Source organism: Cardiocondyla obscurior, linkage group LG07, assembly GCF_019399895.1.
Source record: "Cardiocondyla obscurior isolate alpha-2009 linkage group LG07, Cobs3.1, whole genome shotgun sequence".
Classification (NCBI taxonomy): Eukaryota; Metazoa; Arthropoda; class Insecta; order Hymenoptera; family Formicidae; genus Cardiocondyla; species Cardiocondyla obscurior.
The window spans coordinates 5256113-5317060 of NC_091870.1; the positions used below are offsets into that span (position 1 = coordinate 5256113).

General features: G+C 42.1%; 4 protein-coding genes across 4 annotated transcripts; 2 read left to right on the forward strand and 2 right to left on the reverse strand.

The window, feature by feature from the left end:
• Positions 1-27966: 27966 nt before the first annotated feature.
• LOC139104324 (uncharacterized) lies at positions 27967-30605 on the reverse strand. The gene is made up of 2 exons (XM_070659750.1): positions 30159-30605; positions 27967-28038 (listed from the first exon to the last, which is right to left on the reverse strand). Exons 1-2 carry the CDS (start codon positions 30603-30605, stop codon positions 27967-27969), a joined length of 519 nt encoding a protein of 172 aa, XP_070515851.1.
• Positions 30606-44844: 14239 nt separating this feature from the next.
• Positions 44845-45752, forward strand: LOC139104325 (uncharacterized). Its single transcript, XM_070659751.1, has 2 exons — positions 44845-45430; positions 45631-45752. Exons 1-2 carry the CDS (start codon positions 44845-44847, stop codon positions 45750-45752), a joined length of 708 nt encoding a protein of 235 aa, XP_070515852.1.
• Positions 45382-48309, forward strand: LOC139104019 (uncharacterized). The gene is made up of 2 exons (XM_070659237.1): positions 45382-47369; positions 47451-48309. The coding sequence occupies exon 1, from the start codon at positions 46435-46437 to the stop codon at positions 46984-46986; it is 552 nt and encodes a 183-aa protein (XP_070515338.1). The 5' UTR covers positions 45382-46434; the 3' UTR covers positions 46987-47369; positions 47451-48309.
• Positions 48310-55052: 6743 nt separating this feature from the next.
• Positions 55053-60350, reverse strand: LOC139104326 (uncharacterized). Its single transcript, XM_070659752.1, has one exon. It carries the CDS (start codon positions 60348-60350, stop codon positions 55053-55055), a length of 5298 nt encoding a protein of 1765 aa, XP_070515853.1.
• Between the last annotated feature and the right edge of the window lie 598 nt (positions 60351-60948).

A 60948-nucleotide genomic window follows, 5' to 3' on the forward strand; every position in this document is an offset into this window, starting at 1 on the left:
AACTCTTACATTCCATATGACGTATGGGTACCCGGCTTTATTGCCTTTGCCTGCGTCACATACTCCGGTAATTTCGGGTCGCTCGCGCCCTTGGTTCTTCTAAAGCTCGGGATCGGTACGCAATTACAATTTTTAAAAGAAAGTTATTTTTCCTTTCCTATGACGGACAGGTTATCAAAGTTGAAATATTTATGAGCTCTTAAATTCTGATTTTTTGTATTATGTCTAGACAAAATCTTTGTCTGACATCCTGTTGGCGCCCGTTCGCAATTTGTTACATGTTTTTTTATGCTTCCACGCAACAAATTGTCCCGGAATATGTGAACGTCTATTGAATTTATTTTCTGAAGGACTCTGAAATTCCTTTTTTTTATATTACAATGGACTACGGTCTACCTTCCCCTTAACTAAAATTTTAATATACGTCGAAAAAAAGAGACGCGGAGTCGGAGACGTAACACTACAGATAAAATTAAATAAATACATAAGAAAGAAAATAAAAATTAGAAAATAAAAACAATTTCTTACATTTCCTAAAATTAAATAGAGAATAAATAAAGTGTTGTTGTTAAATAAAGATTTTTCTGCTCCGAACACTTGTAATTTATATAAAAACGCGTCATTCACTGGTAATCTGTGTTTAATTTCATTTGCAGCGGTAACATAAAATTTTAAACAGTTCTGTCGAACGATTGTGGTAACATCTGCATGTCCTGTTTCTGTTAAATCATTTAGATATTCTTCGCAATCATGTTCCAATGAAATGTTTTTAAGAGGTTTGTAATTACTTGGGTCATTATACGGATCCTTTATAATGATATGACCTAATACTTTTTTTTTTCAGAAAGTTAATACAAATTTCTAAAAGAAAATGAACGCTTTTTGATTGTAATAAATGAACTCTAGTTTCGATGGCTTGAAAGAATGCATTAAAGGAATTAAATAAATTTAATATATATTTTAAAAACAAGAAATAAGGTTTAATCTCTACTTGAGGCATAATTGATAATAAATACTCCCCTGAATTTGATTTTTTATTTACTGCCATGTCATTTAAGAAATATTTTATTGTGTCTCAAGATTCTAAGATTCTATCTATACAATAATAATGCGAAAGCAATCGAGTGTCACACAGTCTCAACATTTTTTTACTTTTTTCTTGAAAACATTCGTTAAACTCTTTGAAAATAGCACAGCGTTTTGGACTGCTGTTAATAAAACTCTCGATTTTCTATAAAAAACTCCCCAAAGTCGGGAATTTGTGTGCATGCAGCGTTTGCAACAAGTGGAGTGACAGGGACATGAAAATGTTATCAGGTTTTTACATTTGGATTCTAATTTGGTTTTAAAAGATAAATGTTTTCCTGTCATGACAGACACATTGTCGCACGGCAGAGCAATAATGTTTTTGAAAGAAATCTGTAACTTGTACATCTCAGATTTAAAGGTATCAAACAATTTTTCAGCGCTACAATCTCTTGTATCAATATTTAATAATTTTAATAACTGTGTTCTAACATCTAAAGATTCTTTATCAACATATCTGACTAAAAATGTCATCTATTTGTCGTTCGTAATATCCGAAGTCTCGTCAATAAAAATAGAAAATGAAGTATTTCTAATATTATCAACAATATTTTTAGGTCCAACAGAACATAAAACGTTATTAATTATATTTCTGTATTTCGTCGGTCTCATGGTCATGCTTTTCAAGACATTAGGATCCTGCCCAATGCCTTGAAAAAGAATGAGAATCTCTTTTGCCGTTGTTTGCGCTATATTTTCTTCTGCTATTAGTGCTGCAAATCTAATTTCTGCAGATTTTCTTCGTTCATCAAACGTCAAAAGAGATTCTTCGTTTTGCGTATTTAAATTATTGTTCGTATTGTTTCCTTCTAGAGCACTTTTTCCACAATTTGTCTTATGTTTTGTGGATTCTGCGTGTCTTGCAATGTGATTTAATTCGCCACTCAATTCAACATTGCAAATATTTCAATATTTTTTACTCCGATCGTTAGGTACTTCGCGCAACCACGAGGCAAAATCCGAATTGTATAATTATTGGGGCCTAATAGATCGAACGTTCTTTTTATTTTCTGTATTCTCCGAAGTACTTTTTAATACATTTTTTGTGACACGCAGAATCCACATGTATGGAAACATCCGATGAACATGAATACTCTTTATTGCATACAGTGCAAAAAAACAAGGTATTATTAGAAGGAACCTCACGAATATAATTTTTAAATTTATCATTCGTAAGTCAGGCTTTACAAAATTTTTGCTTGACTTTCGATTCATCGTATGTCTCCATTTTAATAACACAATAAATAGAAGAATAATAGTAAAAAAGTATTGAAGACAATAGAAGAAAGAATGAAAAAGTACGAAAAATAGAACAGTAGTAATAAAAATAGAAATATAATAAGATATAAAGTTAATAATAGGAAACGGAATTAAGAAAAAAGAAATAAAGTTTCATGCACCTTCGAAAGAAATCAGAAATTGAAGCGCTCCTAAAATCATGCTAATCGCTGGGACGTCAAGACGCTCAGTGACAGCTAAAAAACATGTATGTGAATATCCGTGTAACGTGCACACGTACGTGCACCGGTGAGAAGATTTCATTATAATCAATTCCTTGTTTTTGCGCATATCCTTTTGCACAAAGTCGGGCTTTAAATCGCCGATCGCCGTTCGGGGTAGATTCCTTTATTTTGAAGACCCATTTGGATTCTATAGTTCTCTTGTTTGGTGGTGTCTTTTGAAGAATCCAGGTGCGGTTGGTTTCATGTGCTAGTAGTTCTTCTTTGATTGCCTTTTTCCATTCTTCAGCGTTGTGTCCCGTTGTTGCTTCTTCGTATGAGGATGGCTCGTTACATTCTAACAAATTTGCTTCATATCGACTCGGTGGTTTAACTGTGTTTCTATCTCTAAAGAGTCGTGCGAATTGCATGGGGCTGTCTTCCAGAAAATGTTCATCTTCGGGGATGTCTCTTCGTGGAGTTGTCCTCCTCGGGTCGTCTTCCTTTCTTGGAGTGTAGTAACGCGGGCTGCCTTCTTCTTGAATTCTTGGTTGCTTGTTTTCTTCATCTTGGATTTCTTCAGCATCTTCTTGAATGTTTGTTTTCTGTTGGAATGGCAGGTTTACTTCACTGTTTGCTTTTGCAGGATCGTCATCGTCGTCTGTTTCGTGTATTACTACATCCCTGGAGATTATAATTCGTGAGTTTGCTGGGTCATACAATCTGTAATTTCCTGAATCCGACTGGTATCCGACGAGGATCAGTTTTTGCGATTTTCGATCCCATTCTTTCTTGATTCCTTGGGTACGTGAACATATGCGTCTGATCCAAAAATTCGAATATGATTCAATCGTGGTTTCTTGTTTGTCCATAGTTCATATGGCGATTTTCCTTGGTTCGCTGAAGTTGGTGTTTGATTTAAAATATGGCAGCTAGTATTAACTGCCTCTGCCCATAGATAAACAGGTAAGTTCTTTGCATGCAGCATAGTACGTGCAGATTCAACGAGTGTTCTATTGTCTCGTTCAGCTCGTCCGTTCTGTTCCGGAGTATATGGAGCGGTTGTTTCAAGGATGATTCCCTTCTCACGGAGACAACTTGACATTTTTTCGTTGCAATATTCTCTTCCATTGTCGGTATAGAGTACTTTCACCTTCTTCTGGAACTTATTTTTGATCAGATTAACATATACTTTTAGTTTTTCGGTCACGTCGGATTTATGTTTAATAAAATATATTATACGATACGCCGACCGATCATTCTTGAAGCTGACGAAGTATCTGGATCCCCCTATTGAGTTTTGCGACATTGGTCCGCATATATCGCTGTATATGACTTCTCATAGTTCCGAGTTTCTTTTAGCGGATGACTTAAATGGCAAACGATGTTGTTTTCCGTACTGACACGCGTCTCAGAATGCGTCTTTGTTGAGGATCTTGTCGTTTGGAGTTTCGCTTATAATTCCGCTCCTGCAGAGGTCGTTAACATATTTGTAATTTATGTGACCTAACCGTTTGTGCCACAATTTTAACTTTGAGCTAATGGCCAGATTCGCGTTTTCCTTTGTTTGAATTTTAATAAACATGCGAAAAAGATTATTAGCCTGCTTTATTCCTTGTGCTTTCAAAATATGATCCTTGTATAAGCTGACATAATTATTTCGAAAAAGAATTTGATAATTTTTATTTGTACACGCTCCGATTGAAAAAAGATTTTTATTTAAGTCAGACACATAGAGCACATTTTCTAATTTACCTTGTATCCAGTTTCCGTTTACGAAAGTTTTAATATAGATTGTACTTTGTCCTGCCACAACGCAGGGTGATCCGTTTCCCAATGATACCTGATTGTTGCCGTTTGATACCTCGTAAAAATCTGCAAACCAGTCGCGATGAAAAGTCATGTGCTTGGATGCTCCGCTGTCAAGCAGTCAGATGTCTTCTACTGCAGCGTTTATGAATTCCTCCTCTTGAAATTCAGTGACTAACGCGTTCAAACTGCAGGATTCACTTAACGCCTTGTCCAAAGCTTTATTGTTCTTTTCTTCGTGCGTGCTATTTCCATTGTTTCGATGCCTTCCGTAAAAGCTGGTTTTGGTAGCTTCGTCTCGTTTCTTTTTACGACACTCCCTCGCGAAATGTCCAGGCTTTTGACAGTAAAAACAGGTTAAATCTTTCTTTGTGCGTTGTAAAAACTTTTCTGGATTCACTCGTTGTCTTTGTTTATTGAACGCACTAGATTTTCCATTCGCAATTGTCAACGCGTTGTCTAACGAGTCCGTTGCGTTCATCCTGTTCTCTTCCTTGATCAGGCGCTCCATCAGATTGCTCATAGTTTGTTCACTTGTGCTTACACTGTCGCATGCTGTGACGAATGCGCTGTATTTGGCAGGAAGGCTTCCCAATATTTTAGCCATCATCGTGATTTCTGACACGGGTTCATTCACATCTCGCAATTGTCTCGCCATGTTTTCAATTCTCGCAATATGTTGAGTCACGCTGTCGTTCAATCCCATTCTGTAATCGTGAAATCTCGTCATCATCACCAGCTTGTTTGATGCCGTTTTCTGTTCATGAAGTCTACTCAGTCGATTCCACATATCGGCCGCCGTCTCGCATGTCAGTAGAAATTCTAGCTGCGAGGGTTCCATAGTTGACGAGATGATTACCATTGCCTTTGCATTTCCCTTGCCCCATTCCTTTCCATTTTCTGTTGTTCGAATTTTTGAGCCATCCACAATTGGTGTTAATCCGTTTGCAATAAAGGTGGCATTAATTTGAAATTTCCATGCTTGGAAATTTGTTCCATTAAATTTGGAGATACTTCTCAGATCAATTGAATCCGGCATCTCTGAGTTGTTTGAAAATGAGAAAACTGCACTGAATTTACAAACAGCTCACGAGGATTGATTAACACGGTAGCGCACACTTATTTGAAAGGTGGCCTGGGCCCATAACCTGTTGAAACTTTTGTTTTGGGATGAATTAAAAGGAAGGAATGAAATTAAAAGAATATTTTAATGAATGATTAAAAGTACATAACAAGGGGAGATGTATACGTGCCAGTTGCCAAGGCGAGACTAACTGCGTGCTAATAGAGCGTACGCGAATAAAGCCTGTGCGAATAAAACGGGACAGTCCCTTGCAGGATATATGATGCTAAGCGATTATTTCAAGGCCCTTGGCGTCTGGTTACAGAGAAAAATATTACTAGGAAATGCTCGATAAAATATATATAAAATACTATCGTAATTTTATTATTTCAACATATTTTATTATTTTGCAAATTTTGTGAAGTGTTATTCAAAACTTTAACAGTTGCCGTCGGACCGAATCTGCAATTGCTGCCCCTAAGAGGCTGTTAATACAAGTAATTGTATATATATATTTATTATTATTTTATTTAAATATTCTGCGACTATATCTATTAAAAGGTCTTTCTTCGCGGCAGAAAAATTACTGACCTAATTTTTTTGTGCATTTTTTTAAGATATTTTAAGGGGAAGCTAAATCTTTTTGTTTTACCACGTAATCGTAAATATGACTATTTTTTTTAACGACTGAACGGAATGGAAAATCCTTGTGCGCGATTCGGCGAAAAGGCACACTCCCCTTTTTTATTTGTGAGAACAGCTCAGCAACTGAGCTCGGCACGGTGCTTCGCTCTACGTCGACAACGCAAGAGAAAGAAAAGACTGAGCGATTGTCTCAATTCAAAAAAAAGGAATTCAACAAAAAAAGAAATATATTTACAAAAAAAAATTCATACAGAAATTACAAGTTGAATATGGAATCGCAAGAGCAGGATGGGAGACGATCGGAAATTTTGATTTACCCGGCTTTCCCGTCGGAGATCTTCTGAAGCGGTAGGTTTCCCGCCCGATCGTCGGAGATCTTGTACGCGAGCGTCGGAAATCTTGCGCACGAGCCGGAGATTGACGCGATCGCGAACCTGGCCCTGCGATTTCCAGTATAAAGAAATAAAAAAAATGAACAGAAAGATCGCGGATGATCCAACGATCGCGGCCGAGAGAGATTGATACACGACGGTGATAACGTGAACACTGCCGACTGACGAATGAGTTAGTTCGAGAGAAAACAGGTCGCGTTTCGGCAGAACCGAGCCCTTGATCGTTGGAACAGCGAAAAGGAAAACAAAACAGGTGGCAAGATAGCGTATGAAAAGCGAAATAATCCCGACGTTAATATATTTTACCTGTCGCGGTAAACAATAAGCGGTATGCAGCGAGCGACTAATAATAGCGCGTGGAACGAAAACACGGACGGATCGTGAACGCCGATGGAGTTCTAGCGAATTAATAAGAACTCACAGACGATTAAACAATCCTTTTCCAGGATTAAAGAACGCACGCTTATGAATTCTGGAAAGGTCAGTTTGATATAAAAAATGAAAAAAAATTATTTTTTGTGCTCACCTACGAAACATTTACTTACTACATAAGTTATATTACTTAGACGCACAAACTGAGACCTTTCCGGGATTTCTGAAACATCAAGAAAAAAATGGCGTACTTGAAATTATGATTCAAAGGTTAACAAAAAAGAACAGTCTTATTTACGATTTAGCAAAATGTGCACGAGTCAGTATGTGCCATATTGATTTTCGTGGTAAAAATGTCAAGAATTATGTACAAAAATTAGTTACGACATCTTTGAATAGATAGCATTGTCAATTAAAAAAGGACAAATACCTTGCGAATAATAAAGATAGAATACGTTCTTAGCATATCTCCGAACCCACTATTCTAATTTTTGTCACTGTCATATAGACGTCGTGCAAGTTCGTCGATGGCTTTAGCTTTCCCTTAACGTCGGTGGCCTTGACACTAGAGCAGCAGAGCGATTGGTACGCCCGAGCTCTCAGCGCCACTGGTGTCTTGTCGAGGAAAGCGCGCAAAAATATAAATTTAATTCTACTTTTCTTACACTTCCTTGAAATTTCTGAAGGTTTCTTCTTGTTATCAACACAATAACGTTTAGTAATATCTTGATAATATCCGTGTGGTGGAAACGAACGTATTTAGATCCAAAGTCTCAGAACCGTTTTAAACGTCGTCGCGAACAGATCAAGACGTGTTTTCTTCTTTGAAATTAAAAAAAAATATACACATCCACCTTATATATGTATACAAGAATCATTGACTACCGTTTGTAGGTACATTTTTGCTCTCTTTATTTTAAAGTTTATGTACACATTTTCTATTTTATCTTATTCAAGTGACGTACATTTCAACAATTATTAATAGCATGTATAATACACGGGTTTTTATTTGTAGGCGATGCACTGTACTATAAACCTATTGTTTATATGCAGCTTCTTATATTTTTTGTTGGTTACTACGCCACATCTGAAAGTAAGACAGTGTACTAAGACAAACTTGATTTTTAATTTAAAAATTAATTCTTCTCATACGTCTAAATTAAATTTCAATTTACGAATATTGACGCTTATCAACCTTTAACTGTTTTTTATATGTAATATCTTTGAAATGCCGAACATATAACAAGATTTATATTAATTCTTACAAGGAAATAGATGCTTACCTGAATATTTTCAATGCAATAACGGATGGTGCATATCGGCTACAAAGCAATGTAACAGTATTTATGACTATGACGATGGCTCAGATGAAATGAACTGCGGTTACGATGAAGAAGTATCATCACATAGCTCATATATTAATTGCCAGCCAGTGACAAGTAATTTAAGATAATAGCATTTTTTACAGTCAAAATGTATATCATGCACCGCAGTTTTCCATCTTAGGCTGCGCATACACTTACGCGATCAGTGTTTCGCATACGATAAACGGCAAAGAAAAAAAAATGACTTTCGAATCGTATTCAATGAATCTTATACAACTGATCGTAATGTGCATGTGCGCAACCTTAAACTTACTAAAATTACTTTCAAGACTTCAATTACAAATTAAATGCCTTTTTTTTTTTTTTTAACGACGGGAAATGCCTTCACGCATCTCCCCCTTATTGGCTGGGGGAGTATGTAAGGCTCAAGTCTTACGGCTCGCTACTCGAGGCCTGCCCACTACCCACTAAAACCCGTCGGGGCTCTAATCCAGTGCGTTGATACATGAAGAGGGAGAAGGATTTATTACTATAGTATTTCGTCTCAACTTCCCTTCCGCACATGTATCCGCAGATTGCGGATAATCTTCTCGGCTTTGATTGCCATTGGGTTGCGTCTTGATAACTCCTTTAATGATAGGAGGAGTATTACACACCTTAGACTTCACACTGTAAACGTCTTAGTCTATGGGGAGGGGTAGATTGTCCCTCCCCATGTTGGTCATCTTCGTGTTCTCGATCTGGTTTTTGGAGGAGACGAGGACACGAGAGAGGAAATACTCGTTTGGATCAGCAGTCGAGAGGAAGGATTTCCTCCGGACGCCTGAGTTGCGGGCCCTCTTTGAGTGGGTCTTAAGACCCGAGCTCTCGTGGTTACTACAAGTATCTGAGCAGGAATTGGTGGGGTGGAAAGCGGAGCCTGGAAAGTTTGAGTAACTTGAACAGGTCCGCCGCCGCTACGAATTCCACCTCTGTATGGTCTTCAAGCTGAAGAGGAAGAGGGAAGGTTATAGGCAGGTTGGACTTGCCGCTTTTTCTCTCTTTTGCTCTCCTCCTTAGTACGCATAACTGCGTTACAGAAGGCCATAAAGGCCAGGCATACTTCGCCATCATTGACGGCAAGTTTAATTAAGTTAGGAAGAGAAAGGTCTTGTCCCACAACATCGATGAGAGCCTGTCTCTTAAAATCTCACGCTGTACACGTCGCCAAGGTGTGTTGCGCGTCGTCAATTGCGTCGTCACAATGATAACAGGCCATGGATGCTTCTTTGCCAATCCTGTACAAATAGAAGGCGAAGCATCTATGATCAGTGACAACTTGTGTCGTCCAAAATGATAATACGCCGTTCCAACCACACCTATCTATCCACTCTTCCATGACCGGAAGTTTGGCGGACAAAGTGCGTTGTCCAAAGCCAGTCGGGTCAGCAAGCCTTACTTTCCACTGTTTAATAATGGATACTCTGTGCCTTTGGCGAATAAGGCGTCTTTGCTTCTCTGTAGGAGTAATGTCCCTAGCTTTAATAGTTCGGAGGCTGTTAAAAGTATTTAAATACTCCACTGCCGTAATGTCCACGGGTGGTATGCACGCAAGTAGAGCCGCGGCTGGTCGAGCGACCGTACGGTATGCCCTCGCTGTCCTTATCGTCACTAAGTGGAAAGCAGCCTCTAAATCTTTTTTGATTCTCTTATTTGATGCCAGATCGTTGGCCCAGACAGGCGCAGCGTAGAGCGCTATGGAGCAAATAGTATTCGCGTACAGGCGCCTCGCCGCACTGCCTGGGCCCCCTAAATTGGGGAAAATCCCCCTCAAAAAGAAGGATTTCTCCTTGTTCGCGATTTAACGGGCCCGCTTAGTGAGACCGCATTTTCGATTAGTGTCGCGCATAATTACGTGATGGCACCACGTTATGGACCGGTAATTTATTGATAATCCGCGCCACGTGCGGCTTTTGCCGGTTCTAATCCTTCTTCTTGTTCCGAAAGTCAGTGCGTACGGACAGCTCTCGAAGTGTCTCGGCAATCTCAGAATTTTTTGTGGTGTTAGCTCAGTAGTAAAGTGACCGGTGGTTAAGCGGTGTTAGTCAGGGAGTGCGAGAATCTTTCTCAGTCATTGTTAACACAGTCTGCTCACAAAAAGTACGGATACAGCCTCACTGTCCGTGCACGTGATTGCAACGTGCTCGAGCACACGCTCACGGCGTTCTCGCTACGCGCGCTTATTTTTGCGGAATACGCCTCATTTTTTTAGACTGCTTTTTGTGTGTTAATCACCGCACCGGTTTGCTCATTGCTCAGTTACTCAATTAAGGACCGCTCATATCGTGTAGAAAGGCACCGCGCGCAACGCAATTATCCTGGTGGCACGTGGCCCATTCCGGCCATCAGGTTGACTCGGCTTTTCTCTTGATACGTTTCCGCGCTGCCCGTTCGATCTCGGGCATTCTCAAGTAATTAGATAATTTTTATTACACTCCTTGACCCTGGCCGCAACTTTCTTGAAGCGCGGGTCAAAGGTCCACTGATGATCTAAAATCAAGCCTAAGTAAATAAGTTCTTGGCTGATTTGAACTTCCGACGTGCCTACTAACATTTTAGAGAAAGGAGGGGGCTGGGAACATCTAGTTTTCCCAGTCATAAGTATAACCTCCGTTTTATCGGGGGCCACGCGTAGGCCAGGTCTGCGTACAAATCGGAGTATTAAATCTGCTGCTATTTCGCCTCTAATCTTTGCCTCCTTCTAATTTCGCCCCCCGGACAGAATTAGAGTATTATCTGCGTAGCAGACTACGCCACTGTGAGGGGGAAGAGCGGAGGAAAGGACAGCATCATACCCCAGGTTCCATAAAAACGGTCCAAGAACCGAACCCTGGAATACTCCGCATTGTAGCTGTCTCCTCTGTATGTTACCGTTGTGATCAGTAAAATTAATCCATCTATTGGATAAATAACTATTTAATATATCCTTAAGATAAGGAGGAATTCGATGACGTCTAAATGCATCTCTAATACTTTCCCAGGGAAACTAAAGAATAATAAAACATCAAATGTCAAGTCTTTAAAACTAAATAAAATAACACTATGCATTTGAGTCTTTAATGTAACAATAAGTGTAAGCATGAACAACATTCTGCATATACTTCCTATTTAGAACAGTACAAGCACATTGGCCATAGGTTACCCCATGAGCCTCTGTGAATAAGGGATCATTAAGGGGAAGCTAAACCTTCCTGTTTTACCACCCATTCGTATTTCTCACTATTTTTCTAAACGACTAAACGGAATAAAAAATTCTTTTCTAATTAATACATCTGAAAATAGTGCCTGCGTATTAGAAGCTGTCAAATTGATAATGTTGATTTCATACATAAACTTATATGCATATTTTGTACAGTTAAAGGCGTAGTTTGTAGATGTATTAGTCCGCTTTAATCGAAAAGCATCTGTTATAAGTTAATTGAAGTTGTTCTTTGTAACATTTTATATGCATTGTAATATTCCGTCCTTCTTAATGTATATACCGATTTTCGTACATTATGAGGACCGTATTTAAAATTATGTATAACGCACATTATGAGGACCTATTACATTCTTAAATTCTGTATATCGCAATAACTGTCTCATTTCATTTGCCGTAATAACGAATTTAAATCAGTGAAACGTATATGAGCGCTTTGTTTGTAACGTGCGCGATGTTTACTGTCAATTATTTGTTTATATCGCATTTATGGAATGTAAATATGATATTCTGTTTTGTGCGTATAATAATTTTACAAATTAAAAATAATTTTATCTATTGCTTTTATATATTTTATTTAATAAATTTTTATTTTATTTTATTGCATATTTGTGTATATAAATTACGGCAAATTAGATAAAATACTTATTGTAATATGTAGAATATAAAAATGTAATAGGTCCTCATAATGTAAAAAATTAATTAAATAAATAAATAAATAAATAAATTATTTACATAAAGCTGGATTCCGGAAAAAGCATGATGTTTAGGTGCTACACGTATTGTAAATAAATGTGGCACCCAAACATGAAGCTTTTTCCGAAATCCAGCTTTATGTAAATGATTTAATACTATTATATGATCGATCTTCAGTTCTTGAGCGATGCTGCGACTGCTAATATGGCGGTCTACTTCAATCATTTCCATAATTTTATCGCTGTTTTCCATGACGGGCCTTCCTATGCGAGGTGCGTCTTTAACGTCGAAATTATGGCAACGGAATCGACGAAACCAAAATTGCGCGTAATTAGCTGTCACAGTAATAAGTCCAGAAACTTCATTTACAATTTTAACCGCCTGGCTCACGTTTTCACCTTTATCAAAGAAAAATTGTAAAATATAGCGAATTTTCTCTTTATTGCCGTCTATTTTTCTCACGCTGTAAATCACAACAAAGTCGACTGACCACAAAACTTTTAAAGAACTTTTCTTTAGTACCGAATGCCACTTCTAAAAAGTATGAACATGACGCTAGACGATTAATACATTACGTGATATATGTCACTAAAGCCATATAGTAAAAAAATAATGGATTACTTTTTTCCCAACTTTTACCGACTTTCGTATATTATGAGGACCGTATTTGAAATTATGCATAACGCATATTATGAGGACCTATTATATTTTTGTATTATACATATTGCAATGAGTATCTTATTTAATTTGACATAATTTATATACACGAATAAGAAATAAAATAAAATAACAGTTTAACAAATTAAATATAGAATAGCGATAAATAAAATTATTTTTACTTTTGTACATTTTACTAATTGTATAAAGTATAGTCATATAAATAATATCACATTATATCTACAATTTATATAGGTCATATGGGCGTATTTTTGGACAGAGAACGTCTCGCGCATGTTAGAAAGAAAGCGCGCATATGTGTTTTCCTGATTTACATTCTTGATATTTCGTTACATAGTCATTAATTGTGCACAAATAATTATGATTTTTTAAATTTAATTATATAATTTATTTTTTTGACATTTTTTATTTTACTACAGATTTTTGTATATAAATTGCAACAAATTAAATAAGATATTTATTGTTATATATAAAACACAAAAACTGAAAAGTCCTCATAACGTGCGTTGCATATATATTTTGAAAGTGGTTCTCATAATGTACGAAAATTCTTGAAGATATTACGAGGTCCGGTCCACATAATGTACGGTATTTATTGAAATATTATGAGAACAGTCCTCATAATTTCGTTTGGTCTACATAATATACAGTGTGTTGCACCGGAGCGGTGCACGGGGTCCGTCCTCCGGATTCACACGTTACGGTGTGTCAGGGTGACGGCGATGAATAAATATATATATAGTATTTCAATGGTTTGAGTTTATTTCTCCTTCGTATATCGGTGGTAGAGTTACGAGTCGCTACCTCGTACTCCCATACTGACTTGCACGAGCTTCGGAGCTCGCGCATTTTATATTATTAATTTCGGTCTTGTCAGCGAAATAGCAGAAGGAAGTGGCCGCGTGCCCTACTGCCTTCTGCTGATACCGCGCGATGACGAAAGGCTGACAAGACTGCTTCGTAGGCTCAGCAGATTCCAATGGTTTGGCAATCTGCTGAGTTGTGTATAAAAATGTAGCGCACGCGGTGGTCAATGGACTAGCGTGCGCTGATGGGTTATAACAAGTAGTTTAATGAAATTGTCCTCATAATATACCTCTCACATATATATATATATATATATATATATATATATATATATATATATATATATACATATATATTATTCTATCATTATCTAATCTGACAGAAACTCATAACTAATTATTGAACAAAATTGCTAATTTGTATACGAATAACAAGGGAAAGAATATGATGTAATCTATAAAACGACTGGCTTAACATATCCATGTGATTTATTTAATAAAATGCATAAAAGAATACGAATAAAAAAAACAATACATTTGTCAGCTTTTAATTTCGGGGACGAAGCAGCCCATTATCCGTCGTCGTTGAGTCGTCTAGCTTTGTGAAAATGAGTTGTTTGAATTTAGTTAAGTACTTTGCAATAGTGTATCATTTATACCGCGGATTGAGACTAATTTACAAATAACATCCTTCGTCTCTATCTAGTTGTACGACGTAGCAGATGCTGTTCGCTAACTTGAGCCTCGATTATCGCTAGGTTACAGAACTGACGCAGAATTTACAAATTCTCAAAATTATAAAAAAAAATTATCTTGTACATCTAATATTAATTAATAATATAATTTATTTTTCTCGCTGCGAATTTTTATTGTCGTTAGTTCTAGCGTTATTTAAGTTTTAGCTGTACACGCTGAAATACATTGTTGAGAAACTATGTGTTGTTGAGAAGAATTTCATATTTCCTACGATTATTTTACATATGTGTATATAATGATACAAGAAAAAAAAGTGTTATAGAAATACGTTATTAATTAATAATTATGTTGAAAATGAAGTCGAAGTATGGGGACTACCGCACGCGGCGAAGCCAATTATATTATATTGCTTGGAAAGGAAAAACGAGTTACAAGATACATGCGGCAAGTAATTTTTTTATTGATTCCAATAAATCATTAGATTTTTACATTAAGAAAAACACAGACAAAAAGGTGCACGTTCGTGTACATAGTTAAATAAAAAATTGGTATCGTATCCTATCTATGTATAAAGTATGTATAATGTGATTAGTTGCACGCGCAAAATATTTTATAATGTTTCAGATGCTTCTTCGTCACTAGTGAAAAAGTTTCGATAGAAAAACGATTGAAAAAGAGATCGCGCGTGAATATTTTATGTGCGCGTGTAGGCATAATAATAAATTCAACTACTACTTCTTTCCGATCGAAGCAATTAATTCCTCCACTTTAGCGATGTATTGTTCTTTCGCAGTTTCTTGTCCTAGACCCTTTTTTTTATTCCAAGCATCCCATTTCGCTTTTCCTTTAAAGTCCAACATACTCGATCTCTCTAAACAAATATTTATAAGGATTATCGTTGCAATTGTATGTAAGTAGTGTAATAAACTAATTGTAAGTGTGAAAATTCTGTGAAAACATTACTTGTGTTAAAGTCACCAATAGTGGATTGCTTGTACAACGCATATATCTCTAGTAAATCTTCATCTTTCGACTGTGTAGCCAGTTCTTTTACCGCTATAGTTACCTCATTAAATTTCTAAAAAAAAAAGAAATATATAAATATATATATATATAAAAATATGCTTAAAATTACTTGATAAAAAATGTCTTTTTTAACGTCATTGTGCAAATTGTTTATAAATTTAGTACCGATTGTAAGAAATTTGGAGAATTTAATTTTTTAAAAGAAAGCAGATGTCAATTTCATAAAAAATAAGAAAAAAAAACCTCTTTTTTTTTCTTTTTTAATCTATTCAGTAAAACTCTTGTATCTCATTATAAAGCTGCAAATATGATTTCGACTCAACACATAAGCATCGCAATTTTTTTTTAATGTAGGATGGTATAATTAAATAAAATAGGGATTTACTAACGAAGACGCGAATCAATTTATTAAATGAATTATCGAAATGAGTGCACAAAAACGTGTTGTCGGCTTTTACTTTGTATCGCTAAGTCGCGTGCGCGTTTTTCTTATTATCTTCTTTCGTCGGTGTTTTGTGTAAGACTCGCTTCGTCTGATAAAAACAGATATATTTATAGTATCGCTCGCACTGGCAGGTAACCGCCGTTTTATAAAAATAGAATACTTCGTATTCACCGTTATACATATAACATATGGAATTAAGATCAGCGAATTCCTGCCTTCTACATTAATCTATTTTAATTCTCCTAAATTGCCCAAAATTGTTTACGAAGCGACGCAAGAATATGTTTATTAAAGCAAAACCTGTTTGTCGTCCTTACTTCGTCCAGCGACATAGCGAAGAGTATCACTTCGACAGCTTTAGGTTCTTAGACAGTTTAGACGCGCGAGATTGCGGCAACTGAGATGCTGATTAAAAGGTAGCAGTATATGAGAGGTTACATTTGCGGCACTCGTGTCCACAAATCCACGATAGGGAAAAAAAAGATCGACTACGTACGTGGCTATACGTTGATGCCTATTTCCGGCCCCGGTATCACTCGATAGATGTGGTGACGATAATCGCGAACATATACGTACAGGCGGCATGTATGTTTGCGTGACGATACACGGAAACTATCGCGCTAATCTCGACACACACTGCCAAGAAGTTGGCACCAACACATGGCTGCACGAGAGACATAAGTAAACTTACGTCTGACTAAGCTTAAGGCTACAGTCAATTTTTAATTGAACGTTATACCGTTTTTGCATAATTTAAAAAACGTCGATAAATGACTCGAACAGCTTTTGTCACATCGTATCGCGATGGTACTAGAAGAAACTGCATGTAGATATTGTACGGTGTACTCAAACGATGTATTTGTATTTTAAAAACGACTGAGCTTTATTTAATTATTTAATATAATTAATATTAATTTTGTATTGACATTGCTGTAACACGGTAATTTCGGGTCCGGAAAGCTCGTCGGAAGCCAAGGTACGAGTGAAAAGAACCGAGACGTGGTTAACGTAAAAATATAAATGATTTATTATACTTGCTTAAGAACGAAAGAAATAATGTAGAGAAACAAATAATACAATAGCATAATAATGAACTAAAACAAATGAAACAACATCCGCCGGGAGCTGGATTTAACGTGGGAAACAGTTCGGGCCGCTTAGGCCGTATTACGGGTGTCAATTCCACGGACACGGGATGGCCGCCCGGGCCGTATCGGTCGTACGGTTTCCGCGGTCGCGAATCGGCGGCGCGGGTTACAAGGTGGGCCGTTCAGGTCGTATCGTTTGGACAGTTTCCGCGGTCGCGAGTCGGTGGCGCCGGTTACAAGGTAGGCCGTTCAGGCCGTGTCGGTCGGACAGTCTCCGCGGTCGCGAATCGGCGGCGCAGATTACAAGGTGGCCGTTCAGGCCGTACCGTTCAGACAGTTTCCGCGGTCGCGAATCGGCGGTGCGGGTTACAAGGTAGGCCGTTCAGGCCGTGTCGTTCGGACAGTTTCCGCGGTCGCGAGTCGGCGGCGCCGGTTACAAGGTAGGCCGTTCAGGCCGTATCGGTCGTACAGTTTCCGCGGTCGCGAGTCGGCGGCGCCGGAGCGTAATTTGCCTACGAGGCTGAACGATAGGGCAGTGTCGGCGAGAGAGAGAGCGATCCGGGAGCGCCCGGACGAGGGAAGGCTCGGGAGCGCCCGAGTCGTGGACGAAGTGGTCACGAGGACGGCCGGGAGCGCCCGGTCGAGGGAAGGCTCGGGGGCGCCCGAGTCTTGGAGGTATCGTCGTCGAGGACGGCCGGAAGCGCCCGGTCGAGGAAGGCTTGGGAGCGCCCGAGTCGTGGACAAAGCGGTCACGAGGACGGCCGGGAGCGCCCGGTCGAAGAAAGGCTCGGGAGCGCCTGAGTCTCGGAGGTGTCGGTGTCGAGGATGGCCGGGAGCGCCCGGTCGAGGAAGGCTCGGGAGCGCCCGAGTCTCGGAGGTGTCGTCGTCGAGAACGGCCGGGAACGCCCGGTCGAAGAAAGGCTCGGGAGCGCCCGAGTTCTGCGGAGCGAAGTCGGTTTCGAAAACCGGGTGAGCCCGGTCGAGGAAAACTTGGGAGCGCCCAAGTCCTGGAGGATCGGATGCTGGGGTGCTCTCCAGCGCGGAAAAGGTGCCTCGTCTGCGCTCGAGACGGCTTATATACCCGTGGGCCCGGGAGTGGGGGACACCCCACTCCCGAGCGGTTTGTGACGGCGCGCGGTATGGGCGGTTGGGCGGCCCGTGTTACCCGCTACGGTAATCCGCTCTACGTGCTGCGAGCGGCTGGTCGGCCCACGCGTAAATTAAATTCTGGACGGGGCCGCGCGACGTTTTGGGCAAACGGTGGTGGTCGCGGCGCGAGGTCTGAAAGTTAATTAGTGGCTTTTGCCACATTGCTTTTGATGTTTTTTTTTTTATGATGAATCACGTTGAAATTATAATACAGGTCTTAACGAGGAAAGTTGAAAGTTATTAGAACATGTTTGAGTATACGACGCGAATAAGTTTGAACTGTGTATCTCTTATATTTATTTTGTATCAATATAATAAAATTTAATAATAAAAAAATTTTGTATTAATATAATAAAAGTTAATAAAACACAATTTTTTATATACGCTTCATTCATTTGTATGTTGTTGTGTCATTTCTAATCTAAAACATATTTTAGAATAATTAATTAAAATAAAACAAAAAAAATGTAAACTAAATGGTTAGTTTGGTACCTGCGTTCCTTGATGTTGAAGCTTTTGGTTCCGAGTTTATTTTTTTTATCGGTGTTCGTTTCAGTTCATAAGTCGGCTTCATCGGATCAAAATTTGGCTGTATTTCCTCTTCTATGTTCTCTTCATTTAAAATCTGCACGTCTGTGAAGTTGGCTTCCCATTTTTAGATTTAAAAAAAAAACAAGGGAGTTCTGAACTCGTTTTGAAGAGTTTTAGAGTTCCTGATAATTTTTAGAAAGAGTTCTGCCCTTTACCATTTCTCAATTTTTGTAAAAAAAAGAGGAGTTCTGAACTCTTTTCGATGAGTTCTAGAGTTCCTGATAGTTTTTAGAAAAAGTTCTGCTCTTAAAATTAATTCAAACTATAATTAAAAAAAAAGATCCATTATTTTTCTTTTAGCGATTTTCACAGTTTTGAAGTGAGTTCTGTTTCCCCGGAGAGTTCAACAAATTAGTTCTACAGCGTTTCGCGCTCCGACTCACCCTTTAAAAGTTACAGCCCCCCAAAAGTCACCCCAAAATTTTTTTCGCGAATTTCTAAGTTCTGTAACACGGGAATTTCGGGTGCGGAAAGCTCGTCGGGATCCGGGGTACGAGTTATAGTAACCGAGTCGTGATTAACGTAAAATAAAGTAATTTATTACACAAACAGAATAATGGGAGCCAAATGTATACAAAATAGCTGAATAAAATAAAGAAAATGGCTTAATTGCCTAAAGATAATACGAAACGTAATGAACAGTAGTATGTGGAGAACGGGACCGCCTAACGGGTCCGTTTCTCCGCTAATCCTAAACTATCTACAGGCGGGTGGCCGACCAAACCGTTCCGGCGGGTCGTATTCCTAAGCGCAGAGTACGAAATCGGTGGGCCGAGTTGTTCGGACAGAGTGTCGCGGTCGCGGGTATTCGGCGCAGCGTACAAGCTCGGCTGTTTAGGCTGTGTCGGTCGGACAGAGTATCGCGGACGCGGATATTCGGCGCAGTGTACAAGATCGGCTGTTTAGGCCGTGTCGGTCGGACAGAGTATCGCGAACGCGGGTATTCGGCGCAATGTACAAGCACGGCCGTCCAGGCCGTGTCTATCGGACAGAGTATCGCGAACGTGGGTATTTGGCGCAATGTACAAGCACGGCCGTCCAGGCCGTGTCGATCGGACAGAGTATCGCGAACGCGGGTATTCGGCGCAATTTACAAGCGCGGCCGTCCAGGCCGTGTTGATCAGGCAGAGTATCGCGAACGCGGATATTCGGCGCAGCGTGCAATTCTCTCACGAAGCCGGATGTCGGGGTAGAAAGTGGTCGGAAGGGAATCCGGGAGCGCCCGGACGAAGGAAGGCTCGGGAGCGCCCGAGTCTCGGAGGTATCGATGGCGAGGAAGGCCGGGAGCGCCCGGTCGAAGGAAGGTTCGGGAGCGCCCAAGTCTCGGAGGTATCGGATGTCGAGGACGGCCAGGAGCGCCCGGTCGAAGGAAGGCTCGGGAGCGCCCGAGTCTTAGAGGTAACGGCGTCGAGGAAGGCCGGGAGCGCCCGAGTCTCGGAGGCAGCGGTGTCGGAGACCGGGAGAGCCCGGTCAAGGAAGGCCCGGGAGCGCCCGAGTCCGGTGGAGCGAATGTCGGTTTCGAGGTCCGGGTGAGCACGGTCGAGGAAAACTTGGGAGCGCCCATCCTGGGGGATCGGTTGCTGGGGTGCTCCCTAGCGCGGAAAAAAGGTGCCTCGTCTGCGCTCGAAGCAGTTTATATACCCGTGGGCCCGAGAGTGGGGGGCCCCCATTCCCGAGCGATCGGGTGGCGGTGCGCGGTGTAGGCCAAAGAGCTGAACTTTCGATCGCGGCCGGCCACGCGTACAGATGCAGAGGCTCGTCCGTGTGACGCCAGCGCTTCGACTGCCGTCGGATAGAGGAAAAGGCCAGAGCTATACACTATCTGTCCTACTCTTTCACGGCGTCGTCGGTAACTCGGTAGTTTCGGTATCGCGCAAGCATGATGGTAACCGCTCGAATGCGAACGGCTGCTCTTATTTACCATGTACTATAAAACTTACCATGTTACCATCATTACCATGTAAAATAAAAATTGAAAATAAATAAATTGTTATTCATAAAAAATCAGTTTTTTCGGACAGTTGGCTTTTTGACGATCGATTTAAATCTTGGATAGGTAGAGTTCTTGATAATAATAGTTTTTTTCATTGTTTTATAAGTAATAAAAATTTTTCGTGTCATTTGTCACATGTTTCTAGGCATATGGAATCTGCATGCCATAAAAATAATATAATAAAGAATACATCAAGTAGTTCCGGTATTTCAATAGAAGATACTGATAAAAAATCTGTATACAATATAAATTTTCGAAAACAATGGCTTGATATTCCAAAATTTAAGCCTTGGTTGCGTGAAGTACTTGACGATAAAAATTCATATTTTTGTACTATTTGTAAGAAATCGTTTAAATATGTAACTAAAAGAAATATTTATCGGCATGCAGAATCCAAAACGCACATTGATAATTTAAAAGTGTATGAAGAAACAAACAGAGTTATGCACAGAACATAATGAAACATTTTTATCTTTCGATGATCGAAAAAAAATAGCGGAAATTCGATATGCCGCGTTAATTGCTGACAAAAATATTTCATTTGATACTGCTGAAATAATTCTAAATTATTTTCAAGATGTAGGGAAAGATCCCGATGTCTTGAAAAGTATGAAGTTAAGTGCGGCAAAATGTTCAAATATAATTTCGAACGTTTTAGCTCCAGTCGAGACAAATCGCGTAGTAGAAACGTTACAAAATACGAAATTTACAATTTTTATAGATGAAACGTCAGATATTACAAATGAAAAATGGATGACGTTTCACGTTCGATACGTTGATCCAGAAACATTAAATATTCATTCACAATTGGTAAAATTAATAAATTTAGATGCAAAAGATTGCAGTGCAAAGAAATTATTTAATGCTTTTAAAACAGAAATGTGGAAATTAAAAATTCCATTTTAAAACATTGTTGCTTTATCATGCGATAATGCAGCTGTAATAAAAGGGAAAAATTTATCATTTAAAACACAGCTTGAAAAAATAAATTTAAAAGTATTAACTCTTTCATGTCCATGTCATTCTATTGCGTTAGTTGCAAATGCTGCATGTGATAAAATACCTCATGTTTACGAGAATTTTATTTAAAAAATGGCATATTATGTTAATAGTAGTCCTAAGCGCTCAGCAATTTTTCGTGAATTTTGCAATTGCTTTCAAGAAACGAGCCACAAACTTTTAAGATTATGTGAAACGCGATGGCTTTCTCGTCATATGTGCATTGAAAGAATTTTAGAGTCTTGGGATACTATAAAACATTTCTTGACTGACATGATTGTGAATGAGAAATCGAGTGTAGCTGAAAATTTAAAATGTACTATGCAAAGTATAGACTTAAAGGCATATTTCTTATTTTTAAAATATGTTTTACAATTTTTTAATAAATTTAATATATTTTTTCAAGCAGTTGAAACAAGAATACATCTCTTGCATCCAAAATTAATGCATCTTTTGATTCAACTGTGTGAAAATTTTTTAAAACAAAAGGTATTAAAAAATGTACTTAATGTTACATTTTCTTTAAATGAAAATCAAAAACCTCTTGAAAATATTACTTTAGGATCAGATTGTGAAGAATATCTAGATGATTTATCTAATAACGGACACGCGGATGAAGCAAATATTATAAGAAAATATTGTTTAGAATTTTATGTTACTGCAGCGGAACAAATTTGTAAAAAATTACCAATAAATAATAAATTTTTATTTAAATTAAAAGTCTTCGAACATGCAGCGTTATTTGATGCTCACAGAGACATTACGTTTAACGACGTTTCTTTTGTTGCTGAAACCATCGGTGGTTTTGACAAGAACGGTTTGAAAAATAAATGGTCTAAAATACATTTAGATTTTACAGATGCAGAGAAACAGCATCTCGCAACATTAAACTTTGATAATATGTGGAAAGAAATTTTTAAAAGTAAAAATAACATACAGAGATATGAAAATTTAAAATCATTTATTAATACAGTTAGAACATTTCCAAATTCTAATGCCGATTCTGAAAGAGTATTTTCATTTTTAACAAATATAAAAACGAAAAAACGTAATCAACTTTCTTCGGCTAGTGTTAATGCTATTTGTGTTTTAAAATCTGCATTACGAACAAAAAAAACAAAATATTTTAAATATGAGTATAGATGAAAATCACATAGCTTTAATGTCCACAGACAATTTGTACGCTAAACATTGTATTAAAACAAAAGTACTTTAACATTGTATTCCGCATACGACAATGATGACAATGATGCTGTTGCATCTTCATCTAATAATAATGAAATAGTCACAGCTGTAATATCCACAGATCATTCGTACGCTAAACGTTAAACTAAAAAGAAAAGTAGATTAGTATTCTACTCCACGTATGACAATAATGAAGATAATACTATTGCATTTTCATGTTATATTATTTTATACCATATAAGGTGAGAAAAAATTAATAGCATATGTTTTAAAATATGTAAAAAATGCTAATTTAATTATTGTCATGAGTAGACACCATGTCTGTAAGAGACACCATGTCTGAAAAAGACACCATGTCTGTAAGAGACACTATGTCTGTAAGAGACACCATGTCTGTAAGAGACACTATATTTTTTGGGTTTCAAAGGGGTAGTAAAAGCATAATACACGACTTTGGTTGTTTTTGAGAAGACATTACTATTGTTATATAAAAAAGTTATGCATTTTATTTTTGTTGTTAATAATGATATGAATAACAATAATGCAATGCGTTGCTTTCACATTAATAATACTAACAGTGTCTACTCGAACATAACTTTTATCGTCGTATAGTTTTTTCTACTCAATTCCTATCCTCACCTCCACGTGGTGATGCCTGGTAATCTTATCGATTTAAATAACCAATGTTAATCAAATGATAAGAGCTAACGAGGAAGGGAGACAAATTTTAGAGCCTAAAAAAAACTAAATTTTATTTAAACATACAGGGTGTCCCAGATCAGTGGACGGAGTTAAAAATAGTAGATATAACTAATCGAATTAAGACAAAAAATCTTTTACCATTTAAAAAAATTCTGAATTTCCGAGAAAAAAAATTAAATTTATGTACTCGTAAGAGCGGCAAAGAAGCGTGGGCTGAGTGAGCGCGCGATAGACAGCGGCGTGTATATCTTAAAGGTGATGGACGGAATCAGCGCGCGGCGAGCGAGACGATGTGACGACACGCGAGCGAAATGAAGTGATAACGCGCGTTGTCGCTTTGTCTCGCTCGCCGCGCGCTGATTCCGTCCATCACCTTTAAGATATACACGCCGCTGTCTATCGCGCGCTCACTCAGCCCACTTCTTTGCCGCTCTTACAGTACATAAATTTAATTTTTTTCTCGGAAATTCAGAATTTTTAAATGGTTTTTGTCTTAATTCGATTAGTTATATCTACTATTTTGTCCACTGATCACCCTGTATATTATTAACAAGGGGAGATCGCGCTCAACGAAACACTGATTTTATTCAAATTTGCAGAGTTTGAAAACTGGTGTTTCTACATTAATATTGTAAAGCCATTCGATACGCTTCTCTAAAATAAAAAAAGAAAATCGAGTTTAAACATTTGCGATGTATTGAAGTACCGAGAAGTTAGACTTATTTTTGAAGCAGCGTGGTAGTCCAGCGCGGATAGCTCTGGTCTAGTAAGCGCAGGATCGCTAGTTCGAGTCAGGCCTATGTAACTTTTTATTTTTTAATGTTTTTACATGTTTATACAAATTATTAACAATTATATAGTTTATTTAATTATTAGACTATTTTATAAAAAGGAGAAATAAAAAAATTTGAACGCTGTTTTTAATTGTCGTTGTTAGGATGTGTTTATTGGATTGATTGCTGCCGGTGTTAATTATATATTTTGATCTTATTAGTATTTGGTCGACGCTTGTTCATTTTTATCTTCTTTTCTCGCGGTAGACAATAATAACTCGTGAGTCATCGCGCGTTTACATTATACTTGTTTTTATATCAAACGTCTTTCGCTTGTCGTTAATAAAAAAAAACGCGTAATTAATTAAATGCTCGAACAAAAGTATGGTTAATGAAAAAACGTCGAAAGCGGAAATCCAGAAATGAATGAGAAATGAATAATTATATATGTAGTATGGTGATATAAGCGCTCTCTCTCTCTCTCTCTCTCTCTCTCTCTCTCTCTCTCTCTCTCTCTCTCTCTCTCTCTCTCGCACGCGATAGATAATAAGTTAAAAGTGTAGATAGGTATTTTTTTTTTTACGACCCTGACTCTCGCACGTTGATACTCCGCTATTAATATCGGCGCTGAGACAAAAAATTTCGCTAAATTTCTTTGTTTTGAATTATTTTGAAACGGTCAATAACCTCCTCGGTAATGTGTAAGTTTTTCGGTCTTTTTCGCTAAACTATGTTGTCTATCGGCCGCTGTTATCGCATTGCCTAGCTAGGCTGTTTATATACACCGTTTCCCGTCAATGCCGATGTACCTGTCTAACCTCATCTCTTTGTCTCAAAATTAATGTTGTAATTATCGCGTTAACAGTTACTTTAAAATTGCAATAAGAGAAAAAATTTTTTTCGCTTTTTTTTATTTAAATATCTCGAGCTTAATATTTGTGTTTTACGCGAAGGTTGTTATAAAATAAAAAAAATACATGAAGTAGCAATAAAAACATTTTTATTTTGTCGTTAATTTGTCAATTACAATATAAAAAAAAAATTAATTTTTTATATAAATTATATATAAATATAAAATAAAAAAAAATACATTAAAAATATAAAAAAATTCATTTTAAAATTTCGTCAAAAAATTTAAAAAAAATTAATTTTAATAAATAAATAAATAAATAAATAAATACATAAAAAATAAATTAATAAAAAAAAATTGAATTTAAAAATAATAACTGAGGAGGAAGTCGCCGCGACCACCTCTTCCTCCTCTTCCTTCTTTTCCTCTTCCTCCTCTTCCTCCTCTTCCCCAATTTCTTTCGTACCATCCGGCGCGGCTTCTTCCACGTCCGTGTCCTCTTCTAGAATCTGTAATTAAAAAAAATACAAATTTGTGTGTGTGTGTGTGCGTACGTGCGTGCGCGCATAAGTTATAAATACTTAAAATAAAAATAACTTACACATTTTTCTACCCCTCAGTGGGGGTTGGTCACTGCCAGCAGCTTCTTCTGATTTTTGCTGCTCTGACTGCTGCTGCTGTTGCTGCTGCAATTGTTGCTGTTGTTGCTGCTGTGGTTGTTGACTTTGCATAATGTCCATCAACTTTTTTTGGTTCTCCGCCAGCTGCTCAATAATTTTTTCTTGATTTTTCAATTGAGCAGCCAGCGATTGAACTGATATCGAGGAGCGCGGCGGCGTGTCATTTATGTTCAGATCTAGCAACATTTCTTCCTCGCTTAAGTGTAAATCTTCTTCTGGAAAAAAAAAAATTATAATTAAATAAAACATCTATTTAAAACCAGAAACGTTTAAATATTATAATAAGAATATATAATAAAATACTTACGCGACATTTTTTAATCACAAATATACTTGTTGTTTGACACCTTTAACTATAATTCGCGTTATGAAAACGATCCTTCTTTTATATAGAGTCGAACAAAGGGATCTGCTTACCCTTCTCTTTCCTCCGGGTATTATTTATTTCAACTGTTTAAACTCGTTGTTTATCGCTAACACCAATAATAATTAAAACCATCTAACGTTCGATTCTATCAGGAAAAAAATTAATATGACTTTTGTGAAGGCACGATCGTTTTGTTATAATACAAAAAAAACGTTATATCTTTTTGTGCAAAAAACATATGCGATTTCTGTACATTTCCGATTTCGGAAAAATTAATTTTTTTAATAAATTAAAAAAAAAGTAAACTTTATTTGTTTTTTCTACATTTCAGCATCTTATTTTAATTAAACTTTATCTTATACATTATCGAAATTTACTTTCAATAAAAAACTGAATAATCAGCATGGGCAACAAGTGGTTAACAGCGGGCGGAGGGCGGAGGGCGGCGGGCGGCGGGCGGCGAACAGATCGAAAAAGCAAAGTATCGGCTAGGCATTACTCGGCTAAGCGAAACGGCAACGGTGGACAGCAGCGAATTCGTTGAGCAGACAACGCCTCACGCCGCGGATTGATAATCCTCGTTTTTGCGACATTTTACACGCGTACTAGGTCTAGGATTTTGACTAATAACAGGGAAATTATAGCAAGCTTTGCGAATTAACAAATTATTTTTATTCTCGGTTTCATATAATGCATCGCCGAATTTGAGTATTGCAATTTTACATCGTGAAAATGTTTAAACTGTTTAAATAATTTTTGCAAAAAGTCACTCATCGGATTCGGTCGTCGGACGATGCTGTAACGTTGTTAAAAAAATTATAAAAATCGGACACGCGATCTCGGAGATATCCATTTGTTAACTAGCAAAAATGTTAATATTGAAAAAAAGACTATACTATGTCACTCGCAACATCGTCCGGCGATCGAATCCGATGAGTGACTTTTTTTGTAAAAAAATAGTTTAAAAAATTGAACTGACTTCTTTTCAGTTTTTAAACAAAATATCTGAAACCCCGAGTCGATAGCAACAACCGTTACCTAATAACGAGCGTTTACGTAGAAGATATCAATTTGTTAACTAAGAAAAGAAAATAGCAATTTAATATTTTCCTTTGGCAAATATTTAGCGATAAATAAGCAACAAAGCGTTATCTCGATTAAATTCCTTTGCGACCAACTTCATCTTCTTTTACTCGAACATTATTAAAAAAATATATAATAATAAAAGCAGAGAGTAACACACTTTTTCTTTGCCAATTACTTTTTAACAACAAATTAGCTACGAATTTATAAAAATTAACTCTGCTTATTTCGTACTGCTAACTTATAAGATAAAAATAATTTAGTTTAAAAAGAGAAGGATTTTTTATGAATAACAATTTATTTATTTTCAATTTTTATTTTACATGGTAATGATGGTAACATGGTAAGTTTTATAGTACATGGTAAATAAGAGCAGCCGTTCGCATTCGAGCGGTTACCATCATGCTTGCGCGATACCGAAACTACCGAGTTACCGACGACGCCGTGAAAGAGTAGGACAGATAGTGTATAGCTCTGGCCTTTTCCTCTATCCGACGGCAGTCGAAGCGCTGGCGTCACACGAACGAGCCTCTGCATCTGTACGCGTGGCCGGCCGCGATCGAAAGTTCAGCTCTCTGATACATATATATATTACTTTTATTTGTTTTACTTACTTGGATTTGTTCGAGTGGCGTGTCTCTATAATTTCTTGAAAAAATATAATTTTACTGTTATTCGAATAAAAAAAAAAAAAAAGAAAGATTAATTATTAAAATAAAATAAAAAAATCTAAACTAAATGGTTAGGTTGGTATCTGCGTGCGTGACGTTGTGGCTTTTTTTTGTGGTGTCTATTTTAATTCGTGACTAGGCACCATAGGGTTAAATGTTGGCTGTTCTTCTGCTTCTTCCTCATTTAAATTCTGCAAATAAAATGTTCTATTATACCTATAATAAATTTAATTTAAATAAATAAAAAAAAAAATTAAAATAAGTTTACCTTATTTTGACACTTTTTTTTACATTTGCAATTTTTATTGCAATAATTTTTTTTTCTGCAGCCACATTGTAGACCAAGTTGTTTTGCAATTGCATTTATAAATAATTAAATTTTTATCAAGTTTTTTTGCAGTTTTTTACTCTTTTTTTTAATTCATCTAATTCCTTTAAGATGTTTCTTTATTTATCGGATTCTTTTTTTCTGAAAAAAATATAAAAAGTGTGGATATTCACTGGTAATCTCGCGTTCGATTTATTCGACGAGGATGCATTGTCTTAATAAAAGATCCGATAATAATGTAGAAATTGGATGCGATAAAAATATGAATATTTTATATTTTGATTTTACTTACTTATTTTTATGGCGTGTCTCCATAATGTTTGTAATATAACTTTTTTTCGTTCATTTCGAATAAAAATAAGTGTGTGTTTCGTCGTCACTGACGACTCAGCCGCTCTCGGGGATTTTTAAGGATGTTGGTCCGGTAGAATAATTGACTCCCGTGTTCTCCTCAAGTCGGCCGTTTTTATTGAAGTTGAGCAAGAGGCTCAACGCTCTAGCAAACCTCGTGTGGCCCTTTACTGACCGGCGATCGGCCCGCGTACAATAGTCGGAGATAGTAACGTCGTTGTTAAATAATTTGGCAAACTGGCGCGGTCTCGTTTTTTCCGCTTTTATATGTCCTCGCGCCAGAACTTCCGTTTGCGCCCTACTCCGTTTTTACATATCAAATTTAAAAATGTTCGTTTTTATCGGTTTTACCTTTGTACATATTTTAGCCCGTTTTAGAAATAAAGTGTTTACCGCGCTTGTTTATTTGGACGACGCTCGCTCGTCTTTATTTTTATTTTATTATTTATCTTTGCTCGCTGTTCGAACAACAATACGGTTTCGCGTTACGTTTTGTTTTACACTATACCGAATTCCATCTGGTCATTTTTAATTATTCGAACACCCCACCCTTCTTGAAGGGACTTCCTTCAAATTTTATTATTCGCGAGCGGGTTCTGGTCGTGCCTTTTTATTTAAAAAAAACGCCTTTTATCGTCGATCGCAAGTCGTCAGAAATTTACATTTTATTCGTCTATGTCGCGTATCTGTCTATGTTCCCTTTGAAAGGAAGCACCGCGAGTTTTACTGTCGGCCGCGTTACTGTTCCTCCCTTCGTCTTTAACGTCGCGGCTCGGACGATCCCGTCAGGCTCCGGATGAGTTTTGATCACGCGGCCCAGTGTCCACATCAGCGGTTCTAGTCCCGGCTGCTGTACGAGTACTACCTGTTCTTTTTGTATGGCCGGTCCCTTTTGCTCTCGCCATTTGGAGCGCTGTATTATAAGTGTGCAGATATTCCTGGCTCCATCGTGTCCAGAAATGCTGCCTGATCTGCTCCACTCGCTGCCACCGCGATAGCCGGGTCTCCGCTATGTCCTGCAGATCTGTAACAGGAAAGCTGCATAGGGCCGCACCGACAAGAAAATGCCCCGAGGTTATACAATTCAGATCATTCGGATCCGTGCTCAGTGGTGCTAGCAGCCTTGAATTTAGAATGGCCTCGATTTCGTAAAGAAGTGTACATAATTTTTTGTACGTTAAGCTTGCGTGTCCTAAGATTTTATACATATGTTTTTTGACTGATTTTACCGCCGCCTCCCACAATCCTCCGAAATGAGGTGCGTGAGGCGGTATAAACTTTCAATCGATTTCGCGCTTGCAAAGGAATTCGCGCGTCAGAGCTCGCGTCTGATCATGGTTTACAAAGTCACGCAATTCCTTTTGTTCTTTTTTAGCTCCTACAAAAGTCGTTCCATTGTCTGAGTATGTACAATTCGGTTTACCTCGTCGAGCAATAAAACGTTTGAACGCGCCTAAAAATGTTTCCGTCATCAGATCGGTTACCAGCTCAATGTATCGCTTTTAAAGTGAGGCATATAAAAATTGCGATATATGTCTTTGTTAACCGCGCGTTTCTCTGCTTTTTCTCCTTTATTATTATTGGCCCCGCGTAGTCGACCCCAGTGTGCGTGAAGGGCCGCGCAATTGTTACGCGATTCCCGAGCATATCTGCCATCTTTGCCTTTGATGCTATCGGCTTATATTTAAAGCATTTTATACATTCGTGGATGACTCCACGCACAGCCGTGGTCGCCGCGATTGGCCAGAACCGTTGTCGGACCGCCGCCAATGTCCCTTGCACCCCGGAGTGCAACGCGTCTACATGTTGCTTTCTGATTAATCGTTTTGTAAATTCATGATTTCTGGGCAACAGCATCGGATGCTGTGCCTCGTACGGTATTTCTGAGTTCCGTAACCGGCCTCCTACCCGTATCACGCCGAACTCATCTATGAACGGCGTTAATGACAAAATGTGGCTGGACTTTGGCAGCGCTCGTCCCTCGGCTAACGACGCAGATTCTTCCGCAAATTCTTCGCGCTGCACGCAGCGTACCATTATTATTAATGCCGCTCTTATTTCGTCGGAGCGAATCGTCATGCCCCCGCAGTCGCGCCTACTCCGCTTGAGTCGCATGCAATATGCTGTTACGTCTGGAGCCGTTTCTTGTATAGTCGTTCTCTCAGTAAGCACAGTTTTAATAACTCTGACCAGAAACTAAGGTCCACGTGCACGGAGACGATTAGTCAGCGAAGGCGTCACCAATCAAAAATTTGGGGGAAGAAAATCTATTCTCATACCCCGTGAGGTAACCCGTACGGTAGTCGGAAACGTACAGCTCATTTTGGCTAATAATACAGTCGTAAAACCTAAATTGGTCTTAGCATGCTATCGCCTTGAGTAATACAGTTTTGACTAATCAACGGAAATTCGTAAAACAAGACAAAGGCTCCCGCAGCCGTTGACACTTAGAAAAGCCTTCCTGGATAGTAAGGATACAAACACTATGACCTATGTTTTCAGTTTTATTATTTAAATAAAATAGAGACGCCGACTCTGTAATAGAAAATATTAAGATGTATGATGGGCAGATGCGCCGAAACAAACAAGCGTTTTGCAACGGTCATCAAAGGAAATAATATGTATAATCGCGCCTTGCAACAGCTAAGGAGTTTTAAGGCAATCGGTGTAATAAAAACTCCAAAGAATGACTCAGAATTGGAGCATAATCAAGAAATAGGGAGATGAGACAATACTTCCACCCTTCAATTTTTTTTGTTATATAAGGCCCGCAAATTTAGGGCGAAGGCACCACCGAATTAAGATCCAACGTATACATATCGTTACCCTGCCCGATTTCCTCGCGAACGAACAAGTGGTCCATGCAGAACCTCTGGATCAGAGACTCGACGCCCTCACCAACCTATTCAAACAGAAGATACGAAGCCATTGTCAAGCCTACTCCGCTCACTCCCGAGGAAGCAGCAACAAAGACCGCTAGACTGCAACTTGCAACCGTTGCAACCAGCAGAAGTGAGTTGAAGATTAGATCTTAAAGATCAAAAACACTTAATAAACCGTAAATTATAGTGTCGTATCCCATGAATCTGACGCGACAGCAAACCGCTGAGATTCTGCGACCTCCTCCATCCGGGACATCAACACATCTTAATTCGACCCCTTCGCGTCTATTAACAAATTCATTCACTTATACTACACCCGATATCACTCAATCGGCATCCCGTTGTGAATCCGTTCCTCCACCTTCTCAATCCAGCGAAAGAACGCTAATATACCCTCAGCTTGAAATAGATTCGCATCTATTCTTTTCAATCTCCCAACCTCCTTCGAAGCTCGAAACATACCATCCGTTCTCAGATTTAGATTTTCCTACTTTAATATCCCGTCCACCTACCGTTATTCCTCACCCTGAAGAAAACTCCGCTTCCTACGCTCCGGATAATCCATCAACTTCCCGTTTTTGCGAATCTGAAAACTACCAATATCCCTCCAATCAAAAATTTTACAATTGCGAATCTCATTTACCACGCTGTGGCTATCATATGTGTGGTTATCAAAGCGGAAGGAATTCTGAATTTCGTCCATCAATTCCTTGCTCGTCATGCTCATTTCCAATCGAGCAGCCTAAAAGAAATTGTCTTTGGCCAGGCTCTCACCATTTTCATTATAACAGAGCAGAGATAACCAATTATCCCTTTGGGTCAACACATCCTCCGCCCTTCTTTCCTAGAACTTCCCATTATTCCCATTTTTTCCCGCCCTGCCGACATTCTCACGCACACTGCCATTCACACATTCATCAAGAGAACCATATGTAAAGATACTCATATACCGAAAAATTGTACACCCGCGAACATTTACAAACACTTGCAATAATTAATTTAAAACAAAGGACGAATTTAATTGTAACAATTATCTAAGCAATAGTTACCGTGAAATTGTAAAACCGTTTTTAATAAACCATTATCATTTTTCAACACAATCATACTCTGGTTTTTATTTGCTCAAGACTTGCGCGGCCTTGTCTCTATAAATAAGATAGTAGATGTATATAGGCCGGTTCTGGACCAATTTGTATTAGTGTGTCCGTGTGACCTAAGGCGAGGGGTAATGACGTCACGCGGGGAGGGGTGTTTTTTCAGGAATCGCTCTTTTGTCTGCGATTCTCGGAACAGATTGTTTATAAATATAACAATAACATAAAAGTTATGAAATTTGATATTTTAATTACGTAATTTGATATTTTTAAAATAGATAAGTGCGTTATCGCGCCGCGGTATTTTCCTGCGGCATCGTGAATTTCAAAGGGTTGGAATTTTTTCAAAAGGGGAAAGGGGGGGGGTCTTATTTTTCACAGGGGGTAAAGGGGTGGGGGAAGGGTGTTGGGGGTGATCACGCGAGTCTTAGTCATGGCGTCGGCGGCGAGCGGCGGGGCGGCGGATCGCAAAGAATCGCGCGCCCATTGTTGCCTTTCGCTCGCACTTGTTCGCGCCGCCTATCGTTCCCTCTCGTTCTCGTTCACGCGTTTGTCACCATCGACTACGACTCGTAGTTTTCATGCGTAGTATGCCGCTTTGAAATATAATATTAAACAAAAGTTGACACTATGAGGATGCACAACTGTCGGCCCAGGGCTCGAGTGTATTTTCCTCTTCTTATTATTCTTATGATAAGAAAAAAATTTAATAGGTTGCGTTGGAGTTTTATACCGAGAGGGTATCTTTTTTTAATCAATCGCTAATGTCGTGTTTATCAATCGCTCATGTCGTGTTTATCAATCACTCATGTGGTATTGATTCCTTGCCCAAGACAATCATCGAAGAGCTGTGCGATTCATGTAATCCGTAAATGGTAAGTATAAAGATAAATAAAATAAAAAAATATTTTTATTTGTACGAATAGTAGCCGTAAAATTTTAATATTACAGAGGGACAATTTTGCGTAAAGCCAACGTCACCGGCGTCTTCATTGCAATCATCATCATCATCATCATCGTCATCGTTGCTCGCATTATATCGATTGTATAAGATAATATCGTTAAAATATATAATTAGTAAAAAATCCCCATTACTTAAATTTTCTTGTGAACACCATGTATCGTTTGCATTATATCTCTCTCACTCCTATTTTGTATTTTCTCGTTCAAGTGCCATTCGCGCTCTCGCTCACACCCTTTCACGCTCTCACTCGCATTCTTTAGTTATCGTTTGCAGATGCGTAACATGCTATCGCTAGATTCTTTTCTATATACCCGTGTGGTCAAAAAAATCTTTTGCGTTTTTATGGGCTTTAAACGTTGTAAAAAAAAAAAAATCTTTTTGCGTTTTTCTCTTGGTCAAGTGTCGTTCATGCTTTTTTAGTAATCGTTTCAAGATGCCTCGTTTCCGTTGGCCCGGCGTCTATTTTCTTTGTTTATTGATGAGAACGACGACGACGACGACGATGTGACCATGCCTCATTCTCAGTCTCACATCCATACGTGCAGAATCTATCTCAGAAGCAAAACCAAAAAAAACTACAATAAGAAAAATGGCATATTTTGGAGAACAAGGTATGTATTATAATACAATTTATAATACAATTTATAAAAATAATTTAATCTGTTATTAAATCATATAATAATATGTATTTTTATGTTTTTAGCCAAACAACAGCTCTGCCGCGACTTCCAGCGAGGAACCTGCTCTAATAGTTATTGCGCGTTTGTGCACACGTATAGATACTGCTACAGTTATCAAAACAAAAAGTGCACAAACGCGCAATGCAAATTTCTGCACGTTACGAGCGTGGAGCAGGCTCGTTACGAGGCTACCGGACTAACATCGGAGAAATTGCGGTATGAAGTCGGACGCACCCTGCAAAATTCTATCATCTGCGGGGATTATAAGGCCGGCAGGTGCACGAGGACGGACTGCCAACATCGGCATATCGGGCACGACGAAAAACTGGAATGCATAGTGTGTTGTACGGAAATTGTGATGGACACGTTCGGGGCGTCCAGTTGCGGGCACGTGTATTGCTACACATGTGCTCTGAAGTGCCAAGGGCCCCCGCGTCCGTACACAATGCTTACAGTTGTGTGCCCGGTATGCCGATCCGTCGCTAGCTACGAACAACTGCTATAGCTTATGTCGTTTTTTGCGTTTATTGTATTTGCTAGTGTCGTTTTTAATGTAATTTTTAAAGGTATTTTTTTAATGTCATTTTTAATAGAATTTTTTTGTTTTATTATTAGTTTTATTATTAGTTTTATTATTAGTTTTATTCTAATTTGCTTATATATGGTAGTAAATTAAGATATGAAATAAATATTATAATAAAACATATTTTATTATTTCTGTATGAACATCTTTAATTATTAAAAACTTACAAACTAATAAATATGTATGTTATTATTTTAGAATATAAAAATAAATCTAATATAAAATAAACTAATAAAAATGAACTAGTCAAAATGAATATAAAATGAATATAAAAATAAATATAAAATGAAACTTAACCTAAACTAAAATAAACTAATAAAAATAAACTAGTCAAAATGAATATAAAAATGAATATAAAATGAATATAAAAATAAATATAAAATGAAACTTAACCTAAACTTATAAACTAAAAAATTTTTTTGGGCGTCCTCTCTCTCCGTCTCTTTTTAGTTTCCCTCGTCTTTTTCCGGAGTCTTTAGTCAATTTCTGAATTTTGGGCGTCCTCTCTCTCCGTCTCTTTTTAGTTTTTTTTGTCTTTTCCGGAGTCTTTAGTCATTGTCTGAAACGAAAAAAGAAATTATTAACAGGGTATAAAATAAAATGTATTAAAAATAATAAATGAAATTTATTTAAAATATACTTACATAGATTTATTTGCACCTTCCACTGTTTGCACACCGTGCAGAGATATTTCGGTACTTGACCGTGCATTGCGAAAGGTATCACTTTCATGCACGGTGTGCAATAGGAGTGACCGCAAATTAAGGCCTGAACTCCCTTAAAATGGTGCACCCGACAGAAATTACATCTCGGCGTGTTATCCTCTGTAATTTAAAAATTAATATTAATTAATTAAATTAAAAAAAAAAAAATTTAAATTAAAAAAAAAAAAAAAAAACTTACTGGGAAATGTTCCATTCTCGCAAGAGAGGCACTCCCACATGCACTCTCCCAGTAAATTTTTCGTGCATGTGTGAGGCCTCTGATTTGGCGGGTACGTTTCGCGTAGCAGGTACGCTAGGCGTTTTAATTCGCCAAACGCCGTTTCTGACATCGGCCGCACATGATGGTTAATTACATCCACCTCATCCTGGTTGAGGTGGACGAATTTGCACGTGGCTCCTGAAAGGCACACCGACTTCGTACACCGCCGGACCTCGTGAAACATTCTGCAGTCACTCCTGGCGCACACTTTCATTAGATAGTCTCTGCAACTCATGGTGATTTTTTCGGATTAATTTAAATGAGATCTTGCCGAAAATTTTTTTCTGTTTTAATTTAGATCAAATCTTGCCAAAAAAAACAACAATAGCCAAAAAACGACAACAGCAAAAAACGACAACAGCAAAAACGACAACAGCAATAATAAAAAACAACACAAGCAATAATAAAAACAACAGAAGCAATAAAAACAACAGAAGCAATAAAAAACAATAGAAGCAATTTTGACATGTGCACTCCTCGACTGGCGAGCGACTGACTGACGAGCGACCGACTGAAAATCACGTGCTGCGTTTCTATCCGCTTCCATATGTGTGTTCGTAAATGCACAATGAATGATGCTTAAAGAAGCGGATATACGAACGGACTTAAGGCCCTTTCGGTGTAATTCATTCAGCCGGCGTATCGATCCACATGATGAAACTTTTTGCAATACCCAGGTGTATGAATAAAGTTGACATATCTACCGGGTGCACATTTTCTGTTTGCCCGACTCTAATTAACGAAACAAGAGCCGCATCGCCAGAGAGAATATCATTGATGGTAATCCACCCCCGCGCTTTTTCCATGATTATTCTAGCGAGTGTGATCTCTTGCTCCGTCCACATCTGGGCTTGCCGAGGCAAGATTCCGTCTAGAACACACGGTATCGCTTGCCACTTTAATTCACAGAATCGTTCGTCCAGTCGGAAACACTCATAAGGTAGTCTACAGGTTTTGCGAGCCCAGTCGCGAAGATGTACCGTAATCGACGTAGCACTAACATCATCGATGATTCCTCTTTGCCACTTTAAACCTTCTCGGATAGCAACAAGGGTTCCCACTGTAACTTCATGTGGTAACAGCATGAGGTTGGCTGCTGCTATCCTCATAAATGCAGTCAATTGTTCAAGCATCTCCAAATGAGCCTTCTCTCCGTTTATTAACTTTACCCAAAATAGCGTGGGTGATTGTACGCGTATCACGCGTACTTCGTACGGCCAGCGGGTAAGTTGTCTTATATTGATGTCGGAAATCATCTGAAAAAAATATTTTATATTAAGCGGAAATTTTTAAAAAAGATATTAAAAATAATATCAGAAAAGATACTTACATTTTTTGTTACTCGTTAATTGGCGACGATCAGTTACCGATGCCTGGTTGCAAGGAACTGATCGCTCGACGGTTGAAAAACTCATCTCGATCCAAATTGTTTTATACTGATAAAAAATTATCGCTCTCACTCGCGTTGTCACTCACGTTGCCACTTACGTTGCCACTCAGGTTGCCACTCACGTTACCCCGCATCAATGAAAAATAGACTGCTAAGAGAACAAAAGACTATGCGGCTAAATTCAAAGACTGCAAACGGAGGTAATTGCTATTTAGCAGGTATGCATTTCTTTTCTCGGAAAGAGATAAGGTAAAGATTTTAATTTCCCCACATCATTGAAAAATAGACTGCTAAGAGAACAAAAGACTATGCGGCTAAATTCAAAGGCTGCAAACGGAGGTAGTTGTTATTTAGCAGGTGTGCATTTCTTTTCTCAGAAAGAGATAAGGTAACGATTTTAATTCCCTACATCTTTGAAAAATAGACTGCTCAGATAACAAAAACTATGCGGCTAAACTCAAAGACTCTGCAAACGGGGTAGTTGCTATTTAGCGGGTGTACATTTCTTTTATCGGACAGAGATAAGATAGCGATTTTTAAATACTGCAAAGTGAAACTTATGAAATGACTCATTATAATTTGAGAGAGGGTAAAAAATGTGTCACATGATTAATCAGGAGTAGGGGTAGAATATAAAGCATTCCTTAGGCCTCTCTTGTAACCACGCGCGAATCTCATTAGTGGGCGAGCGATCGACGATAATGAACGTTGACGTGAGAATAGAAATCGGTGAAGAAATCGGTGAAGAAATAGAAATAGAAATCGGTGAGGAAATCGAAGAGGTTCATCCCCTGTCGGAGGATAGTGCTTGCGAAACCGACGATGACAACGATGAAACGGTTGAAAGTACTACGCGCAAAACGATCAATTTACGGAATTTAAACGCGATTAATCTGCGTACGAAATTTTGTGCCATATATTTTTATTATTGTGACGGGCGAGGATACAACGTGTGCGTTTCTTGTTTGGTATTGATGCGAAACGATTTCAACGATTCCGTCTTCAAGATTCGTAAACACGTCGTAGGATCGTACGATAGTCTGAGCGGTACGTGGTGTTTGAACTGTAAAGCCGCAACATTCGTTGTAATTTCGTGCGATATGTGCCCGGTATGCACGAATGCGTGAGCAATATACTTCGATTCCATACTCACGTTGCTAATGTCGTTTTTATCGCTAATGTTGTTGTTTTGTTGTATTTATCGCTAATGTTGTATTTATTGCTAATGTCGTTGTTTTGTTGTATTTATTGCTAATGTCGTTGTTTTGCTGTATTTATTGCTAATGTCGTTTTTTTTTCAACATTAACGTGCAAGCATCGGTGTGAGAATCATTTAAAAATGGATCAAAGTTTTCTCGAGGAAGAGCGCGAACTCCTGGTGCAGGCTGATGCCGTGACCACCTTGGGAGAATTTTTCGTGTGGCTTGAGAGATGTGACGACCTAGTGAATCGACTCGAGGAACGCAGTCGCGCCAAGCGAACGCGCGTATCCGTCGGGTGCGCGCAATCCACGGTGGCGAGTATCGCGCGACTTTTGGGTGTCAGGAAACATTTGTACGGACGTTACGTGCACCAGGGTGGCGAGTATGCGAGCACAAGTGCTGCCGACGGTGATGGTGACAACGCAGCTGGTGAACTCGAGTGGCGCGAGATCGAGACCGCGTTCAAAAGTCGTATCGCAACGGGTGTGGTAATAAACACAAACTACATCGAGCCGCTGCGATTCCTGGAGGACGCCGGTAACGTGGTGTTTGAGCGCGTACAGAACATCGTGCGTAAAACTAATTGCGTGAAAGTGAACACCGCGTTCAACGGTGAATTCACGGCCGGGGACAAACGCGCCAACAAAAGTATAACCACGAAAAACTGTGAGATCTTTCAAGATACTGATGTACGCGAGTGGTACCGATTACATGTTATCGAACCCACGCTGGCTTCTCTCAAGGAGTTTCAGGAGCGCGACAGCGGATGGGCGTTGTCGCGAATTTTGAACTTGTTGATCAACGTAAACAAGTACAATCCGATGCGTGCGGGATGTCACGTTACATTGTCGCGGAAAATAGTCGCTAAAAAAGCAGTGATATGCGTAAAATCGATGGATGACAAGTGTTTCGCGTGGTCGGTGGTGGCAGCTCTGTATCCCGTAAAGCAGCACGTGGATCGGGAATTGTCGTACCCGCATTACGCAACGGTGCTGAACGTCGAGGGTGTGGAGTTTCCCGCGACTCTTAAAGACGTTGCGAAACTCGAACGATTGAATGATATCTCGATCAACGTGTACGTCACAAAGACACGTGGAAAAGAAATAAACGTTCTACCTATACGCCTCAGCAATGAGAAGAAAAAGAGACACGTAAATTTATTGTACGCGGATTTCGAATGGGTCGACGACAACGACCTCGCGAACCTCGACGTAGACGCGATCGCCGCGGACTCGCCCACGAGAATATATTCTCGAGGTGGATCTCGAGTATCCCGCGAGCGTGCACGACGCGCACTCCGACCTGCCGTTCTGTCCCACGCGAGAGAAACCACCGGGGGCGAAACACGATGTAAAACTTTTGGCTACGCTGTGTGACAAGAAGCGATACGTCATCCACTATCGCAATCTGCAGCTGTGCACGCGTCACGGTCTTCGCGTCAACAAGGTTTACCGCGTGCTGCGATTCACTCAATCGGCATGGTTGCGCGATTACATCGAGCTCAACACGCGACATCGAACTCGCGCGACCAACGATTTTGAGAAAAATTTGTTTAAACTGATGAACAACGCGGTGTTCGGTAAAACGATGGAGAACGTACGAAATCGCGTCGACGTTCGCTTGCTCTCGCAGTGGGACGGACGGTGCGGTGTGGAGGCGATGATCGCCAAACCGAATTTTCACAGCAGAAGCGTATTTGCGGAAAATTTAGTAGCCGTGGAATTGCGTAAACTCGAGGTGAAATTCGCCAAGCCGATATACGTCGGTATGTCTATACTCGACATATCTAAAGTATGCTTGTACGAGTTTCATCACGAGTATATGATACCGACTTTCGGAGACAAATGTAGCGTCATGTATACCGACACGGACAGTCTTGTGTACAGCGTCGAGTGCGACGATGTATACGAGATGATGAAACGCGATATCGCGAGGTTCGACACGAGCGACTATCCGCCCGATAACGCGTATGGTATATCTCTCGCGAACAAAAAAATACCCAGCTTAATGAAGGACGAGTGTAACGGTGCGATCGTCACAGAGTTCGTCGGACTCAGAGCTAAGATGTATGCGATCAGGGTAGACGGTAGAAAAGACACCAAAAAAGCAAAGGGCGTAAAGAGCGGAGTCGTGGCACAAACTATAACGTTCGACGATTACGTGAGGTGTCTCGAGGACGAGATCGTTATGACTCGCGACCAATCGTGCATCAGGTCGAAATTGCACGAGGTATACACCGTGTCCGAGACAAAGATCGCTCTGAGTCCGTACGACGACAAGCGATATCTCGTGCCGAACTCGACCGGGACCTTGCCGTGGGGTCATTATCGCATACCTCGATAAAAACGCAGTACACATGTACGCGGTATACATGTATGCGATATACATGTATGCGGTATACATGTATGCGGTATACATTTATGCAGTATGTATTATAGATGTATTATACTTCCGATTGATGCAAGGTCTCTCGAGTGATTGTTAACATTCGCATATTTTGCATTTTGTGGAGAGTGATGTGTTGATTGAGGCGTTCATGATTGCCTGTTTTTTTTCAAATTGTATTATTTGTAATAGAGTTCTGCAAATGGATTTTTGCAGCTAGCAAATGGGTTGGATTGCACAAAATAATTTTTATTTTGTGGTGTATGTGGAGTATGAGATGTTCTTGGTTGCTTAGGTTTTTTATCAAATTTAGTCTGATTTTCACTTTGTGGTGTTTGATGCGTTGATTGAGGCGTTCATGATTGCCTCTTTTTTCAATTTTATCTGGTTTTAAAATATTTTATAAAAGTCTCGAGCTCGTTATATGAAGCATGCGTGGAATAACATACATTATATGTATTATTCTTAGCGCTGTCATATTCTCCAACTATACTCGTATCTTTACCCCTTTATTTTATTACTGACGGTACAATAGTTGGTATTTCTTTTCTTTTCTTTTTTTTCTTTTTTTCTTTTTTATTTTTTACCGGCTTATATATCTTTACCCCTTTACCCCTTTATTTTTTACTTACGGTACAATAGTTGGTATTTCTTTTCTTTTTTCTTTTTTTTTGTTTTTTACCGGTTAATTGCGATATAATGTATGGGTTAACATTCGCATATGTTATTTTGCGGTGTATGCGGTGTATGTGATGTTCTTGGTTGCTTATGTCGTTTAAACTTAGTTTGAATTTATTTTGTGGTGTTTGTGGTGTTTGATGCGTTGATTGAGGCGTTCATGGTTGCCTGTTTTTTTCAAATTTAAGCAGTATTTTTGCGGAAATCTCGAAACGACCGACGAAACGGTCATGTTTTATATTATTATGCGATGATGTACAGGTTTGAGTTAGTAGTCGCTAGCATGCCCTTACGTAGTACACATGTACGTAGTATACATGTACGCAGTACACATGTACGCAGTACGCAGTACGCAGTATGCAGTACACATGTACGCAGTACACATGTACGCAGTACGCAGTACGCAGTATGCAGTACACATGTACGCAGTACACATGTACGCAGTAAAGCAGTAAGCAGTATGTAGTATGTATTATAGATGTAATCATACAAATGAAGTAAAACATTGTACAATGCGTACGTTATATATTTTTCTCATTTTTATACATTTTTTGTATCGAATCACACATACACATGTGTGAAATAAAAAAATTTTTTAAACGATGCTGTTTTTGTCGATCCACGAATTGTGCGATCCGTCGAATCCCAACCATTTTACGTAGACCTTGTCACTCTTTTTGCGCAGAACCTTCTCCACCAGATACACGTCCGGATGCGTCGCGCGGTGCAACTCATACTCGTAGAACGCTCCGGATATTGCCTCACCGCGATAATCCTCCAGTAGATAGGTAGCTGGATTAGTTTGCTGCACCTTAACGATCGTGAAAACCTCGGTGGTCCAATTCGGAGTGTATCCCTTTTCAAAAATCATTTTAAACTTGCTCACGCGTACTTTATCACCGACCCTGAATTTGGCCGGAGCGGCTATCTTTATAGCGCTGTACACGGTGTCGAGGAGTTTTTTGGCGATATCAGGTGTCACGTCAACGGGCCGCATGCCGATCGTTCGATGCTTGCGCCTATTGTACTCGTCTACGAGACGCGGTAGCGCGTCGAACCACTCATAATTACCGTTGAGTGTAAACATCTTCCACATGGCGTTTTTGAGCGTGCGATTGAATCGTTCGACTATCGACGCCTTCATTACCGAGTAGGTCGAGTAATGATTGCCGCCGCGTTTCGCGAAAAGTCATTGCACGTCGGCGTTGTAAAACTTTTTTCCCATGTCGGTTTGCAGATTTTTCGGGCATCGCCCGCTTTTTCGCATCAACTCCGCTAAAGCGTCAGCCGTCTCGCTGCCGCCTTTGTTCTTGAGCGGTATCGCCCACGCGTACTTGCCGAGTACGTCGATGACGGTAAGAATATAGCGGTAGCCTCGGTTGAAACGCGCGTACGGTTGCATCTCGACGATATCAGCCTGCCACAGATCGTCATATCCCTTGACCACGACGCGTCTTCGCGGAAAGTTTCTTCTCGCCGGGGCGTGCAACTCGTCAACGAGTCGCCTCCTCTCGGGACCTGCGTCGCTCGACTTGCGCGATCTAGACATGATCGATTCTGTCACTCGATTCCTCCCGGTCGATCAATTTATAATCAAACCCGCCTCGCGCAGTTCCTCGACGATCGACAGAATTTCGTTGTCGTGAGCGTTGTGACCGGCTCGACGCGAAGCATCCAGCAATCGAAGACGATCCACGAGCTCGTTAGGATCGTCCCAGTGCACGTAGTCGATCGCGTGATCGTTTAACGTCATGAGGCGAGGTAATCCTTTACCGGAGCTTTTTCTTCTCGATTTCCTGGCCGAATCGCCTGACAGCAGCGGTGCGATCACCTTCACGTACTTTGAGCCTTTGTTACCCATGACGCGACCGCTGTCGCTGAAATTTTTCTTATGCGCGTTCGTCGCTTCGAGTATGCTCTTGTAGTGACGTTTATCCGCCTCGGTGTAAGCGGTTTCGTCGGGTACCTTCTTGAAAATCAACTCGTACAGACCTTCCGTACCGGGATATCTCTTACCAGCGACGATTATATCGTCGTTTTTATGGTCGAATTCGACATGCTTGTTCCCGAGCATTACTTTGTTCGTGTCAAAGTATATACCGAAAACGTCATCGATATTTATTCTTCTGTCACCGCTCGCCGCTTCCAGATACATCGTTGCCATCGATACGCTGGGCCGCGGCGTCGATACGCCAGATCGCGGTGGTGCGCGTACAAACGAGAGCGGTATCGTGAACCTGGACAACGTGACGGGTCCGGGGACTCACTGGGTAGCGTACGCCAAAAGAGGAGATCGCGTCGCGTACTTTGACGGCTTCGGTCATCTCCGACCGTCCGTAGAATTGGTGAGATATCTCGGAGTCGACGTCTCGTCGATAGAATACAATCGACGATCCTATCAAACGTACGATCAGAGTATCTGTGGACAGCTGTGTCTGCGATTTTTAAGTACGATCGACGCGATTACGTTTAAAAACTGACGTCGCGACATACTTCGCCTCAGTATCGCTTCGAACATGTCGATCACGCTCACGTTAACCGGTAGGAGCAGCGTTTTCCATTCGAGCTACTCACCGGCGTTGGATTTCAGCGACGGTGATTACGAGCTCGGTCTCATGGACTTTGCGACTTACAACACCATACCGAACGTCGATTCTACAAACAATAAATTCTACTACGGCACGGACGGCAAGGAAATTACGATTCCCGAGAGATCGTATGAGATACAGGCAATAGACAAATTTTTGAAACATGCGATGCCGCGACAACGCGACACCGTCGATGGTAATCGTAATGAGAAGAGCGAGAAGAACGATGATTTCTCGATAACGATTCGCGCAAACTTCAACACTATGAAAAGCAAGATCAAATCAGCGTACACGGTAAACTTTTCGAAACCAAACTCGTTGGGGCCGCTTCTCGGATTCTCGCCACACCGCGTACTGCAGCCGCGAAAATGGCACGAGTCCGACTTACCGATCAATATAATCAACCTGAATATTATCCGCATCGAATGTAACGTAACCGCGGGAGCGTACTGCAACGGCGAACGCGTGCACACGGTTCACGAGTTTTCACCGAAAGTGCCACCAGGATATAAGATCACGGAAACGCCCACGCAAGTCATTTACCTGCCGATCATCGTGCGATACGTTACGGATCTCACGATACGCGTCACCAACCAGAACGGTCGACCGCTCGACTTTCGCGGAGAGGAGATCACCGTCAGATTGCACGTGCGACAACAACAACGACGACCACAACGATAACGTGGTATGTTAATACCGAACAAAACGAGTCGCGTTACAACGATCAGTTTCGGTGCTGGTACGATCCAACAGCTTGAACCGCAACAACAACAACATTTCGCTGTAAATAGCGTCGGAAGGATAGGAAGAAGAAGAAGACTAACCGAAACGAACGTTGAATTTCTGAGATCGCTCTGATTTGCTGTGCGAAATAACTTTATCTGAACGATGGCTGACATTCTGAATATCCGAGACGAACCAGTCTTCGACGATCGAATCGTCAAGATCGAGACTCACGCCTACAATCCGTTTGCCAATACGACGTTCGAACACAGTGACGAGATAAGAATACCGATACAGCAGCAAGATCTGTACACGCTACCGCACGAGAGTTTTCTCTACGTCGAGGGAAAATTAACAAAGGGCAAGGTGGTTGCGAGAGCTGACGTGACTCTCGGAGACAACTGCATCGCCTTCATGTTCGACGAGATACGATACGAGTTCGACGGTGTGGAGATCGATCGTAACCGAAATGTCGGCATAACCAGCACGCTGAAAAATTACGCGACTGTTTCGTCCAACAGGGGCGTGATTCTGCGGAACGCGAAATGGCTCAGTCCCACGATCAATGCGAACGGTTACTTCAATTTCTGCGTACCGCTCAACATGCTGCTGGGATTTTGCGAGGACTATAGACGCGTCGTGATCAACGCTCGTCACGAATTGATTCTCATACGAGCGCGCAACGAAAACAATTGTCTGGTGGGCAGTTCCGCGGTCGAGCCTAAGGTTGACTTGCTGAAAATACAATGGCGTATGCCTCACGTACTTTTAAACGAGGTAAAGAAATTGGCGATGTTGCGCACCTTGGAGAGCGGTCGATTCGTCAGTATGGGATTTCGCTCATGGGATCTGTATGAGTTTCCGCTACTGCAACTCACGACCAAGCACTCGTGGGCCATCAAGACAGCCACGCAACTCGAGAAACCTCGATACGTCGTCTTCGCTCTGCAGACGGGTCGAAAGAACATCATGTCCGAGGACAACAGTCGTTTCGACGACTGCAAACTGACCAACGTGAAGCTCTATCTCAACTCCGAGTGCTACCCGTACGACGATATGAACCTCGACTTTAACAAACGTAGATACGCGATTCTCTACGACGCGTACGCGCGTTTCTGCAACGAGTATTACGGCTACGAGTATCTCGAACCGAATCTCACTGTCACGTCGTTTCTGCTCAACGGTCCGTTCGTCATCATCGACTGGCTTACTGTCTCATCATACACGATCGTTTGGTTCAATACAATCCGTTGACCAACGTTGTACGTAAGATCACGTAGAAATGATCTTCGACGTGTGTATGTAAAGCGGTGAATCGACGAACGTTGCGTATTCACTTCCATTCCGTCGTATGCGTAACGTCGATAGAGAGAGAGAGAGAGAGAGAGATTGTCATCGTCGTCATGAAACCATCAAAGTATCAACCGTCTTGTTGGTACGAGAACGCGAGTCGCATGAAGGAAGATAAAGCTACTCAAACGGATCCTAGACCGACGGATCACTTATTGAACAGAGGAATGACGTATCGAGTGACACCCTCGGGAAACACAGTGGTTGATGCATTCACGCAAACGGATAAGAAGTCGCGAACCGAACGACTTCAGGAACGCGTGACGGATTTTGTCTCGAAGCATTTAAAAAAGTAATGCGATTTGGAAAGGAGGGGGAAAGTAACAAGACCAATGAATTTGCTCGCGCGTATTCAGTATTGTAACTTCCTTCGATTGAGTCGCATCGTCAAACGTCATCATCATCATGTCCACACCAACGTTCGTCGATCTGCAAGGTTATCCCATTGGACGACGTTTCGTCGTGAAGGAAGCGGCGGTGCTGCGAGGTGGTGCCGTTTTCGCGCATTACGTCTTTACGACTCCTATGTCGTGGGGTGCAGTATCGCGAGACGACAGACGCCTCGTTACCTGGCTGGTACAAAATCATCACGGCATAGCGTGGGAAGATGGGGACGTTCCGTACAGTCGGACTAAACGCCTGATCATCAGGGCCCTACAGAATGAGGAGGACTGCTACGTTCACGCCATCGTATACGTTAAAGGACTCGAAAAACGCGATTGGCTGCGAGATATGCTCGAAGAGGATTACTACGGCGACGACTATGACGATATCAAATTCTACACAGACAATCTGATCGTCAGGAACATCGAAGATGATTTTGAAAACGTTGAATTGCTCAACGATTTGGACGATTCGAATACTTTCCGCTGTAGAAGACATTGCAAAAATTGCGCCGTACAAAATGTATTTAAATTGTACAATTGGTGGCGTAACCATCAAAATGATGACGTATAATTTTGAATAAAACTTTTTTTTGTATCACATATCTATACATGTACGTCTTTCGATTATTTTACCCTCTCTCCAATCACCCCCTCTCTTCATTACCCTCTCCAAAAATTTTTCTAACTGCGTTTTATATTCCCCCACTCTATGCAAATTTTAATTAATGAAAGAGGGGATTTTTCGCAACCGTCCTCGACTCGAGGTACCCTCAGATCGTGCGATCAGTACATTCTTTGCTTTGGCCGCAGCAACGACTACACACAACGCACAACGACTTCCTCTACGACTACGACTGCGAATACGACGATGTATTACAACGAGAGAAACTGTTACGAAGTGCGTCGAAATGATTGCGGTGCTGAAGCCTCATCTAGCGAGAAAAAATTTAACGAGTAAGTTTTTTTCATTCTTATAAAATTAATTATTTCCAATTAATATATTTATATTCATAATTGCGTTTATTTAATTTCCAGCATCTCGCCAAAACGATACGTGACGCGCTTACTCTGCCGGCGATACCCACTGACTCAAACGGGATACAAATATCTCGAGTTCGGCGTGAACGTTGGTACGCGTTGTTTTGCGGAAATCATCATAGGTGATAATCGAGGAGATGAATTAACCATGTCGCTCGACACCTGGAAAGAACTGTGCGAGCATCGATGGACAATTCTGAATATGCTTCACGATCGACCGAAGCAACCGTACGACGTTGCGAACATAGGTTCGCTCACAGTACGAATTTGCCGCATGAACGAAATGAAACTTGTACGACTCGAATCGATCGACACACGTATGGCCATGACCGAAACTACGTTCACGCGAATGCTGAATTTCGATGATTGCGTCTCTTTGACGTTCAACGTACTTAACAAAGTCCTACCGAAGATCGACGACAAATACGAGCGATTTTGCAAAATCACTTCCGCATCGAGGAATCGCACCGAGGCAGTGAGCGCTATACGCAGCAGCGATTCCTTCGACGAACAACAAATTGTAGATTGCGAACTACTTGCGCTTGTAATAAATGTATAAAAATGTGTAATAAATGTGTAATAAATGTATACAAATGTGTAATATATTGTAACGCATATTCATAAAATAAATATATACTTTTGTAATCGGCACGTATCATTTTTAATCGCTTCTATTCCATCCTTCATTTTATTATAATTGTGAGTCCGCCTCGTTCGTATGCAACATACGTATCTGAGTGAGAGAGAAATAAGATAATAAGGAGGAGCGATTAGCCGGGGGTGTACGTGCAGCGTCACCCGCATTCGAATCGTATGAGCGTGTACTAAATTGTTGATAAACAATAGGCGGCGCGAACGGGTGCGAGCGAAACGGAACGATGGGCGCGCGATCCTTTGCGATCCGCCGCCCCGCCGCTCGCCGCCGCCGACGCCATGACTAAGACTCGCGTGATCACCCCCAACACCCCTCCTTTACTCCCTGTGAAAAAATAAGACACCCCCCCTTCTCCATTTGAAAAAATTCCAACCCTTTGAAATTCGCGATGCCGCAGGAAAATACCGCGGCGAGATAACGCACTTATCTATTTTAAAAAATATCAAATTACGTAATTAAAATATCAAATTTCATAACTTTAATGTTATTGTTATATTTATAAACAATCTGTTCCGAGAATCGCAGACAAAGGAGCGATTCCTGGAAAAACACCCCTCCCCGCGTGACGTCATTACCCCTCGCCTTAGGTCACACGGACACACTAATACGAATTGGTCCAGAACCGGCCTATATACATCTACTTAAGATTAAATGTTTTTATTAAAAAGGGGCCATAGGCCGTACGCGTTTCGAAAGGAGTGTCAAAGCGCCTATTAAGGCGTTGACCCCCGACTCGAAACCTCAGCTCATGCGCCTCCGCCGCAGCGGTACCGTCCCTTCTTTTGGCGGCGAATAAAAGATTTTGCCCCGTTGCATCGTTAGCTTTCCGATTCCAGCTTTCGGACGTAACAATGCAATGATACGTGCTATTTTCATTATGCTCGAAATTCGCTCCATCAAAGTGCATACGATACAGGTTTTAATGCTCGCTGTGGCCGTCACAATGTTTTTCCGTTCTGGCATTTCGATGCCCGTCGTATCGGTCGCTCCCGCGGTTGGCCAACGCTCAGCCGGTAAACGCAGGAATTCCGGCCCGGTCCACCAAAGAGAATCGCGCGCTAGATCCTTTAATTCCCTGCCGTGGGATAATATGTCGGTGGGATTTTCGAATCAACGCCTCGCAGTTGGACACCTACTTGTCCAACTGGAATTGTCCCAATTTTAAAATATTTACAATTTCGTTTCGCGCTTGCTCCGCCTCCGCCACGGTGTCGGCTCCGGTGAGCACGTCGTCTACATAGAAGCTATTCAGAATACGCTCTGATCCGACCGGGTATTTATCGGCGTGTCTCTGCGCCAAGTGTCTTAGACACGCAGTGGCGAGAAACGGCGCCGATTTCGTTCCGTACGTGACGGTCCGCAATTCGAATGTGGTTATGTGTGATCCCGGATCTTCCCGCCACACGATCCTTTGTCTACGGAGATCGTCATTATGGACAAGGATTTGCCGGTACATTTTTACGATGTCTGCGGCAAAGACATTCGTAAATAATCTGAATCGCAGCAAGATTGAGACCAAATCCCACTGGATTGTCGGCCCTTTCATTAACACGTCGTTCAGAGCGATTCCGGTGCTTGTCTTGCACGACGCGTCGAACACCACGCGCATTCATTTCATCGCCCTTTAGAATGCCGTGGTGCGGCAGATATATTGTCCCCGGTCTGTCGAGATCTCGCGCCGGCACCGCTCTTATATGACCCAGCCGCGCGTAGTTCCGCATGAACTCTGTGTAAGACTCTCGGAAACGCGCCTCGCGGGCTAACCGTTTTTCTAAAGTCGCGAATCTTTTTATTGCAATTTTTTGCAACTCTCCCAGAGATTCCGTCATCTCCGTTTTTACAGGCAGTCGCACGAGGTGTACCTCACCATCGCATTCGTTTCCACGGTTTTGTTAAAAAATTCCTCGCAAATTCGCTCGTCCGCTGTAACGCATGGAGAACCAACGGGCTCTTCCATCTCCCAGAACCGTTTCACGCGGTTGTCAAACTCTCGGTTTGTGATTGACGCGTGGAGCGCATCGGCCCTCGCGACGACGCCCGGTGCGCCGACAACTCAGCCGGACAACACCCATCCGAGTCGAGTTTTTTGCAGCGTCGGATGATGCTACGTGGCTCCGATCTGCCCGACGCAAATTAAGCGATAAAGTAATTCCGCGCCAATTAATATATCTACATCCGCGGCCCGGTAAAATTGTGGATCCGCTAGTCTCACCCCTGCCGGCACTTCGATCTTCCCCCGCGCCACCGTGACTGCCGGAATTTTATCCGTGATCTTTTCGGTTATTACGCTGTAACGGTGCACCCGGCGATGCACCGTTCCGGCCACAACATCGGCCGGCCGCCGGACACAACACCGTCCGGCGGGGACCCGGGACGCGGTGCGCCCCAAACTTTATAATATTCACCAGCCGGAATAGAACGGCAGCGTGTAGCCGTTCCGCGGCTAAGTCCATCCGCGGACTTAGCCGAGCGCCGCCGAACCGCGCCGTCAGCGTTGAGGCCCGTCGTTTCCGAGCGCGCCGCGTCTCGGGGCCTCGGCGCCACGCGTCGGGACACGTCACGAATCCCGCTGAGCCCCGGCAACTCTGCGCCGTCACTTTTTATGTATAAAAAATCGACGCCAGGACTCAGCTGGACCGTCCTGATCCGTTCGTTCTCGAGCGAACAATTGATCCTAGAGCACAAACCACGGGGTGAAGCAATCTTCGTCTCGGCCAGGAACTCCTGGCGCTCACGATCCTCTCGTTCCGAACTACGAAGTACGCACGACTAGCTCGTGGGGTGGAGCGCACTTCGCCTCCTTCGAGGATTCTCGATCCTACTTCTGCGTTACTGAAAAGCTCGAAACACGTAAAGATCCCGTCGCACCGTCGTGATCCACGGGGTGGAGTGCTCTCCGCCTCGGCCAAGGACTCTTGGCTAAACGACGCCGGTCAAGGTGCATCCTGATCCAGTGGTTTCCGGTTTATTCGCAATCCACCGAGGAATATACTGTACCGTGCGCATTTATCGAACCGCGCCCATCGCGATCAGTGTACTGCGAGCCCCGCCCGCCGTTCCGCGTCCGCGTCCCGCGTACCGTCGGTCCTACCGAAAGGATCATTACTAGATCTCCGATCCGCGCCGAAAACCGCGCCCACCGTTACGCGACACCCACCGTGCCTAACGTGGGGCATCCGCGACCATCCGCGAATTAACGCCTAGCGCACGCGTCGTATCGATCGCGATCTACGGAACCGACGTACCCGCAGCGTAATTATATTCGCGTCCGGTTTACATCATCTATTGTAATTATCTACGTGTATATATATACAGGGTGTCCCAGACATAACGAAGGATACTGGGAGGATAGATAGAATTGATTGAGACAAGTAGAAAAGTCCAGTACCATTTTGCAAAATTCTCAACCGTTATTAAGAAAAAAATTAAAATGTATAAATTGTATAGGCGTAAGAGCGACAAAGAAGCTACGCGTGAATGAGCGCGACAGACGAATGGCTAAGAATGGCGCCGTCGCTTGTCACGCTCACTCACGCGTAACTTTCTTGTCGCTCTTACGCCTATACAATTTGTACATTTTAATTTTTTTCTAAATAACGGTTGAAAATTTTGCAAAATAGTACAGGACTTTTCTACTTGTCTCAATTAGTTCTATTTATCCTCTCAGTATCCTTCGTTATGTCTGGGACACCCTGTATATCGACGCCGCTTGACCAAGCGGCCGTCGCTGTTATCTAATAAATTGTCGTCGTTTGTTACTTAAATCCGTCTCGGTGCATTCACGACCTATACACTCGAATCCTGCATCCCGACAAGCGTCCCGGGCTCGCTGGCCCGACATTCGAGGCCCGCCGCGCAAGCACGTCGTTTCAACGCATTCTATCTTCTCCGCGAATGCTTCGGTGCGAGACTGTATATTTATCCACGCCGCGCGAGTCGAGCGAGTTGTCAATTTTCCGACACCCGATATTGTGATATCTACCGGGTGTGATTCTAACTTCAACGTGTCCGCCAGCTTGGTTGTCATGAATTTTGCTTGCAACCCGGAATCAAGCAGTGCGCGTGCTGGTCTCTTTACTTTATTTCCGTCGATTATATATATCAGCGCGGTTGAAAGAAAGACCTCGGAGATTCCCTCGCTGACTGCTTCGCGAGCCGTCAATACCGTGGTCTCGCTCGAATCCGACGCCCGATCGCCGATATCCGACGTCGTCGTCTCGCTCGCGCCCAAATTTTCCGTCTGCTCTCGATTCAGGTGCAACATCGAATGGTGTTTTCGATGGCACATCCTACAATTGACTGATGGGCACTGCGCCGTGCGATGGCTAGACGATTGCAGGCAGTTTAAACACAATTTTCTACGGCGTATCTCCGCTATTCATTGGCTCACCGGCATCGCGACGAGCGTCGGACAAGCATAAATTGAATGCGCGCCCCGGCAATACTCGCACGAGATCCCGCTCGCGGTAACGTGCAACGCCCTTCGTCTAGCATCCTGGTCCGTTCTCGGGCGCACGTCGTTACGCCCGCCGGCCAGCGCGTCTCTTCGAGAGACCGATTCCAGCACGCAAACGACTGCATTAAAAAATCCGTGAACTGTTTCATGGTAGGCAATTCCGCTCCCGATAATGACGCGTGCAACTCTCGACTCGTTACGCTGTCAAACTTCGAGCTTAACATATAAATTAATAAATCGTCCCATTGATCGGCGCTTCTCTGCATCGCGACGAGTGCCCGGAGATGTCTATTTACTCCGTCGCACATCCGCTGGAGTTCCGCCGCGTTTTCTTTCTGCATGTTCGGTAGCTCGAACATGCTTCGAATGTGAGTGTATACGATTACGCGCCTGTTGTCGTAACGTTCGCGAAGCATCTCCCACGCGACGTCGTAATTACGTTCCGACACCTCCAACGATTCTATCACCGCTTTCGCCTCGCCCGTTAACGCGGATCGCAAGTAGTGAAATTGCTGGATTTTCGGCAAAGTTGCGTTTTCGTGAATTAGGGTCCGGAATGTGTCGTGGAATGGAAACCATTTCTCGTCACGTCCAGAAATTGTCGACAAAATTAATTTTGGTAAATGGAGTTCCGCCACCGTTCCGATGCCGTACGCACCGTTACCGCTCATCGTCAATTCTGACAGCGACGAACGCGCTGACCCCGGCTCCGCGACCGATCGAATCGCATTCGCTATTTTGGCGGTCAGCGCGTAAAACGAAACGCGTTTTCAAATTGTTCGCGCTCAGGAACCTCCGTCTCGTCGATATTTTCGATAGCCGCCTGTAAATCGTTGAACTCCTTCCAGTAAATATCGAGACGCGCTCGTCTTTCTTCTAATTGAGCCCGCGCGTTAATGTCCACCGCTTGCAAGGAGTCAACGTATTTCTTGATACGCGTGCACGCCGCTGTGATCGTTCCGAGTCGCTTCTTATATTGCAATTTTCATTGCAATAATTTTTTTTTTCTGCAGCCACACATCATTGTAGAGCAAGTTGTTTTGCAATTGCATTTATAAATAATTAAATTTTTATCAAGTTTTTTTGCAGTTTTTTTACTCTTTTTTTTAATTCATCTAATTCCTTTAAGATGTTTCTTTATTTATCGGATTCTTTTTTTCTGAAAAAAATATAAAAAGTGTGGATATTCACTGGTAATCTCGCGTTCGATTTATTCAACGAGGATGCATTATCTTAATAAAAGATCCGATAATAATGTAGAAATTGGATGCGATAAAAATATGAATATTTTATATTTTGATTTTACTTACTTATTTTTATGGCGTGTCTCCATAATGTTTGTAATATAACTTTTTTTCGTTCATTTCGAATAAAAATAAGTGTGTGTTTCGTCGTCACTGACGACTCAGCCGCTCTCGGGGATTTTTAAGGATGTTGGTCCGGTAGAATAATTGACTCCCGTGTTCTTCTCAAGTCGGCCGTTTTTATTGAAGTTGAGCAAGAGGCTCAACGCTCTAGCAAACCTCGTGTGGCCCTTTACTGACCGGCGATCGGCCCGCGTACAATAGTCGGAGATAGTAACGTCGTTGTTAAATAATTTGGCAAACTGGCGCGGTCTCGTTTTTTCCGCTTTTATATGTCCTCGCGCCAGACCTTCCGTTTGCGCCCTACTCCGTTTTTACATATCAAATTTAAAAATGTTTGTTTTTATCGGTTTTACCTTTGTACATATTTTAGCCCGTTTTAGAAATAAAGTGTTTACCGCGCTTGTTTATTTGGACGACGCTCGCTCGTCTTTATTTTTATTTTATTATTTATCTTCGCTCGCTGTTCGAACAACAATACGGTTTCGCGTTACGTTTTGTTTTACACTATACCGAATTCCATCTGTGTTACGAGAAAATGCCAACTAGATTCGGCACCGTGATTCTCGCGTCGGTTAGGTTCACGAGTGGTCGTCTCCGGGATGCAGGTGGAGGAAAATGCAATGACTCGAACTCGATGTTTCAATAATAGAACCGTAACCGTTTTTATTGTGCGTTCCACAAATGCGGAACCGTGGTAACGAGTAGCGAATACAGAAAATTGCGCGCGTACGTAAGCCGGACGTGTTTTTACATAAAGACGGTGTAACTTTTTTCGAGAGACTCTGCCCGGTGTTTTTGGACGCGCTATTTATATTCGATCTCCTTCCTTTAATTTTCGATACATTTCAACGAACTTCTGAGTTCATTGCTCCGGAATTATTAGCTTGTCCTTAAGACGCGTCGCTGTCTATATTTATTTTGCGTGTTTATATCGAGTTATTTCGTTTTCGTCCGCGCGCTTTGTTCCGTCGATCTTTTTTGAACACCCCGCCCGCCTTGAAGGGAATTCCTTCAATATATTACTTTTTTCAGCTCGGAGGCGTCGTGTCGAAATTAATTAATCGTTCAAACAATAATTTTCTTGAGCCCGCTGGCCATAGTCGGATAATACAATATTAACATTATTTGTCGTCTTCTTTGTCGATCGGAAGGATCGCCAATTTTACAATCGGTCTGGTCAGGTAGCCTCCCTTGGTTTTCATCGTGGCTGCTCTCACGATTCCATCCGCTCCTGGGTGAACCTCGCTTACGCGGCCCAGCAGCCACTGCAACGGTCCGAGACCTGGCTGTTGTATGAGCACTAACTGGCCGACTGAGATGGCCCCTGTTTTGTTAGCGTGCCACTTTGACCGCTGCATTAACGTGTGGAGGTACTCCGAACTCCATCGCCTCCAAAAATGCTGCCGCAGCTGCTCGATACGTTGCCATCTCGACAACCGTCCCTCGGGCACCTGTGCTAATTCCTCTGCGGGATAACTGTGTAAGGCTGCACCGATTAAGAAGTGCCCGGGCGTGATACATTCTAAGTCATTTGGATCTGCGCTTAAAGGCGTAAGCGGTCGCGAATTAAGTATAGCCTCAATCTCGCAGAGCATAGTCTGCATTTCTTCGTAGGTCAGATGTGCATTCCCGACAACGCGATACATATGTGTTTTGGTCGATTTTACGGCCGCCTCCCACAAACCACCGAAATGTGGTGCGTGAGGCGGTATGAAACGCCAATTAATTTCGCGTTCACTAAGAAACTCGGCTATCTGTTTCTGTTCCCGTTCGGAGTTGACAAATTCGTATAGTTCCTTGAGCTGCTTGTTTGCTCCAACGAAAGTCGTCCCGTTGTCGGAATATACACATTCTGGCCTACCTCTTCGCGCGATAAATCTTTTAAACGCCGCTAAGAACGCATCCGATGTGAGATCGCTCACAATTTCCAAATGAATCGCTTTCACTGTAAAGCATACAAATACGGCAATATATGCCTTCGTCAGTCTCGCATTTCTACGCTTGCTTTCTTTTACAAGTATCGGTCCCGCGTAATCCACGCCGGTATGTGTGAACGGTCGCGAGACCGTCACGCGCTTGTCAGGCAGATCCGACATGATCGCCTGTGACGTCGTCGGTCGGTATCGGAAGCATTTTACGCACCCCCGCACAACCCCCCGCACCACCGATGAGGCCGCGATCGGCCAAAAACGCTGCCGAACAGCGGCCAATGTCGCTTGTATGCCCGCATGCAGCGTTTTTTCGTGCTCTCTTTGTACCACGCGCGTGGTAAGCACGTGTCCCCTCGGTAGGAGCATTGGATGGCGCGCATCGTACGGAATCGCGGATCGCTTTATTCTGCCTCCTACGCGTATGATCCCGTCATCATCATAAAACGGCGTCAGTGCCCGTATGGCACTTGTATTTCTTAATTCCCTTTTATTTTTTAGCAATTCGTATTCTTCGCAGAATGACCGGCGCTGCACGCTTTTTACTATTATTATCAATGCTCGCCGCATTTCGGTCGGCGAGATTTGCACGGTTCGCGGGCGCTCCTCTTTCTTAAATCGCCACCTTACGCAATACGCGATCACTCGTTGAATTTTATTTAAATTGGAACGTCTGTGCAACAATGTCTGCACGATATCTTCCTCGATTACGCCCGCGGACGCGATTATCGTTTTCTTTTGCTCTGGTAAATCCTCGTCCGAGATAACGGCTCGCTCTCTTTTCGGCCACGAATCCGAGTCAAATTGTAAGAATAATGGACCGTTCCACCAGAGTGGTGAAGTCTTTAACATTTGCATGGTGGTTCCCCGCGATAACAAATCCGCCGGGTTTTCGGCTGACGGCACGTGCCGCCAGTCAGCGATATCCGTCGCGCGCTGTATCTCCCCGACGCGATTTGCAACGAATGAGTTCCACCGCCGCGACGACGAGGCAATCCAATTCAACGTTATCATGGAATCCGTCCACAAAAATAAACTCCGCTTCCGTTCATTGAGTGCCGTACAGATTTTTTCGGTCAATTCAGCTAATAATACCGCCGCGCATAACTCTAATCTCGGTAATGAAATTGCCTTTATCGGAGCAACCCGCGATTTCGAGGCCAGCAAGACGATCTTATATTTCGCGGGTCCCTCCCTTGTTCGCACATACACGCAGGCGCCGTATGCCTTTTCGCTGGCATCGCAAAAACCGTGCAGCTGTAAATTGTGCATGTCCTTGCTCCCCACCCAGCGCGGCACCCGGATTTCTTTTAAATAAATTAATTCTTGTCTGAAATCCACCCATCGTTGGTGGATTTCCTGCGGAACGGATTCCTCCCATCCCATTTGCGTTTGCCACGTATCTTGCATGATGATCTTTGCCACGACGATTACCGGACCTAGCAACCCCAGCGGATCGAAGATGCTTGCTATTTCCGCGAGGATAGTCCGTTTCGTCACGCGTTCCGCACCGCGCCCGGAATTCGCCTCGAAACCGAATTCATCGTTTGCCGGGTTCCACCGTATTCCCAGCACCTTGGGCTCGAATTCTTCCCCGAACGCGACCTCGTCCCGAACTCCGCGTGCCCGGTCGGGTATCAGCTCGTCGCGGTTTGAGAGCCACTTGCTCAATTCAAAGTTTCCGCGTCGCAAGATCTCCACAATTTCTTCGCGTACGCGCTTAGTTTCAGCTAACGTATCTGCCCCCGTGAGCAGGTCATCGACGTAAAAATCCTCACGAATACGTCGGGAGCCGACCGGATACTCCTTCGCGCATTTCTGCGCCAAATGATCTAAGCATTTAGTCGCCAGAAATGGTGCGGACGTCGTTCCGTATGTCACGGTGAGAAGTTCGTACGTTCTCACCGGTGTGCTCGTATTTTCGCGCCATAATATCCGCTGTAAGTGAGTCTGCGACTCATGCACCCGAACCTGGCGGTACATTTTTACTATGTCTGTTGCGAAGACATATGCAAAAGCTCGAAAGCGAATAAGAATAGCCGCGAGATCCTGCTGCACTGTCGGCCCCTTTCTTAGCGCATCGTTCAATGACGCTCCCGTGCTCGTTTTACATGACGCGTCAAACACTACCCGAAGCTTCTTCGTCTTATCGCCTTGCTTGAATACCCCGTGGTGCGGTAAATAAATCGCGCCGGGCCTTTCGATTTCGTTGCTCGCTACCGGTCTCATGTGTCCTAACGTTAAATATTCTCTCATAAATTTAGCATAGGCCGACTTAAATTCCGCGTCTTGATTTAGTCGCCGCTCCAAATTGTACAGCCGTTTAAGCGCAATATCTCGCGAGTTTCCGATAGTTCGAAATGCGTTCTCTTTTATTGGTAATTTTACTATATATCTGCCGGTCGCGTCAATTTCTACGTTTTCCTCGAAGTGCGCTTCGCACTCCCGCTCCTCGAGAGTGCTGCTCGATGCTCCGGATCGTTCTTCGATGCGCCAAAAATATTCGATTTTTTTATATAAATCCGCGTTCGTAACCGTCGCATGCAATGCATGCGCCCGCGCGATTCCCCCTGACGCGCTCTGCAATCGTCCCGCCAAAACCCATCCGAGCCGCGTTTTTTGTAACGTCGGATGTTCTCGCGTGGCTCCGATTTGGCCGATGCATATTAGCTGCCAAAACAGCTCCGCGCCTATCAGCATATCGATTTCACCGGCCTTATTAAATTGCGGATCTGCCAGCTCGATGTTCGGCGGCAGTTTTATTGTTTCGCGTCTAACGGTAACCGCCGGAATTCTTTCGGTAATTACATCGGTTACGATGCATTCCATTTCTTGTTGGAACGCATTTAGTCTGGAGCGTATTTTTAATTTTGTAACGCGTGATGACCGCGTCGTCATCCTTCCCACACCCGATATTGAAATATTCGCCGGCTGAAAATTCACATGTAACGTGCTAATAAACTTTTTCGTTACGAAATTTGCTTGTGACCCTGAGTCTAATAATACACGCGCCGGCTTTCGCGTGTTATTATTGTCGATCACGTGTATTATTGCGGTTGATAGGAACACATGAGCCCGGCTCCCCTCAACCGTCTCGCGCGCGAGCAAGGCCGTCATCTCGCCCGAACTCGCCGACGGGCCCGCCGATCCCGCCGACGCAACCGATGCCCCGCCGATCGCCCCGTCGGTCCCCCTGGTCGGCAGATGCAACAATGTGTTGTGCTTAAGGCTGCACGACCGGCAACCAGCCACCGGACACTGCGCCGCCCGATGGGTGGAGGAGCGCAGGCAATTCAAACAAAGATTTTTCTTTCGGATCTCTGTTATCCGTTGATTTGCCGATAACGCACCGAACGCCCCACACGCATAAACGGAGTGCTCCCCCCCGCAATATGTGCAGCTCATCCTTGACGCGGTTGCGTGCAGCGCCTGTCGTCTGCCGTCAGACCGCGTTTGTGCTCGGGTGTCACTTCGCCTTGGAGCCGTGCTTGGCTCTTTTCGTGCTAACGTCTCTAAAATGACGCTTCGATGCGTCAAGAATTTTTTGAATTGTTTTAAACTCGGCAATTCCGTATCCCTTAGCGATGCTTGCCATTTTTCCGCGGTCACATTGTCTAATTTTTCGCTTAACATGTATACTAACAGATCGTCCCAAGCGTCCGCGCTTCTTTTTAGTGCCTTGAGCGCGCCTATGTGTCGCGATACCCCGTCGCAGATTCTCCTCAAATCCGCCGCATTCTCTCGATGCATTCGCGGTAGCTCGAGGATCGCCCGAATATGCGCATACACTATTGCTCGCCGATCGTCGTATCGATCCTTCAATAACTCCCAGGCCCCTTCGTAATTTGCCCCCGAAACCTCCAAAGCCGCGATCACATTTTTTGCTTCGTCTAACAAAGAAGCTCTCAAATAGTGAAATTTTTGCACGTCTGTTAACGGCTCGTTTTCGTGGATCAGGCTATTGAAGGTATCGTGGAACGTGACCCATTCTTCATATTTGCCCGAGAAAGTCGGTAGATTAATCTTCGGCAAACGCACAAAGGTCAGGGGCTCTCGGCCGCCGCTGCCTTCGCTGCCGCTACTACCCGGAACAGGCGACGGACGGGCCGACGCAGTTCCGCCCGCCGGACGAGTCAATCGCGTCAATTTCGCCCTCAACGAAAAATAAGTTTTTTCAAACGAGTCGCGATCTCTAGCCTCGCGCTCGTCTAGATCCTCAATTCGCGCTTGCACGTCCGAGTATTCTTGATTGTACTCGCCCAACCGCTCGCGCCGCTCGGCTAACTCAAAACGAATTTCATCGTCTATTTCGTCTAACATTGCGTTGCTCGTGAATGTCTCTATCCGTGTGACCGCGGACTTGATCGCCGCACGCTTCTTTTTTAACGACGCTAATTGTTTAGCGGCCGTCGCTGCCGCCGTCGATGCGGCCGTCGTTGCCGCCGTCGCCGCCGATCCCGTCGCCGCGGACGATGCAACGGGTTGGGACATAATGTCAATTCGCGATTATTAAGACAATGGTCGTTATATTACTCGTGAACAATAGCGCAATCGATTCTACTGACTTTAAGCACAGATCCGTACAATTAGGCACAAAATTCAATATAATACAATATCGGTGCAGCTCCTACACAGCTTACCGCTATCGTCGTCAGGCCTCTCAATGATAGTCTCGATTCTCCCGGGCTGGCCCTTGTGGCTCTGTCCAGTCCCGCACTCCGATCTTAACGTCGCAGCCGCACTCCGTGGTCGAATGGTCACCTTGTCGCTGCTCGCCCTTGCCGAACTGTAGATCCGGCTCGAAGGACCAATGTTACGAGAAAATGCCAACTAGATTCGGCACCGTGATTCTCGCGTCGGTTAGGTTCACGAGTGGTCGTCTCCGGGATGCAGGTGGAGGAAAATGCAATGACTCGAACTCGATGTTTCAATAATAGAACCGTAACCGTTTTTATTGTGCGTTCCACAAATGCGGAACCGTGGTAACGAGTAGCGAATACAGAAAATTGCGCGCGTACGTAAGCCGGACGTGTTTTTACATAAAGACGGTGTAACTTTTTTCGAGAGACTCTGCCCGGTGTTTTTGGAC

What these genes read in the sequence shown, in the direction of transcription:
- LOC139104019 (XM_070659237.1), top strand. Translation starts at nt 46,435, where the DNA reads ATGTCCACACCAACGTTCGTCGATCTGCAAGGTTATCCCATTGGACGA.
- LOC139104325 (XM_070659751.1), top strand. Translation starts at nt 44,845, where the DNA reads ATGGCTGACATTCTGAATATCCGAGACGAACCAGTCTTCGACGATCGA. An exon ending in CTTGCTGAAAATACAATGGC is followed by an intron (nt 45,431 to 45,630) that starts GTATGCCTCACG and finishes TTCGCTCTGCAG; the next exon opens with ACGGGTCGAAAGAACATCAT.
- LOC139104324 (XM_070659750.1), bottom strand. Translation starts at nt 30,605, where the DNA reads ATGACGATTCGCTCCGACGAAATAAGAGCGGCATTAATAATAATGGTA. An exon ending in CAGATATGCTCGGGAATCGC is followed by an intron (nt 28,039 to 30,158) that starts GTAACAATTGCG and finishes TTTTATTTGCAG; the next exon opens with AATTTAAATGAGGAAGAAGC.
- LOC139104326 (XM_070659752.1), bottom strand. Translation starts at nt 60,350, where the DNA reads ATGTCCCAACCCGTTGCATCGTCCGCGGCGACGGGATCGGCGGCGACG.